This window comes from Diadema antillarum, unplaced genomic scaffold, assembly GCF_040938485.1.
Source record: "Diadema antillarum isolate AM-2024a unplaced genomic scaffold, OU_Dant_1.0 seq00001271_RagTag, whole genome shotgun sequence".
Taxonomy (NCBI): Eukaryota; Metazoa; Echinodermata; class Echinoidea; order Diadematoida; family Diadematidae; genus Diadema; species Diadema antillarum.
This window is the reverse complement of record NW_027272053.1, coordinates 311,250-383,338: the sequence shown is the minus strand read 5'-3', so window position 1 is coordinate 383,338 and position 72,089 is coordinate 311,250.

Genomic DNA, 72,089 nt, shown 5'->3' with positions numbered 1-72,089 from the left:
TTCTTTTTCTGTCCTGATTTTGCCGTATCTGCGAGTTCTTGTCACATCGTTGTCGTTTTTCCCCCCTCGCTATTGCTTCTACCATTTCCACATCATTTCCACATTATGATTAGGATGTGTTTTATTGTATGAACAAAATGGCAATTTACACGTTAGATTTATTCAAGTGTGAATAAAAACTGGAACCTGAGGGCTGAAGGCATATGGGTGGGTGGGGGTGCATGTTGACGTTTGTGTGGGTGTGTGTATGTGCATGTGTGTGTGTGTTTTCTCGCAAATGGCCTTGATTTTTCTTTCTTCTGAGAAGCAATGGAATATGCCCCGTTTGTTTTGAGCAAACTATCTATTATGTTCCCGTTTTGCGGGCTTTTTGCGAGAATATGTGTTTAAAAAAAAAAGGCGGATTTCGTTTCCTTGGTTAAAAGAGTTACAATGTAAGTTTGACATTAGTTTGCACAATGTTTGTGCTACTATGCCATCATATAATTCTATGTTTTTTAATGGACCCAAAATTTGGAATGCTATTCCGGTCGAAATAAGACAGAGTTCATCGCTGAATGTGTTTAAGAGAAAATTAAGATTGCATGTTTTAAATCAGTATGCCGAAATGGTGTGATAAACTTTTTTCTTGTAAAATATGTCAGCGTGTGTATGTGTGTGTGCGCGTATGTATGTGCGTATTAACTCATAAAGGAATGTATTCATTCAATACTTTAATATCTTATGAATGAAATAGTATGGGGACAGGACTTTTATATAAGGCATAGCCTTTCTGTCTGTCTCCGAACACTTTCAAATGTACATGTATTGTATTTTCGTACTGATGGTTATTGTGATCATTCTTTTCTTGTTATTATGGTGTTGTCAATTTTCTGTATTCTCCTGTTTGTTTGTTTTTTACTGAAAGTGTTGAATAAATCTGAATCTGAATCTGAATCTGCTACTGCATTTTGTCTTTATAATGTAAGATTGTTTTGTACAGTGTTTGTGTATAATGCAGTTTGTCTTTATATAATGTTTTGTTTTTGTTTCTGTGAACGTTTCTGTTTCTGTGATATGAAATTGAACGAAATTTGAATAAAGAATTATAAAAAGTGTATGCGTGTGTCCGTGTGTGTGTGTGTGTTTGTATCGTGTGTGTGTTTGGGGTAAGGGTAGGTCCGTATTAATTGACATAAACTGACGAAGGCTGATTACATGCTTTCAATTCTTCTTGTGGTCATAAATTCTTCATAGAAACGATTAACACGCGAGAAGACAGCCAGCAGGGTGAGGGGAGGGTTGCACGCTCAATTAGTTTTGTTTGTTTTCTGCGCGGGGGTGGATGATAGAAGCATTCATATCAAAACACATAGCAATGAGAAGAGAATACTTGTAGATAATAATAACCGAAGCAATTGTCATCGATAGTTATAATCTAAAACTTATCAATATTGTAGTATATGTTTTATTTGTAATATTTCATATTTCCTATATTTAATCCCGGCGGGCGCTTGTTCCCTGCACACAATCTTTACATAAAATTTGAATCCAGCCATTGAAATATCCTATCTTTGCAATAAATGGGTCATTCAACAGCAAACAAGAAAACGTACATTTTCAATGATTAGCAGTCAAATTCATTTCCCGTCACCTTCGCCATCTTCCCACCATTTATGAAATTCGTGAATCGGCAAGTTTTTGAAATACGTAGTGTATGATACGTATTTAGTGCATTCGATCTCAAATTTAAGCGTGCTTATTATGTGACGTCAATCATGTTGATTTCAGCTTCTGTACCTTTCTGTACGCTTTACTTTCCATCGAACACGTTAAATGATTGAAATTGAATGATTTTAGGTCAGCTGAAAAGAAGGGACAGTTCCTTTCTGGCTGCTATACCTACCATAGTATACCTGCAAACCTATGTTCGTATAATTGTCATTCTATTTTGCTATTTTTTCACTGTTTTACTGATATGTTTGTAATCTTATCCCAATGTTGATGTATGCGTTTGTTTTTGATAATGTTCCTTACTTTGATAAAATAAAGAAACTCGAAACTTCGTTGGTTACAAAAGGATGAATGAGCTTCATAAACATTAGCTCAATTCATCAAGCAGCTATGAAATGGTAGATCAACAGTTCAATATTGTCTATCCTCGAACCTTTTTATAAATGTTAAATCTAACACTCAAATTGAGTGTTAGATTTAACATTTACAAAGGTTCAAGAAGTGACAACATTTAAAATGTTTGTTTGTCTGTTTTTTTTTATTTCCGCATTCAATCAGATACAATTTGAATGCAAATTTCAAAAAGTACAAAGAATAGCAAGTGCAATGAAATAAACCGATAACAGTACACAAATAGATACACATAGGTGATTGCATTGAGCAATGTAGATACACAGAAACATGAAACAAAATATACAGTATTTTTCAGTAAACAACAGAGATCATTGAATGCAGGAGACCACCATCGTAAGCGATTAAGCTTGAAATAGATGGAGGCCTCATAAAAGGACTATCCAACGACACAACTCTCTTGGAGGAAAGTGATCAGGTGGGGGCAGTGGAGTTGCAGGTGTGAGTGCAAGATTTAGTTGAAGGAAGAAAATAGAGATTGACAAAAAATGACAATCCTTTACCATAAATATTTATTATCTTGATTGATTTGGAGAATATGATTGTATCAAATATCGTTTTAGTGAAGCTTTCAAAGAATAAATACTTTATAAAATTGTCCGGGAAATTATTCCAAGGAATGTCCGGACCCGAATGTCTTATAGATTTATGTGTGACTAATAATTTGGGATTCAAATATGGAAATTTCTACATATACGAGTAGGGTACGAATGGACAGAAGTATTAAACCTAAACATTACCATTTCATTGTTTTATTGTGTATCTGTGTATAGAATAAAAATATGGATTTATTTCCACGTCTTACTTTTTAGATCACACCCTCTCCTAAGGACGCGTCGATTCGAGGACGAACCCTGGTAGAATCGTAAAGGATCTGTCGAGTATCCACGGACACGGACGTCGTTGCCATAGCAACTGCGCGGAGTCCTCAGACCGAGAGTACAATTGTTCAGAGCCAAGAAGACTGAGTGAATATATAAATAAGCGATGAAGAGTATTACCTAGTAGGTCTTTGGCAATACATTGATTGCCAGTAACATCTCATGTCGGCCCCATAACGCTTGATTCAGCTGACTATGTCTACTTATTTGCTCAGTTTTCGAATCGTTTGCACAAGATTTATAGCTTGGTCATGAAAAATTTTGAATAAAACCAAGCAACAATAAACAGGGGGGGGGGGCGCTTTGGCATAGTGGATAAGACTCTCGACTCCTCCTCGAGTTCGATTCCTGCCCAGTGTTTACGTGATTGGGCAAGATGTTTTTACCCATCATGTCCCTCTCGACCCAAGTGTATAAATGGGTACCTGGCAACGCTAGGGTAATAATAATGACAGGGCCCTCTGGTAGAGCAGTGGCAACACTGAAGAGGCTACCCTAGGTAAATAAGACCTGATTATTATCATTAAACAAAGAAGAAAAGGAAGAAGAAAATAATGTTAGGATGATCATTTTATTATATTAGGGGGTAATCAAGAATGATAATTGTTTGAGTTGGAACACATAATGGAACACATAATCGACAGCCATCTCATGAAGCATTCAACCCAATCAAAATATTCTTTCTGATACCCAGCATGCTTTTAGAAAAGCTAGATCATGCGATACACAGCTCATCACTACCATTCATGACCTCACAGCCAACCATGATCAGAAGTTAACAACTGACATTGGAGTCCTTGATTTCAGCAAAGCCTTTGATGTCGTCCCTCACCGTAGACTCCTACTAAAGCTTGACTACTACGGCATACGAAGTAAGACCTTCAAGTGGATCCAGGCTTTTTTTACCCACTGGTTCCAAAGAGTGGTCGTAAATGGAAAAACATCACCATGGAGGCCGGTACTCAGCGGAGTGCCCCAGGGAAGTGTATTGGGTCCACACCTATTTATTGTTTTTATCAACAACATCACTGAATGCTTGCTGACGATTGCATCATTTACAAACCCATCATATCCTCAGAGGATGAAACTTCCTTCCAGAATGATTTGGATAGTCTTGTAAATTGGTCCGAAACATGGGGCATGAAGTTTAATGTATCAAAATGTTAAGTCCTTAGAATATCTAGAAAGAGGCAACCAGGGAGTGCTGATTACTCAATGCATGGTGAAAAACTTGAAGAAGTCAAGGAAGACAAGTGAAGAGCTTGTTTGCAAAAACCGATAAGTCCATTTTTGAAGATTTTGAAGTACGGTCTTTGTCACAAAGTACAAAATAATACCTTTTAAATGATATATTGGTCACTACATATAAAGGTATATTCTTGAAGTTATAGTCAAAAGAAGCAAAAATTTTCTTATTATTCTCTTTATTTTTCTTGACCTTTAATCGCAAATATCTCCATTTGACAAATATGGACTTATCGGTTTTTGCAAACAAACTCTTCAAGTATTTGGGAGTCATCCTGCAAAACAACCTAAAATGGGATAAACAAACCCAGTATGCAGCCGCAAAGGCTACAAAAATGCTGAATTTCACTCAGAGAAACTTCTCACATTGTTCCAAGACAGTTAAAGAAAATCTGTATAAAATCATCATCCGACCTCACCTCGAATATGCTACATCGGCCTGGAACCCGAGAACCCAAATAAATAGAGAAATTCTTCAGCGAGTTCAACGACGGGCTGCTAGATTTGTTCAAGGTGATTATAGAAAGCATGCTAGTGTCAATGACATGTTTAAAGATCTCAAGTGGGAAACTTTGGAACAAAGACGCCAGGACCACCGACTCATCACATTTCACAGGACGTTCACGGGGGAAATAAACATCAATCCGGAAAATTACACAAGACCTAAAGTTAGCAGATCAAGACGCTCGCATACAAAGCAGTTCCAGATAAACCACCACACGTCCAAGCCACACCAACAGTCGTTCTTCCCAGAAGTAATCTCTGCCTAAAACAGGCTGCCCCAGACTGCCGTTGATTCAACATTAAACCAAAATTTCAAAAAATACATTAAGACCGCCGACTGTTTTAATTAAATAAATAGATTAAATTAATAACCACCGCCCAGCTCTCGTCAACCTCCAGTTATATTCCCTAGAGGAAGTGTTCCGGAGGTCTATTTCTACAAGGTACAAGGTACAAGTCGTTTTAATGACGACCTAATACTGGGCGGTAGTAAATTCCAAATGACCGAACCAAGGTGGCGAACTGATTTTTAATGGATGTTTGTTTCCATTTTCCAGCAGTGGAATTTGGATGACTAATTGGTGTAGTAACTATGTACTTTATCATTCAAACAAAATATTTCAGTGAGGTATGGGGGAAGACTTTTAGTGAAATACCTATTCATTAAAGAGGCAACTTGCAAGACATTGCAGTCATGGACATTCAATGTGTGAAAGCAGTGGAACAATGGTTTTGATGGAGCAAAATAATGAGTGTTCTCACAAACACGGAGTGCTTTCTTCAGGAGTCGTGGCACTCTTGACACTTTTAAGGGATGTAGCGAAGCCCATAACAAAATACAATACATTACATGGGGTAAAATGAAAGCGTTATATATCAACAAGAGGATAGTACGAGGCAATATACTTTTCAAATTAGGTTACAGCTCGTTATTCCGAAGGTTTGTTATTCCGAAGATTTGTTAATCCGAAAATGAAAAAGGGTTCGTGAATCCGAAAATGAAATAAGGATCGTCATTCAGAGAATGAGAAAAAGGTCAATTAGTCCGAAAAAAGGTTCGTTATTTTCGTGAAACTGAACGAAAAGCAACAGATGAACTTATTTATTTTCATTTTTTTGCAAATACGATGTTGAAACTAAATGAAAAGCAAATCTCATCAAAAAAAAAAAATTGTAGATACAGTCTCAGCAGAGGATGATACATGTCAATATTTTTAAACGCTTGTGTTGCATCAGCACGTGTCGTTGATCAAGAATTATTATCTGAAGAAAATAAGATAGGGTGCCCTCCCCCAATCGTTGACCCACGGCCCACCATTGTACAACGTAGTCCTATCCACCTTTACAACATAGTGGGTTTTTTTTTCTGGTAAAGTATTCATAGTAACAATAATGGTCACTCCCCTTAAAAGAATTAGAGTAGACTCTGCCACTCACCATAGCGTAATGAGGTAAAACATGTTGAGAGGACTGAATGTTTGATGCACTATTTTGAAATAACAAGATGGAGATAAGCAAGCGAACCCAAATTCGGCCATTTACGAAAACTCGATGAACATTATGCCTGTTGAAAAATACGACACAATATTTTATCAAGATAACCCCCCCCCCCCCCCCAAAAAAAAAAAAAAAAAAATCCCACCAACGACCAATACGCCAGTGGCGCCCCTCCTACCACGCCCTCCCATGCCAGTTATTCTGCTTTCGCAACAAATCATTTCAGTTTGGAATAACAAACCTTTTTTTTTTCATTTTCGGAAAAAAAAAGAACTTTAATATTTCAGTTTCGGACAACCGAACCTTCGGAATAACGAACCTTATTTCAATTTCGGACTAACGGACCGGCGCGGCGTCAAAATAACAAACCCTATTTTCTTTTCGGATTAACAAATCTTGAGAAAAGCAAACCTTTGGAATAATGCTACAAAATGACTAGCGAACATCCTGGTATAAGCAATTTACGTGTTTCGGAATGACGTTTTACTTGTACTTGCCTAATCAATACGCCCACCGAACATTAAGGCAACCCCAGCCGTGTCTCATAGCAACTAAGTCTGTCTATGAGTGCGCGCTCTACGTTGTCAATTTTGTTTTGCTTTGTTTTAGTACATGTACCGTCATTGTCAAGACTCCTGAAGGAGAAAAAGAAAAAGAAGAAAAAGAACATTTGAGCCGAATAAACTCATGCTTTAGTGGCCAAAAATGCATTCCAGTTTGTTTCTTCATTTCTACGTGGAGCCAATACGGGAAATCTCAATATATCTAGCTTCAGGAAGAGCTCTTTTATGTGGACACGTTGGTGGAGGACCAAGGAGTTATCATAACTCCTTGGGAGGACTTACCGAGTGTCATTACCACCTTGGCACCTGACGTCATGGCTGTCGCTTCACTCAAATGAAGGCCAACGACTCCAATGCCTCAGTGTTTCGTAAACGAGTGATGAATTATAGTAACGCAGAAGTGACGCGTTTAACGTAAATCAAAGAGTGATGTGGGACAAGATGGAACTTAAAACCGTGACGAAGAAAGCCACAACGTACAAAACTTTGCATAGGTCCTATAATGTTGAAGAACGCATGTACTAGTGAGTATGCCTATCTCCTCGGGATGACACTATGGTGATTATCAAGACACTTCCATCACATTTAACTGCATCTCGGCTGAAAAATCTGTTTGAAGTATGTAGATCCGCCTGGTAGTCCAGTACCAGGAATGGCCAGGTGAAGGCAGATTTCGGAAGATGACACGTACTGCACTATGAACAGTTATTAGTAGGTCTGTTGGGAATGTCTTGTCATTCAATCGTCATCAGCATCGTGAGCGTGTAAAACGAACGTTAAATGTTGGAGGAGGCGATGAAAGCTAAAACTTTGACTGAAACTCAATTTCAATTTCAAACAACCCTTTCCATGCACAACAGATCCGGAGAAACACCTAATCGTACCCCCGGGAAAAATGTCACGAACTAGATCCAAAAACTAGCTCCACAACGTTCAACAAGAATTTGCCACAAGTATATCTCTGAGCGACATGCTGCGTCAACCAGCACTATAACAGCGAGTATGTTAAATCATGTGCTTGACATTTGATGTGCAACCTGTTGTCTTCGTCACTTTTAATGTTTTTCTCCCTAGAGAAGGCTGATCATTGCACACATCCTGGTGGTGAAACTACGGTCATTATCTTGATTGCCTAATGGCTGATTGTTTTTTTTTTTTTTACTCGATACACACTGGAAGCATAGCAGCTTTACCTTCCCCTCCCCTTTTCAGAGAGTCTATAATTCATGACTCGTTGTGATCCTAAAGTAGCATAGCGCACTTACTGCTGCTTTTTACTCGCCAACATGGAAACGGTTAAATTTAAAATACTATTTTTTAACATGTACAAAAAGTGAGGTTGGTATTCATGTGCTGTGTGGGTTTTTTCCTTTCGGATCTACGACCCAGAAAGGACATGGACGAATAAACCTGATTGGACATATAGTAAAACAGATTTGTATATAAAATTTAAGATGTAGTCTACGTAATTGATGACAAATGATTATACTCAGAAGATGATGAACCTGATTCTACAATTTCTTGAATCTCTCAAGTGGACCTTACATTACAATAGTATGAAGAACGATATGTGCATTCGCCTTTCTTCACCTTTTCATCATTTCATTCACATATTATGAAGTTTACGGAGATGAACACGACGGATGTGTGAGATGTTCAATAATGTCAAGCCCAATGCGTGAGACTTTGCAGCCTTGAAATGGCAGTCGTGGCAATGACAACAACGAAGTAATTTAGTATATTGCACATCGTGATGTTAGTTGCCATGATTGTGATGCGAATTCAATACTCTATTCAGATGTGCTAATAGATTTCAATTTCGTTGAAGTAGCCTCATGGAAAAAAGTGCAGGCATGATGGCGCTGAAGAGCACTTACACTGTAACCAGAAAATTAATGACTGTCCTCGTGATGGTGTCTGAATAAATGAGAATCACGGAATTTGACGATTATAGACAGATACCCCTTCACCATTGTCGAGGCTATGATGATGAATGAAGTTCAGGTGGCCCAATTGGTGAGAAACTCTATCACAAAAAAGGCATTCTTTTTTTTTTACAGAAAGGTTACCAAATTAAAGTGACAACTAGTTAATATTACATCTTCAGTTTCTGTACAATAAAACACACACACATGCATATATATATATGCATAAACCATACGGCCCAAATCAAGGAAACAATGAAATCACACTGACATTTTTTTTTCTTTGAAAAAATCTAAGGAATGAACCTTTGGAAAGTCATGAGTGTTGCTATTGGTCATGGGTATTGCCGTAATATGCATAAGTAAAATTGATATTCTCAACGCAGCAACGTACTCAGTAATCGGTCTCTCTTTAAAGGGGTAATCCAGTCCAAGTTATTCTGATAGAAAAGAGTAAAATCTTACGAGTTCAACGGTTAAAATTTGACTGAAATCGGATGAAAGTTATGACATTTTTAAGTTTTGGTAATTTCTGCAAAACAGTTCTTGTACAGTGGATATGAATATGCAAATGGTGAGCAAACCATGTCATAACGTCACAATTTTCCATTGATCCTGTACACAAAGCAAAAAAAAAAAAAAAAAATTACGATAATCCAATGTTTCTGTCATTAAAGTCTGAAATATGATGTTATTCCTGATTGAATAACTTCAAAATATTGATCAGTTTGATATACCAGATTTGAACCTCAGGTATAATTGCGTTTGAATTAAAAAAAAAATGGAAATTTTGATATTGTATGTAAAAACTAAGTGTATATGGCGAGTTGTGAGGGTATGGCATGCTCAGTTTGCCATTTGAATACCATAATGAGCGTTTTCTAAAAAATTAGCAAAATTTCAAAATGTCGTATAGTAAACTTTCTATTTTTTTTACCCGATTTTGAACAAAATTTTACCGTTGAACTCGTATTTTTACTCTTTCTTATCAGATTTACTTTTATTTAGACAGGATTTCCCCTTTAAGCTTACCAGTCTAATTTGGTGCTAGTTATAGAAAAGGCTGAGTAGGCCTATGCCATTACTTTGTTGGCAGACGAGGGTATTTATTGTCATAAACATGCTACATGTATATATACAGTGAATTAGCCTAGGTGTGCAGTACCTGAGACCCGTTACTTTAAAGGGGAATTAAACCCAAATATCAGAATAGTGTGAATGTATAATAGTAGAATACTTCACTGAAGTATGAAGAAAACAGAAAATATGTTCCAAAATTATGAATATTTAAAGTTTTGGTAAAGCCATCTTTGGATAAGAAGAATGCAACAATTTGTCATGTCATACATGAAATATAGAAAAATATGTATATATTTGTTATATTCAATATATTTCATCATATTTTACTTTTGACCATATTCAAAGGTCTCTGCTTTTGTTCTTGTCCTTGTCATAGTCTTTTCTGTTTGTTTCGCCTAACGTCATGATATCAAAATTTTCATTCATGGAGTCCTTGACGGATCTTGAGATGCCCTCATCTCCTAGAGTAATGCACAAATTTTATAAGCTATGCTTTTCTTGTGAATTCCATATAGAGTTAAAAAATAATTGATACTGTATTGCTTACTTGTCTATTTATCTCTAAACCAAAGTTGATATCATGCCTAAATATTGTATCCATGTTTTGTTGAAACTTATGTGATTAAAAATTCCTTAAAATATTATGTACTCGTGCAAGGGTTATATTTATTCCTTTGTATTAATTTATATGGAAATACAATCATTTGAATTGAATTGGAATATTAATAAAAGAGCACTTGATTCCTGCTCTTTGACTAGGGGGAACAAATAGGCCTAGTCCCTTCAACACAGTCATAGTGGAAGGAAGTACACGTTACACAAAGTAGGACATTGTGTAGAATTTTATCTGTTATTTTCTTGATGTCGTTGTCCTGCTGTGACATCACGAATTGTTGTTGTTTTCTTATCAAGCGATTGCAGTATCGAGATTTTAAAAATCCATAATTTTTAGAACGGATTGTCCAATTTCTTCGAACTCCACTGATGTGTTCTATTGATATTCCTGCTTTCACTCAATTTCCATATTGGGTTTTATTCCCCCTTAATACGCGGCAAGAAGAGCACATCACATACTCGATAACTCTTTCTTGTGTGAACTACGTAGGTCTATATCACATCTGAGGTTCCAACTTCGCCTTTGCAGTATTTTTTATTTCGTTTTTGTTGCTCATTTATCTCTTTTAAACTCCCTCCATTACAGTCAAATATTTAAAAAAAGAAACTTCAGACTCATTTATTTTTAGAGCAGAATTAATGATTATGTAGGCCCTGTATGCATTTGTAGTAAATTATTTGTTATTCTAAGCTGATTTGTATGTTTGGTTGTTTAGCATTGTAAAGCGCTTAGAAACATGTTGTATTAAGCGCTAAATAGATATTTTACATTATTATTATTATTACTATAAAGAAGAAGAAAAAAAATCCAGTGATTTAGCAGAGTTTCAGTGAAACAGCAGCGTTGGACAGATTTCCGAGATGGATTGGCGATAGAGGGCGACATTCGTTTATAGACTTGTCTGTGTGCAAAGACCACAATGCGCCTTTGTCTATACACATACTCGAATTACAACTGTGAACTGGCTTATTCTATGGCTGTATCTCATTTTGGCTGAGGACTCATTCCCGACGTACAGGAAACGCCACGAAGTTTCCGCGATTAAGAAGACGTTTGGGAGGCGTGGGGCGACGTCTCCTCCGGTGAGATAGACTCGGGGTATCTCACTGGGCTGGAGACTAGTTGGCGACCTGCTGGCGACTCGAGAGTCCCTTGTCGGGGAGACATCGCCGCGGCGTTTACTGGAATCTAGCCGAGTCTCGGGGAGTCACGGGAAAATTGAACATGTCCAATATTTTGAGACTCTTTCCAATACCAGCTGGTCTCGGAGATGTCTCTTGATCGCAGCCAGGTTCGGACGTCTCCGCGACCTTGTGGAGACACATTGGCGACCTACCAGAGATGTTGCGGAGACATCTTGGGGACGTTCCCGCGACTTGAGGGGGGATAAGTTATCATCTTGTCTGGAGAAGTTTCAGAAGTCATCCTGGAGTCACCTTCTTGGTGAAAACGCAGGCCATTTTTAGTCGTTTGAGTCACACGAGTCGTGGCAGTTGCCGCGACGCCTTTTCCAGTGAGATATGCCCTTAGTTTCATAAATGGAGTAAGATACAAAGAATGAAAAAGAACACACCAGGTACATACAATGGACTTTTTTACACTCAACAAAGGAAAACACTTTATTGTGAAGCCATGATAAAAGTATACCTTAACAAAATCAAAAGCAAAATCTTTTCATATACACAAAATTTAGTACACTCAGTCATATGCAATAGAATTCTCATTATTTACACTCTTCATAAACTAGACTCATTGTGTTCTAGTCGATGGGTAAGCTGTCCCCAAAGTGAATATACTTTGTATTACGGTGTAATGCGTCGTGTGGTTGGCATTTCTGTGTAATAATGTATTATTTGATAATGTTTGTAACTGTTTTACATTGCTATAGCTGATTCTGGGTGCATGCACTGGTCGGGGAGGAAGGTCTCGAGCCTCGGTGATTAAGTTTGCCTTTTCCTCCCCTGGCAACCTGCGGCATGCAACTGGAATCACCACAATTTGATATCATGTAATAGGATTTTCTGTTTGTATTTTATATACGCTTGTATTGTACATGTATGTTGAATTGCCGAATAAATAATAATAATAATAATAATAATAATAATAATAATAATAATAACAATAATAATAATAATAATATCATAATATCATTCCAGTTTTAAATTTTCTTGGCTGATTTGATTAGCTTATATTGTTTGTCTATTATACCATTACATGTCACGTAGACAAGCGTGCACGCGGTGATATAAATTTCTCTAAGTGAATTGATACACTTATGATTAAAAACGATACTGAACTCGTTACTCAGAAGATACCAACAGTATAAACCATTCATGATCGTGCACAAACTCATTCCTTCATATCATATCACTCTAGCTTAGAATTAGTTCAAGAACAGAGTTGATCTTATACACGTACTAATACACTCACACAGACTTGTCACACTGTGATATGATATTCTATAAAGTCAAGTGATACACTTATCGTTAAAGACGACATTTAACTTTATCGTGTTTCTCAGATTAAGGCAATGTAGTAAAAACTATTCATGAACACAAATACATCCACTTATATCATATTATCCTTGCAGCTAAAAATTAGTCTCTTGACCGAGCTGATGATTTCACAACGACGGATATACCAATGCACTCAAATAGACTTGTCACACTGCTATGTGAAATAAGTTATTTCTAATTCAAGTGGTACACATCATTGAAAACGATATTGAACTTTATGTTATTGATATAATAGGAATTATGATAAATTATTCATATACATTACAGTCAGCCATACCATACTATCCTAGTTGGTGATCTCATAATATGTCTATTATACAACGTCCAAGTAGATCCTTGTAATTTGATTGAAGGATTGTTGGTGACGTGATATTCAATATGTACTCCATTCAACGCGCCGTGCAATTTTGGCTCTACATTTGCGTGCAACTTGGTTCGATTTTTTTTTCGTTTTATACACCACCTTAGAATGATGTCGAATTGTGATTGGCCAAGAACATGTCACCTGACATTCAATAGAAAATTCCTATCAAACACACTGAGAGTGACAGCCGTTTAATAGGCCCCTGGCATGGGCCTATCGCACGGCTCGAAGGTACTATAGCACGGCTTCGCGGAGGGCTACTAATGCACGGCCGCTCACACTAGCAAAGCGCTAGCAAACTACGTGCTGGCCGGCTATCTGCGCTGCCGGTAAGTCTCACAGACCAGGCGCGGCGGAGTACTGCAACGTTAACGTGTACGCGCAGCTACTTTACCTAGCTGGTTGCATGTATTGATATTGCGGCCTTACCTACGGCTGTGTTTTTACTTTTGACTCTGATCTGCTACGTGCACCACAGTGATCCAGAAATCAAGACTTCATTTCAAGTTGAGAAACCGTAATTTGAGTATTTTTCTGTGTTTTTATACAAAATCATTTTCGGAAATAGACAAAGTCTAGACTCTAGACCTACTACAGTACTAGATCTACCGACATCTCAGTTCGGCCTAACAGTCGACAGTCAGACCTAACTCGATCTAACGTTAGTGTACGTAGAATCGGTATAGACCCTGCAGAGTTTGTGATTCCTGTGCCTGTGTGGTCGAATCATGACGAGTGTTTGAAAGCAGTACACTGGGTGGTTTACAATTCTCGGCCTAGAACTAATTGTTACATTCATTTTTGGGCCTTCCTGAGTTAGCGGTCACTGATTTAGTACTGTGATTGTGGACAAGGTGTTGTATAAAACTAATAATTTATGATTTTGTTCGCGCATTGGGGCACGTAATATCGCACTCGGCGCGAGATTCGCCACTAGTCTATTCAACGCGGCGCTACGAGCCTTGTTGAACGGACCACTCATGTGGCTTATCTCGCGCCTCGTGCGATGTTCGTGTCCTGATGCACTCACAACTCATAAATTATTCGTATACTATTCCACGGTTCGAGAAATTGTACGGTACTGCATGCAGGTACTGTGTGTGTTGCATATTGAGGATCGCATGCAGCTAGCGCAGTGTACGTGTGCGGTACATGCATGCGCGTATGTAGGCCTATGTAGTGCTAGTGTACGTGTATGAGCACTAGCTGTGACATGTATCTACACTGATTGCACAAGCCAGAAAAAGAATCGCAGTGGATCACATGTAAGTATGGCTATATTTTTCATACATATATAGACTTCTTGGCCTACTTAGACCTACCCAACAATCCTCCAACCAAATAGAATCTACTTGGACGTTGTATAAAACAAATAGTGTATGTATATGGTCTTTACTCGTGCAATGGAACAAGATTTCGCACTCGGTGAAAGATGAGGCGCACTATTCAACTCGGCTTTGCCTCGTTGAATAGAGCGCCTCTATCTTTCACCTCGTGCGAAATCTCGTACCATTGCACTCGTGACCATTCACTATTTGTATACCAATATACTTACATGGATTTGTCATACTGTGACATGAGCTTCATTAACTCAGGTGATACACTTATAATTGAAAACGATAATGATCTTTACCGTGTTACTCATAGACGACATCCACGGTAACGTTGGGATCTTATCTTAGCTTATTATATGAGTGGTGCCACGCTACGGACTGAGATAATGAATTTGTAATCATTTATAATCAGTATATGTATTGATTAACTTTAACCTTAACTGTATGAGCGGACGATTCTGCTCAAGAAAGCAGAGATCCTATTATTAACAAAAACATACAGCAACTTCTTGTGTCTTGTGAATTTATAATCATTTATAATCAGTATATGTATTGATTAACTTGAACTTGAACTGTATGAGCGGACGATTCTGCTCAAGAAAGCAGAGATCCTACTGTTAACTAAAACATAAACAACTTCTTGTGTCTTTCAAAGATCGAAAGAGTGATGGGGAAGCAATCTATTATGTATAACTTTCTTTTGCACGACTCTCAGTAAAGCGAGCCAGTGAATTATTAAAGTAATTCGCTGATAGTATAAGAACTTCCCATTCCATTTCTCCAGTTGACTCCTATAGGTGTGCTGATATTAGACATCTTTGACATACGTCACATTCAGCTCTCGTATGGGCAATAGGCTGATAGATTATGTATACCTATCACTTGATAACCTTGTTAGCTTGCATAGTCGATGGAAATAAAATGTGTTACTATTTTATAGGCAATCATTTCGAATAAATATATTACATTCTCCAAATATCGACAGGGAGCAGGGCCCCATTTCATACAAAGTTTATATTAAAGCAACTCTCGCTGGAAAGGCAATTGCCATGGTAACGACAAGAACCCAGATCATAATCGGCTGCTGATATGGAAAGCTGCATTTCAGCAAGAATTGCTATTCCAACATCTTTTGTAAAAAGAGGCCACGGCAGACAAACACAAAATTATAATTGTGACAGTGTACAGCTGGTGTAAAATTTATGCAAATGCTATAACGAAAGATATAATATTATGTTTGATATTATCATTATTATGATATGATTAATGTAATTCCTAGTAGTCTCCATGGTATGATTTCAAGTCAGTCATCGCAATTACCAATAAATCAATTAACATTGACCTGCATCTAGATAAAATTAACAAGCCTTGCGTGATTAAGTGTAGGCCTACCAAAAGCGATAGAATGTACAATTTCTCCAGTACAACTGAACTTGTATCACGAGAAATCTACTGCCTTGCAGACTCGTGAGAAACGAAAGAAACTAGGAATCTACGCAATCACATCATGAACTCGAATCTCATTTTATAAGGTCTACTGAAGCTTCCGATGATGTCCTTATTCCAAAAATGGAATAAAAAAAACTTTAATTAACTAAATCAAATCAATTTGACCTGAAGTTTCTGCACGTATTTTCTCTCATTTGCAAGACTAAGAATTGTCTTGTTTAAGATAGAGCTGAGTTTGCTATCAAGCACCTGCTCAAGATGGCAAACTCCTGTATTTTTACCTCTCTCTCAAACTTGTGATAACTGTATCGTTAACTTCTTTGATTCCATTGTATTTGTTCAATCGCTGTAAAGACTATGATGATCAATAAACTGGTAACGTGAATTTATCATATAGATGTCTGTTCAAATACTTGTGCGGTTAATTTATGTGTGATTCATATCGAACATGCAGAAACAATATCAAGCTGAAACCAAATTGAGAGAGTTACGTTAATTACATTATACTTTTTGTCTGATTTGGAAATTAAGTATTTGCGTGGAGTTTTGCCTCCAGTTTCGAACAAAATCCTTCTCTACAATGGGCTAATTGAATTGTGATGGTTAAAACTAGAGAGGGCGCCAGACGACATGAGCTATTTGATGACTCAACAAAACGAATGAAACTTCCAGTAACGCTCAGAGCTTCCACCTGACCATATCCCAACGTTTCTAACAGGCAAGGGGTTTGGGTCGGTCCACTGAAAGAAGGGAATCTCGTTTCCATGGCGACCAATCTCCAGATGACCGTTGGCAAACGTCAGCCAGAAGTGATCATAGAAAGGGATGCGCGAAAGAGTGGCGTCAGGGGTTACAAGCGATGTGGTCGTCTGGCAGTCATCCCAGAAAGCATAAGGTGTCGGGCAGCTCCGCTGAAGGGCGATATTGGTGTTTGATGCTCCTCCTATGACTGGAAGACAGTGAAAGGAGATATTAACAAACAAACGAGTAGACGAAACATAATAAAGCAACCGAGCCCCTGCAGGTGATAATTTGAGCTACTCGTATGTTTAACATACCTTGTTTGAATAGATAAAGCCCAAATCTCACACTTTAAAGATTGAAGTTCTTCAAATGCATTTGTACATGTGATTTTTATTCTATTGAAGGAAGTACTCTGCAAAAGGTTGATCATGTTTTTATTTGTTTTTAGCAAACAATTCTTTCAAAACCATATTGCTCCATCAACCGAGAAGAAAATAAAACTTCAATTATGACTACTTTAGTCGCAAGCATACTGGCAAAAGATCTAGCAGGTCTAAGGTCGCTATCTCTAAAGGTCTTGTTTACCTTTGGGAGCAGTGATTAAAAAAATGCTCAAGATATCATTTTTGATGATATGTATAGGTCAGTTGTATCACGAAACAGCATACCGTATAAAATTTTTGCAATAAAGCCTAAAATACAAGGAGATATCACTATTTTTCTCATTCAACCATAACTGTAGACGGTTTAGTCTGGAAACATTTTCATCATAACTATTGTTCACTTTTTGTATCTGTGATGATATTTGACATTGATTACACCGGTTCAAATTGTAACATTGGTTGTTTCCATCCCCAACTCACATTTTATAACTATTTTGAAGCACTGATGCTGGGTTTTTGTTTCATCTGCAAATGGTAAATTATGTCTTTAAGATTTCGGAGTTTTGCCAGTTTCCCTGCGATACTCCTCGCGAAACTTCTGGAGAAAAATCTCACTCAAACTGGATATATTTCCCCTTCCCCCCACCCCCGCTAAACTTCTCGATCTCTAGGAAGGACGCTAGAAATTGAAACTTTGTGAAGTTTATCACCATAGTGATCAGTCCACGACCTGTTTTCTGGCAGTGCCTCAGAAGCGCGTGGCTACTGTATTGTGTTTGTGTTGTAGAGGCATTAATTGTCACGTCACAATTACTAGCCAACAGAAGACGGATTCTTTTTCCTTCCTTGCGCACGCGCACTTAATTGACCCAAAGTTTGGCTGCCAGTGTGCGGACGACCAAAGATCGCGATCTTCTGCCAGTCTGACCGCAGTTTTGATGTTGTCTTTTGATAAACAACAAACTCATATCCTATGCTACTCCTATACGGTCACACTGGCAAAATAACTTCTCGCGAAACGAAACAAAATATTCAAATTTAAATTGTTTGGATTCACGGTTGAATGATATATTTTAGACGGTTTATAACTTATTATGTTAGAGTGTACTTGAATGGAAGCATTATATATTTTCCGTTTATTGCTGTGTAATTTGGAGGAGACCACAGGAAAAATGGCATTAAAATACTTCTCGCCAAACTGTCTCATTATGGAATACGTGGAAAGGCCTTGGAGTGGTTCACGAGTTACCTATCAGAAAGATCCCAATTTGTACATGTCAACGGCTTTGACTCTCAAAGTAAAACAATTGCATCTGGTGTTCCACAAGGGAGTTTATTAGGCCCATTGTTATTCATTATTTATATTAATGATTTTCATAGATCCTCGGAGAAACTATCATTCATATTATTCGCGGATGACTCTAACCTTTTTTTTTCTCACCCTGACCCAAACATTTCAATAAGAACAGTCAATGAAGAACTGAAAAAGGTTATACAATGGATATACGCAAATAAATTGTCATTAAATATTCAAAAAACAAAAGTTATGCTTTTTAGTAATTCTTTAAATAGCCTCCCAGGCAATATAACATTTGATACTACTCCCTTAGAAGAAGTTTCTTCCTTTAAATTTCTTGGTGTTTGCGTCGATAACAAGCTTTCATGGAGGAATCATATTGATAACATATGTAAAATTATATCACGTAACATTGGCGTAATGAATAGATTAAAATATTATCTTCCTTCATCTGCATTATTAACTCTTTATTCTAGTTTGATATTACCTTATTTAAACTACGGGATTCTTGCTTGGGGTAATACATGTCAGATGTTACTTGATAAACTTCTTTTACTGCAAAAGAAAGCGCTTAGAATTGTTTTTAATTTACATACCCGAGAACATACAGATGCTTTGTTTTCTGACCATAAAATATTAAAAGTAAATGATTTGTATGTGTTTCAACTTGGCCAGTTTATGTTTAATTACAACAGTAACTTTTTACCTAAAATATTCCATGATTCATTTCATCGAAATATTCATGTTCATAACTATCCCACGCGACGATCCGACGAATTTCATCTTCCATTAATGAGAACCGCACATGCCCAAAATACATTTCTTTATACCGGACCCAGACTTTGGAATAATTTAGATAATAGTTTAAAAGATTCCCCCAAATTTGTTACATTTAAATACAAACTCAGAAAATATTTACTTTCTACTTATAATCTTAGATAATTTAAATTGTTTTGATTTATGCTTGAGCCTTCACTTGTCCTGATGTCGCAGCACTTGGCGTGTTCTGTGTGCAGACTTCTCTTCTTTCTTCTCTCCTCTTCCTTTCCTGTGCTCTTGTTCTTCGTAGACTTGTTTTGTTACCGTCTTCTCTCCTCTCTCGGTACTGTCTCGCGTCTTACAGTGTATACGTGTGGGTAATCGAATGTGTGTACGAACGTGTTGTCCTTGTCATATTTTCCCGGTACACGTGGTTCAGTGAGCAGTGTCCGGGCACTAGCATTGGTATTCTATATTTTTTCCCAACCGGTGTATCTCAAAATAATTACATGTATATTGTTATAGAATAGTATATAATTTACTCATTATTTGTCTAGCGATCCACGTCCGACAAGCTATGCTTTTTAGTGGATCACTATTTTCCATAATCGAATTTATTTTCCGCTCGCCCACGAAGTATTTATACAGTGTTTTCCTAAATATTGTACATGTTATATGTTGTTCTATAATATGTCTCGTATATATATTACATGAATCTTATGCAAACGTTTGAACAATATTTCATCACATGTATACTTTGTACTATGTTTTTTGATTTTCGATGATTGGAAATAAACTATGATTGAATTGAAAATATACATCATATGGCGGACTCACGAATGCGATACATATCCTCTTGGTTGGAATTCTGACTTGATAGGGCAAACTCTGCTTTTTTGCTGCTACTGACTTCAAAATCCAGTGACACCTCATCTGTTGTTACGTGCCAACCAGCAGGGAATTGGAATCGCCTCCCTGTTACTCGTTTTGGGCTGGTGGTGTTGATAATCGGGCATGCTATTATGATGGTTGAGAAAGTAAAGCAGCAAAACTCACACCAATCGTCTGTAAAGTGGACTGTGCGTAGTTTATAATCTAACTTTCTGAGACCATTTTGCTCAAATTAGCTTATTGGAAAGTCGTTGCCTTCATAATCCAGTATGACTGTCAGGGGAATGCTATCACCTCAAATGGAAATTATGATTGCACAAGTAGTAGTCATCCGTATCCCAGTAAGCCCTACATGTACTACAGAAAACGTAATCACCAGAAATTATCTGTGCAAGATATATTATTATAGACCCCCTATATATACTACTATACAGACTAATTTACCTCGAGAGGTTTCATTATAGCAGGGTAAAAACTGATGACCCGACGGTCTTTTTCTATTTATACCAATTCACTTAAAAGTCGGATAAAGTTTCTTTTCAATGCATGGTAGTACTCTCATTATCATTATTCCCCATCGCATGACTAATGATAGCGTGCTAAGTGAATAATATATTCAGGGTAGTTTTGTTTGATCCTAATGTGTACCCAATAGCACGATTATTACACCAGTGTTGTCTGGTACCCCTTGGAAAACTTGTGCTAAGAGAAACATAGCTCGTAAAGCGCGATGCCCCATTTGAACCCATTGGTAATCCTGTACAGAGTGATTATTATACAGAGACTCGTTCATCACTCTGCATTATGGCCTCGTAAATGAAATGAACAAGCACAAATCGAATGAATGCTAATGATAATTTTGACGGGGAGATAGGGCGTGCAAATCGGAGAGAGATGATATTGAAAAACCGAATATTCTAAGTTTGAATTTATTCTATGTTGGTTCATTTCTTTTTTAATGCTGATACCTACTATATTGATATAATTGTCAATAGAAAACATTAGCCGAACTTTTGCCAATAAGTTATGTTCAGTACCATCCCAACGCCGTTACTTGGCGACTGTACAAATGATATCGATACATGAATGAAAACCGAACTAAATATAACGTAACGAATATCTTCTTCACTGTGCTTTGGTTGACAATTTGTTCAGCCATTACTAGCATCAACCAAACCATTGAAGAATGGGGAAGCCCCCTAAAATTCAGCATTACGGAAAACTTATTCGCAAAAATTCAATACCCCTTTTTATACAATCAATACGTATATGCCAATTTGTACGTGACAAACACATCATGTTATAAATAAGACACGCATAGCACAATAAATGAGTCTTTTGGCACACAAGACAAGCAAGTAAATATCGACAACACCTAGCTGGCTACAAGTAGATAGGTATAGACACGTACATTCCGTGAAAAAAAAAAATAGAAAAACGAACAAGATATCTCACCACATTGTGGTCCGAAAAAGTCATCCGTACACGTGCACTCATAGCCCGTATCAGTCTCCGTACACTTGGCGTCATTCTGACAAGGTGACGATTCACAAGCTGTAACACCATGAACATGATCATAATCATTAAAACAAACAAACAAACAAACAAACAAACGAACGAACAACCTACCCACAACGCAAGCACATGAACCCGTTATTCAATACTTCATCAAGACAATAATACACGTAAAACAGAACATGTCATAATGACAAGTCTCTGAGGGATATGAAACACTGAAGCTTGGCAGGAAGGCAAAGTCATATATAAGGGGTCATCCCACGAGACCGACACCCACGAGCCATACGGCCCATGAGTTCGACATTAAGAATAGGTCCATGGGTCTTACAGTCAACGAGTTCGACACTGCACACAAGAGGCTCACGAGACCGACACTTGGCAAACGTAGGCCACGAGGTCGACACTACGCAAAAGAGGTTCACGAGGCCGACACTTTTTTTCTAATTTTGTTCTGATTTGTTTCATCAAATTGTATTTTGTATATGTGTTTCATGTACATGTGTATATGTTTTGAAAAAAAAAAAGTATGTCATTTTTACCTCATGATGCACGGACATGAGGAAGAACAGCCGTCTGGCTGAATCATGTGCCGTGTTGAAATAAATAAATGAAATGAAATGAAATGAAACTTGTGGGCTCTGTAAGTTTGCCTAGTGGCGAACTCGTGGTTTGTATGACTCGCGGGCCTGTTCTACTTGCTGTCGAACAAATGGGCTTTGTTCACTTAGGGTCTAACTCGTGGCCTGTATAACTATTGAGCTGTATGACTTGTGAGCTGTATGACTTGTGAGCTGTATGACTTGTGAGCTGTTGTATGACTTGTGAGCTGTATGAGTCGTGGAAGTCGGTCTCGTGACGTGCACCCATATTTTATGAAGCCATCTCCAACTATAATCATGTATAGTGTCAAATAATATACGCAACTACTCAGTGTAGTATGACAGACTTCTATGATCATTAGAGGAAAAATAGTTATACATCATTCTTTCACACAAAACATACATACACACACACACACACGCACAGTTTTTTTGATAATATTCTTCATTTGAATCTCATTCAATATCAAGCTCTTTTTGACAATGAAATTAATTCGAACAAGATTAAGCAGCTGTTCTCACTTGAGCTGAATTAATCACATTTTTTAAACAAAGTAAAATATTTCTTCTTCTTTTTTAAATCAAACCATGTATATACAAAAGTGATATAAAGCTCTGCATCGATCTCTGAAAAAGCTGCCTTGATCAACCTAATCAAACTAATCAATATCTGCTTCACACACACACACACACACACACACACACAAACGCACGCACACACACACACACACACACACGCGCACACACACACAAGCAGCAAGTTTATATACATTGGCGAAAAGAAATTCTGCTTTAAATCGAAACTTTGCTCAAGGCCTGGTCACACATATACGCAATGACTCGTCGCCGACCTCCAGCAACCGCAAATTCCTGGCGACCATCGACAACCAACTAACAATCTCTATACTCCTAACATTATGATCAGCGATTTGCGATCGTCTTACGAACAATGAAGACAACAACTACTAAACCGATGATGAATAGGCGACTGCTCGTAGAAAGGTTTGCAAACAATGGTCAGGAACTGGTCAGCGACTTTATGAAGACATGGGAGCATTTCATGAAGCTTTTTGTCCGACAAAGTTGTCGGACAAATTTGCTCTAAGCCAAACAGATGCAAGGATTTCAGTAGCTTGTAACAATTTGTCAGAAAAATATCCGACCAAAAGGCTTTATGAACAAATGAACAGTACAAATTAGGCTCCAAGCGGATTCTGATTAAAACTTTTTTCTTGTGGCAATTATTGATGTTGTAGATTTATTTATTTATTTATTTATTTATTTATTTATCTATTTATTTCAACATATTTTGACAGGATAACAAGATCAGCAAGTGAATGCTGTTTTACATCAAGGTCCTGTACAATCCAGCTTTATAAATATAAAAATCATGTTACATAAATATAAGCAAAAAAAAAAAACCCACTACAAACAAGCAATCAGAGCTGAAAGGAGCAAAACGTCTAATTGAAATCAGTAGTAACCAGATCTATGTATGATATAACGAAACAATATGATAAAAAAGGGTATATTAAAACAGTGAATAAAATGATACAAGATTATATACACGAAGTTTACATTTGACATTGTATCGGACTGATTAAAAGAATAAAAAAAAAGTTTTGTACGTGCGTGGGTTGTGACTCAATCAAGGAACACCGACTTTATGTCTTATCGGAAGAATAAAGAGAGGAGTGGGGGGGGGGGCAAAACCAACTTGATTAATGCCTTAATTGATCAGTATAGCAAATGTAAAATTTAAAGAACAAAGGTATCAGATCTCACCATAGCATTTAATTTGACATATTCAGCGGATTGAACCTATCGTATTCTCTTCCTGCTCTTAAAGTAAAAACGCACATAAAAAGCACCAAACATCTTTTTTTTTTTCTAGCAGAAAGCAGAACGCAGCACACTTAGTGGTTCTGAAACGAGCGTTCACCCATTATAGCCAGATAATTCTACAGATGATATCAATTGGGAGTAATGTGTCATCATATTTCGAAAGAATTTTTCGGGAAACTAAAATGGGAGTGGCGTTTACCTGGAACCACGCAAATATATCTTTTCTTTCCCGCCAGTAGTGGATGGTTTCCTAACTTTGCGATTTGCTCTTCAGACATCAACTTCGGTACCATGGCAACCGTCTTACCGCCGCTCAGGCTGGTCATTCCACAGCTCATGCTCATTACAACTGAACATGTTGGGTCGGTAGCTTCACTCAACAAACCACCGGCTATCACATTGTATGGAATGGTAAATAAGACAATAATTGACTTTGGTGACATCTTACCCCGGTCTCTTTCCAAGGAAAAAGAAAGAAAGGAAAGTCGAGAAAAAGTCGCATATTTTCACTGGTATCGTTGACTATACTTCCATAGTTCTCAAAAGAATGTCTTTCCGATAATCATTAAGATTTAGACTCCAGAGTCAGTGAAAAGGTAAACTTCAAATCTCCAGTTAACCTTTCTCCACCACTTAAAACGGACAAAATCTCTTGTTATAGCCTGGCAACAATAAATCTCAGAAGGAAAGGGGTTGCAGATGATAAAGTGTTAATACCAAAAAGTATAATCATTATTTAGTGCATAATTTGATATGCCAATAAGAGACTGGTGAAAGGTGATCGCTCTTTGCGATTTGCTTTTGTGGTTGCCACCAAGATCGTAAATTCCGTGAAAGCATGCGCAAGTAAAAAATCCCATGCCTTCCTCATTTTACGTCATATTTTCATTAACCTCCTTCCATGTAGCTATATTTGATATCTTTACACAGTGTGGATTTCGCACTTTGATAAAATGAACAAAATGATAGTACAATGATTTGAATGAACAGTGGATTTTTACCTCATAACTTTGCCGTTTATACGCAAAAAAAAAAAGAAGAGAGAATGCATAAAATTATTTTGACAAAATTACAACACACAATGTATATTTCATTATGAGATCATTACGGAATTGAGAATAGTTTATGAAATGTTAGTAAGTTCTTCCCCAGAGCAAGCTTTTTTCTTATCGAAGTTATTGTTGACTCTCTACTTGCAGCGTAGGCCCTATGTGAATTTAACACTGTCACAAAAACGTATAGTGTGAAATTTCGCAATAAGTTGACGTTCCTGTAATTACTGATTCTGCAGGTTTGAGTTTTATTATATTGGGGATTAAACTTGCATGTACAACATATTGGAGCGTGTGACATGTTAAAAGTAGCTAGAAGATACGATTGTAAATGAAAATGGGAATAACCATATATTTCATAAATCATATTGTACAATTTTATCAATACATATATCATTAGAACCATTTTACCTTTGTTGTATTTCCTCGGGACATGTATTACTTCAACTGCTGTTTAAAATTTGCCTTTAACTAAAGTTGCGTTCGGAGAATCTATTCCACTCTTTGGCTCCAGTGTAACGAGATGGATGAAATGTTCACGAAATTTTGCAATCTCAAGATGAAATCCTATTAAACAAGACTATGTATCAGATACTCACCAATGTTTATGAGAAGAGCTGCTCCCAGGCTAGCTTTTAGTATTCCGGCCATTCTTAAAAACAGGTACGATGAAACAACAAAGCAGGGCAGATAATAGTTAAATGTCGACTTTTTTTAATATTGAGATGTTGAACGGAGAAAAAAACGGGAGGGGTTTCGCTTCGTGGCGCTGTTCCACCTGAACTAGCGAGTGTAAGAGAGATCGACGCTTGAAATACATTTACCCATGAATCACATTGTGCACATTTTGAAAGTACCTGGAGATGAATTCATTTCAATGTGTATGGAAAAATGATGAAAATCGATGGGCGTTCGCAATGCGTACCGAACGAGAGCTGTATGTTCATATGATGCGGGTTTTAGTACCCTGGGGTACTAGCCTTTTGCCAAGGCCCTCTCGCTGTATGGCGGTGAGCGCATACGGCGAAAGAAGTGAGCTCAATAGCCGTGATACGACGAGAGGGCCTTGACATAAGGCTACTGGGGTACCAAATAGAAATCCGCACTGTTGTTGAATTATAATTCTTGTTGTTTTTTTTTCATATAGGTTGTATCCTTGATTACGAAATAAAATGGTTGAAAGTCATATCTAGTGCTTTAGGGAAGAACATTTTGTTTCACAATGAACTTAGCAGTGCAGCATCACCAACATCATCGCTCATCACACACACTATACGCCATAATCTGATCTCAGCGTCGCACACAGACAGCTGCACCGCACCATGCATTATCAGTCTACGGAAGATATGAAAATAGTAATCATAGGACAAGATAGTGGATTAAAATGATCTCACTCTGAATTACTGTTCAAAATTATAATGCAAAAGTTAAAAATATTATTATTATTGTTATTATTATTATTATTATTATTATTATCATTATTATCATTATTATTATAGGCCCTAATTACGGTTTAAAAAACTCATTACAGGACCAAATGGACATTGGAATCATTATCGCCTACTGCAGTGTGACCTCCATGGTGGCAGCGTGTCCCCGCAACGTCTCCGGGATGTCTCCTGAAATCTAGCCGAGCAACGGGGAGTTGTCGGAGAGTTAAAAATGTGTGATTTTTCCGGTGATGTTTTCAAGTCTCCAGCTGATCTCGTAGGTGGTCTCTCACTTAGTTGGTCCACTCCCACTTCGTCTAATAGCCATTTAGTCGCAAACCACATGGTCTAATCCCGTTTTGTCTACAACCAATTCGTCTAATGACCGTTTATTCCAGTTGCCACTAAGCCTCATTACCAGTTGGTCTACTTCCAGGTGGGCTATGCCTACTTCATCTAATGCTCACAGTTTATTAGACAACATGGGAAAAAGTCCAAGGAGGCACAACTTCAATTAGACCATCTGGTCATTAGACGAAACGATAAGTAGCCAAACTGGGCAGTAGACCATGTGAGAAGTAGACCACGCGGGCATTAGGCGAAATTGATAGTAGATCAAGTGAGTTTAGCTGATGTGGCGTTAGACGAACTGGGAAGTAGACCATCTGATAATAGTCAAAGTGGCAATAAACCTTCTCGGAGACGTTTCCGCGAAGTCCGCGATGTCTCCTTAAAGTCGCGGCCAAGTCGCGGAGATTAATATTGTTTACGATTTTGTTCTCCGAGACGTGGTCGGTTCTGCGACCTTGCAGAAACTCATTCACGTTGTCTCCCGACTTTATGAAGCCATCTCTGAGGTAAGCATGAAGTCCCCTTCTTGGTGAAAGCATAAAACATTTGTTCGTTTGTCTCTTTGTCTATCGAGTCGCACGAGTCACTGCGGTCAAGGCGAGGTCTCTTCTAATGAGGCCTTGGTATAACATTGGACCGGAGACTACTTGGACACCCGGTGGCGACCCGAGCCTCAATAGTCGCGGTATCTAATAGTATAACCCGGTGAAGTGGTCCAGCCTCATATGAAACTAGAGTTCATGGAAAACCAACTCGTGCTGCTGAATATGGTTTCCAGCCATCTTGTCAGATGGAAAATGAAACAAACAAACAAACAAACAAACAAACATAAAAACATGTTCTTTTTTTCGGAGACTTTTTCCAGATTCCAGCTGATCTCGGAGACGTCTCCTTTGTCGCAGCCTTGCGGAGACCCATTGGCGACCTACCGGACTTGTAGGCGAATAAGCGTTTTGTTTGCTTGTTTGTTTGTTTTTTAAGTTTTTGTTTGGAGACGTCTCAGAAGTCGCAACTGTTATGGTCGTTCCGAGTTGTGCGAGTTGCTGCGACTGATCAGTTGGGGCGCTGTTGCATAGTGGATAACAGTGCCGTATATATACGATACTGGTGGATAAGACTCCCGACTCTCGTTCGGAGGACCCGAATTCGAATCCCGCCCAGTGCTTACGTCCTTTACAAGATGTTTTTAACCACCATGTCCCTTTCGACCCAGGTGTACATATGGGTACCTGGCAACGCGAGGGTATATAGCAGGGCCCTCTGGTAGATCAGGGGCAACACTGAAGAGGCTACCCAGGGTGAATAAGACATTATTATTATTATTATTATTATTATTATATCACTATTGTTATATAATTATTATTATTATATTATTGTTAAATTATTATTATTATTATCATTATTATTATTATTATTATTATTATTATTATTATTATTATTATCATTATCAGTCGCGACAGTCTAAGCAACAATTCTTCCGGTGAGATAGGTCCTTTAGTTTTATAAAGAGGCTAAGATACAAAGAGTGGAGAATACATACAATGAACTATTTGATAATCAACAACGGAAATCACTTTATTGTGAAGCTTTTATAACATACCTATATCATATATTAAGAGTACAAGGAATACTAAGCAAAATCATATATTCATACATAAATACATTCCGCCATTTCATATTGCAGAGAAAAGTTATTCTTTAACTGAGTTGATAATAATCTTATAATAACTTTTAAGTGAGATGATAATCTTATACGAATACACTCACACAGACGTGCCACACTGTGATAATATATTTCTTTTTTAGTCAAGTGATACACTTATCATTTAAAACGATATTGAAGTTTATCGCGTTACTCAGATGATGGCAAAATTATAAAATGCTCATGAACACAAATACATTAAGTCACATCATATCTCTTCAAAATATCTCAAAATTAGTTGATGATCTCACTACAACTGCCAAAACACTTGTTCAAGCTTGATTTAGCATTATTTATTAAGTTTTTTTAAAGTTAAGTGACACACTTATCTTTGCAAATGAATGTTTCCAAGTTACTCATATGGTAACAACAGTAAAACCTATTCGAGTCCACAAGTATATCTGGACATAATCGTATCACATTCTGCCAATGCACCCACACAAAATTGTTACACTGCGATATAAGTTTCTCAAAGTCAAGATAGTGATATACTAGTCCTCCAAAAAAATAGCGAATTTTACAAAATAGATAGCAACAGAATAAACTATTTATGTGTACAAAATACACACCCATGCAGTCATATATCATTTTAGCTTAAAATTACTTAAACTGAGTTGATAACCTTACACTAATACTCTCACATAGACTTGTCAGATTGCGATACAATATTCTTAAAGGGGATGCACTTAACAATGACAACGATATTGGAAATCTACCGTATTTCTAAGATAAACTCTAGCAACAAGAAGCGTAGCCGTGGGATTTGATCCTATGATATCTCATTTGAATATTGGAAAGGTCTCACGTGACGGAATAAAATAATATTATACAAATGATGCACAGGATAGAGTGCGTTGAATGTAGTGCAACATGCACTCGGCTTCGCCTCGTGCATGTTTCACAATTGTAAATACCCTCGAGTGCACTATACGCCTCCACTAACGCCACGAAATAATCCTGTGCATCATTTGTTTTATAAAATGGGTCGAAAATTGGAAAACTAACAGCATTTTCAGCGTTTTTCACGTACCTTTGTGGGTCAAGACGTCCGAAGATGTTCGTCCCAAACATTTACGCACGTCGCACTCGGAAATCCCGCACATACAGTATAAGTATGATGGGGGGTTGGGTTTCCGGACACTTAAGTTCCCGCATGAAAACTTACTTATTTTACATAGAATATGCACCCTTTACCTTAAAGACTCGATATAGACTCCTCATATTGGCCTACTATACAACATACTCTGAAAACGGCGTGAGAATTAACCTGCTAAATCGATGGATTTGCCCTTCAAAGTGACTCCATGTATGCGTCCGGTCCCACAACGCTTGGTCTACTGTACACTGTACGTATGATACGTACGCCACACATGTTATGCACAAGGGATCGGAAGAAAGGCCGGACTAGAAGTTGTTTACAGGATTGATAGCGCGTATGCATGCAATTCAAAGGAGCCGCCACGCGCACAGACGATCGGCAATAGGATTTAACACGCAGTGCAATGGGACTGAGTAACGAAAGCACAGGTGACTCATTTCAGCACTTCCTATTGGCTACATTCTTGAACCCATTTTATAAACGATATTAGTGCATAGTTTATCATGAACTGTACTGAACTGGATTATAGAATGACACAAAATAATAGGCCTAATAGGCCTGATTGTTCTGAGCGGTGTTTTGTTTCACCGAGGCGGCAGGCTGACGTGAATTAGAATTGCACGAGGGGTAATTTAGTATTTAGAGTTATATAGTCGAGTACTGGTGCATCAAGAGAGATCTATGCATTGATTCGTAAAGTGAATAGACCCCTCGATCAAAATGAAATTCCTGTAGATCTAGGCCCTACAAGATCTACTACTGACAGTACACTGATCTACTACTGACTTCATTTAGATCTAAGGTACAAAAGTTTCTTATACGTAGAATACAAAATGAACTCTAAAATCCTAACGTTAGCTCTTCAAAGCTGTATTCCCAAAAACCTTGAAATTAAATGCTGGGAACGTAAGACTCTCCCAGCCAAAATCAACGGCAATGTGCACGGCCGTGCCCTATAACGATTTTTTTTCACGATCACGTGGTGCAATTTGACAAATCACAACGCATATCATATTTCACCTACAAGCATTTGCTATTTAGCTTTATGCATATTATCGCTTTGAGACCGTGAAGTTCCCACTGACTTTAAAAGCAAGAAGTAACTTAAATGAAAGAAAGATATTATTCAGAGGGGTGAAGGTTCAGGTGTGAGTTTTTCAGTTTGTCTCCCTCTACAAATTCATTTTTTTTTAATTAGATCTTAAAGAGGGAGACAAATCAAAGAAACTCACGCCCGAAGAAGTAACATCTTGCCTCACGCGAAGATCAAAAGAATGGCAGTGCAGAGATTTAAATATCGCTCTTTTGTAACCGTGCAACATTTTCTTGGATTGATGAAACTTTCCGTTCCATTGTAATCCGATTGACTCCGATGTGTGTTAATTTCCTACTTTTTAATTCAATTCAATTCAAAGTTTATTTCATTTTTCGACAAAACATATAAGTCACACTTCTTTTGACAACAGAGAATAAGGTAAACAGAACATTATGTATCAAAAAGAATGTACAACAATTGAGAACCTTATCGTAATTATACATTGTAGTAAAAAAGAAGCAGAAGTGATCGAAATGAAGTACAGGTATAACTTTGCTTAAAGTGCGAAAAATGGAGAGACCCACTAAAAAGACAGAGCTTGTAGAATGTGGGCCCATCTGTAATAATAACATCAATGGGAAGATCAATTGAAGCATCATAGATACAAAAGGGAAAAAAAGAAAAAAGAAGAGGAAGAAGTCCGGAAGCCCACTGAGAATTAGATTCACAAATAAGTACACTTATGTACTCATGTAGACGTGAACAACATAGGACAAGACTAGACAACAAAACAACTGCTGAAAGAAAGGCTGCACGGGACAAAACGGGGTGGACAAGACTACCAGACTGAACTTGTGTTATATGAGCGCACTACATTTATCACAAGTGTACGCATATTCTATGTATTCTATATTTGAGTGATACGGTCAGAGCAGCAGTCATTACATGACGCTAGTTTGTGATAGTGGATTAAAGTTGTTCATTTTATCGTTAAACAACTATGTCCTCTGTTCATCATTGAATCTGGTCCACTATTACAACATGGTGGCAGCGGTGCCGACACGGATTTATGCCAAATCAGCACGGAACTAAAGTTTTCGTAGGGAAATTCATCATGAGTGACTTGTGCTGAAACCGCCCGAGAGGACACTGCGCACAACACGTCTACGTCTACTGCAGATACGTGCATGGACTAGCTTAACGACTCGTCTTGTGAGTAACACTGTGCGTGAATAAACCGATTATTTTATCATCCATGCTGCTCATCAACAAATAACGATACGAATACATATCATCGGATTGATGAACACTTTGCAGAGCATTCTATATTCGTTTCTACATCGTAAGATATAGCTGTGTAGCTCGTACAAAATGTTGTCAGAACATTTTCGTCGCACGAATCACTGACATTCGCCACATTGGACAGTTGCAGTTCTGTAGTAAACAAGCATTATCGACGCGCACTGTATCCAAGTACGCGCAATACCCGAGCGTTTCAACCAGGAACTTCCATTGTTGACGTAACAATAGACCAAGTTCGTATTACCTGAGCGCACCGTATCCATTGACATCCATTGTTGACATAACAATAGAAGACGCAGATAGACGCGTATTATCCTGGACTGGCCAGAAATGTGTTTATCTTATCGGCATAGCAACGTGTATTGCGACATAATTGCTTCTACCGAGACCATCACTCAGCGGAAGGATATTTCTGACAGAGCATACGCAGTTTTCCGTTAATCGCAGTTCATCTACCCTGCAAGCTACAACGTAGCGAGGACGGACAATCAAGACACGGCACGATCCAGACTGATATCAACATTGAATCCATGCAACCAGATAAAAGATATGAGAATGAGTACAATTCATTAAACTATCTCAGACATTTGAACACTTGCGTGTGGGCAATTACATACATTCGTTATTTGTGCACATGAATGTTTAGACATACAATTGTATTCCATCTGTGTATTATTGTGATAATCTTGACATCTAGACATGTTTCGATGTATTTTGGAGAGTGTATATCATTGATACATGTATATCAGTAGTGATTTTGTGTCACATATTTCTGTGTTTGCAAACTATTATTGATTTGTTTACTTTGTAAACTATATCTATAACCATTCAGCCGTAAGTTTCCACAGTGTGACGTTGATATCAAGCATTGTATCATTTGTATCTCCAACTCAATCTAAATCAAAACGCACGATGGCAAAGTATCCAGAAATGAATTGGAATAGTGCTGATGTGCCGGAAGAATTCAAGTTATTCAAACAACGCATGGAGTTATGCTTCCAAGACAACGATGTCCAAGACCCAAAGAAGCAAGCAATCAAAATCAAAATTGCAGTAGGAAATGAAGGTTTGCGTAGAATTAACGCATCCGGTTTATCCAATGAGGATCAAGAAAAACCTGCAATGTTGTGGTCTACTCTTGAAGGTCAATTGAAAGTCAAGCTAAATTTTCGCATCCACAGACTGGAGCTGATGCGATATCGTCAACACGCAAATGAAACTATCGACGAATTTGTGAATAGATGCCGGAGTAAAGCCAAAGAATGTGACTTTACCGAAAATGAGCTCTCAGAACGCGTGACAGAGCTAGTCATTGCGTCTACACCTATCGAGGCGTTCCAGAAAGATCTTCTAGACCAACCGAAAGGCTACAAGATAGCAAACCTCCTTGATGAAGGCAGGAAATACGAAGCCATAGCCGTAGGCAAACAGTGTCTTCGTTCGATCGACTCCTCCGCAAGCAACGTAGATGCTCTATCACATAACCAAGATAGACGCAAGAAGTGTGGTAACTGTAATTTGAATCATCCACCACGAAAGTGTCCAGCCTACAGAGACATTTGCAAAGCATGTGGTTCCAAAGGACACTGGGCTAAATGCTGCAGTGTCACAAATGTACACACTAGTAGTTATGTACAGGTATGATGTACTGCATGCATGATTGTTTTAATGTGTATGTACACAGGTTGTCCAGATTCATGGAGAACATTCTATATGGTATAGATATAGTACATACAGGCTGACCAGATCAGTGGAGAATTTTCTAGGTGGTATACAATGTAGCTATAGAGTACATGCATGTAACAGGAAATACATTATAGCTCACTCAATTTAGAATGATTTCACCCATTCCAGAAAGTTCTGGGAAGTGCTTACATGTTTGGCTGAGTGAGGCACTGTCCCTGTAGCCCAATGTGATTGGTAGTTATTCTTGGTAATGATGTTTTGTACATAGTTAGGCAGTGAGTCATCCAGGTTTCCTGGAAATTGGACTGGCTAGTAGGTTGGAGAGAGTTATAGAATGTGCTAGAAGGGGGTGAATGGATAGTATATAAGCCAGAGAAATTCTGCAGTAGGCAGAGTACCCAACACCTCTGCTCTGAGAGTTACGTCACTTCTGGCTCTGAAGCGACTTGTTATAGTCAGTCCTGTGTTACCTGCTGACCTGTTATGTTTGTGGAGATAAGGCCTGGGAGACATTTTGCCTGCAGAGAATTAATGTGCCCTCATTGGAGATAGACACCATGTTTGTGTCAATGGACATTGCTACGGCAAAGCTGTGATGGGCTCGAGTCTTAGCTGAACATTATTAAGTGAATCATCATTCAACGCATCAACTGGACGTGGTCGTCACAACGTTTGGACTCTGCACGTTTTGCCGTGGACATATTTCGTGGATTTTACCCCGGATCTATACCGTGGACTATCGTAACCTGTGCCTCTGGAGTTACGTCGGAGGAATCATTCATCGGTGCGTCACGGATCATTCGTCTGTGCATCGAACATCGCATTTGGACACTTTCAAAGGATTATTTAATACGTGTAAGTGATTCTACTATCGATTTATAACTGTTTCTATTGATCATTGTTGTATTGATGTGACGCCGATTACCAGTCTGTACCCACAATATCACTGTTAATAAACCGCCTGAACATCAGTTGATTGTTTCTTTTGTGCGATCATTCTCAGAGTGATTTTGGTCGTAACAAAATTGGGGGCTTGTGTCCGAGAAGTGAATTTAAGCCAAAACTTAGAATTTGGAACGTTCCGGAAGCCAGAATATTGGTACAGACATAATACCAGTTGAGTTGATTGTTCAATTGTATATTGTGTGTATTACAGTGTGACAATGTCAATCAGTACAATGGATGTTCAGGCATTTGTTCAGAGGACAGATTTGTCCCTCAAAGATTTGCAAAGGTTACGCAAATGTGATTTGACTGCTATTGCACAGCATTTAAATGTTGATGTTCCACAAGGTGCAAGAAAGGCAGAGATTCTTGACTTAGTAGCTGGTCACATGGAGCTCAAAGAAGAAATTGACATTCCAGATCAAGCTCAAATTTCTGATCAGACACGGCTTGAGCTTGCTAAATTGGAAATAAAGGAGAGAGAAAGAGCAAGGGAATTAGAACTGGAGAAAGAGAAGATGAGACTAGAACTGGAAATGAAGGAAAGGGAAAAACAAAGAGAAATGGAAATGAAGAAATTCGAAATGGAGCAGCAAATGAAATTGCGTGAGATGGAATTGACTCATGCACAGACTGTTGGAAATCGTGAAAGGGCTCCCTCTGAATTTGATTTGGCCAAGAACATTCGATTGGTGCCAAAGTTTGAAGAAAACAGAGTTGATGCATACTTTGTGTCATTTGAGAAGGTGGCTAACAGTTTGAACTGGCCACAGGAATTTTGGCCCTTGCTCCTTCAAAGTGTGTTTGTCGGCAAAGCAGCCGATGTGTACTCATCTCTCTCTGAAGAGCAATCACGTGACTATGCTACAGTCAAGAAGGCAGTGTTGAATGCTTATGAGTTGGTGCCAGAGGCGTACAGACATAAGTTCAGAAATTCGTACCGCAAACCAGGCCAGACACATGTTGAGTTTGCTCGTGAAAAAGAAATGACGTTTGATAGGTGGTACAGATCCCTGAAAGTGGATCAGGATTTTGATAACCTACGTGAGGTTGTTCTCTTGGAAGAATTCAAAAAGAGTGTTGCTTTCAGTGTGAGGTCACATTTGGATGATCACAAAGTGACAAGTTTGCATAAAGCAGCCTTGATGGCTGATGAGTATGAGCTGACCCACAGAAATGACAACAGACCACCTTTCAGGAATTTCTCTGGAAACAAGAGAGACAAAAATCAGTCGAGCAATCCAAAGAATGCTGGTTCTGAAAAAGGCACGAGTTCTGAAACTTCATCGGCACCAAAGCCTCAATCTGACAAAGGGTCCAGTACAAGTGCAAATGTCATCAAATGTTTTCACTGTAACAAGACAGGGCATGTAAAGTCACAGTGTTGGAAGTTGCAAAACAAAACAAAGAAGGACTTGGGATTTGTCATGTCAAAAAGTGTCCTACCCGAAAACAGTGTCCCGTTCAGTGAAACACAGGCCATTGAAAGTCAATCTCCCAAATTCAAAGATAGGCTGAAGCAGGTGGATGAGAGCTATCGTAGCTTTTTGTTTGATGGTGAGGTGACCCCATGTACTTCTGGTGAGGCAGGTAAGCCAGTGGTCATCCTGCGGGATACGGGGGCCTCTCAGTCGTTGATTGTGGAGGGTGGTATGATTTTTCCACCAGATAGTGCAGTAAATGCAAAAGTTTTGATTCAGACTGTTGATGGCAGTTATATGTCAGTGCCACTGTATAGAGTGGATTTGAAGTGTGACCTAGTTTCTGGTCCTGTTACTGTTGGAGTTGTTCCTGAGGTGCCCATGGCAGGCATTGATTTTTTGTTGGGGAATGACTTGGCTGGGGACAAGGTGGTTGCGTCTCCAGTTGTTTCGGATAAACCAGTGGTGGTTGCTGAAACTGAGCAGTTGCAGGAGGAGTTTCCTGGGATTTTCCCAGATTGTGTTGTGACTAGGTCTCAGGCTCGTAGAGCTGTTCAAGATGATGCGGATTCCGTTGATGTGGAGGAGAATTCCGGTGTTTGGTTGGCAGAAACCTTTTTTAAGGATTTGAATGATGGGGTTGCTGTATTAGGCTCCGAGGCTAACAGTGATGGACTGTTTAGCAAGTCTTCCTTGGTTGAAGCACAGCAGGCAGACTCTGAGTTGAAAGGCTTGTCTCAGACGGCGTGTTCTGAGGCTGAGGCTGAAAAGGTCCCTGAGTGCTATTATGTCAAAGATGGCATTTTGATGAGGAAGTGGAGACCTCCCCATAGGCCAGCTGATGAGGATTGGACGGTGGTCCGTCAAGTTGTTGTCCCTCCCAGTTACCGCGGTGAGATCTTGAGGATTGCTCACGAGTTACCTGTTGGCGGCCATTTAGGCGTCAGAAAGACAAAGGATCGGATCATGAGGCATTTCTATTGGCCGGGGTTGAATGTGGATGTGGCTGAGTTTTGCAAGACTTGTCACACATGTCAGGTGGCTGGTAAACCACAGCATTCAGTGAAGCCGGCGCCATTGATTCCGATACCTGCGTTTGAAGAACCTTTCAGTCGGGTTTTAGTCGACTGTGTTGGACCTTTGCCTAGGACTAGGTCGGGTCATAAGTACCTCTTGACAATCATGGATATGTCCACACGGTTTCCAGAGGCTATCCCATTGCGAAATATCACTGCTAAGACTGTGGTAGATGCTCTAGTGCAGTTTTTCACTAGGTATGGGTTGCCCAAGGAAGTGCAGTCTGACCAAGGGTCAAATTTCATGTCAGGCATATTTCAAGAGGTGATGTATCGTTTGGGTGTGAAGCAGCTGAAGTCGTCAGCTTATCATCCCCAGTCCCAAGGTGCGTTGGAGCGCTACCACCAGACCCTAAAGACAATGATTAGGGCATTTTGCGAGGAGTATCCCGAGGATTGGGATAAGGGCATCCCTTTCCTGCTGTTTGCAACGAGGGACTCCCCAAATGAGTCGACGGGTTTCAGCCCATTTGAGTTGGTGTACGGTCATGAAGTCAGGGGCCCACTGAAGCTCATCAAAGAGAAATTCATGACGGAGGATGATGAGGTCCACCTACTTGACTACGTGTCAAAGTTTCGTGAAAGGCTTTCAAAGGCTTGTGAGGTAGCTAGGGAACACTTGAAAGTGTCACAAGACTTTATGAAGAGAAAGGCAGACAAAAATGCCAAAGCCCGAACTTTCAACCCAGGTGACAAAGTTTTTGTACTGCTGCCCATACAAGGTGAACCACTGAAAGCCAAGTTCAGTGGCCCGTACTGTGTCAAAAAGAAACTCAATGATGTGAATTATGTGATCAGTACGCCAGACAGATGCAAAGATCAGAGGATGTGTCATGTCAATATGCTGAAAGAGTGCTATGACAGAAAGTCAGTTGGTGTGACATAGGTAGTGGATAGCACAGTAGAATTCAAGGGTGAAAAGTTTTCACCGGCATATATCATTTCCAGTGTATGTGTTTAGCATATTCCTTAATGTGTGCAAAACAGTTTGATATGATTGTATAAGCTTTGAGAATCCAAGCAATATTATTGTAAATGGTATCCATGAAAAGATAACATGGAATTAATACAGCTATCCAAAAGGCATGTGATAGTATGTGATTATTGTAGCTTGACTTGGATTTTACCTCACATTCATTGTAAATAATAATGAGAAATTGTGAAGGTAAAAGAAACCCTTGCTACGGCAAGGCTTTCTTTTTCCCATGGGGGATGGTGTCACAAATGTACACACTAGTAGTTATGTACAGGTATGATGTACTGCATGCATGATTGTTTTAATGTGTATGTACACAGGTTGTCCAGATTCATGGAGAACATTCTATATGGTATAGATATAGTACATACAGGCTGACCAGATCAGTGGAGAATTTTCTAGGTGGTATACAATGTAGCTATAGAGTACATGCATGTAACAGGAAATACATTATAGCTCACTCAATTTAGAATGATTTCACCCATTCCAGAAAGTTCTGGGAAGTGCTTACATGTTTGGCTGAGTGAGGCACTGTCCCTGTAGCCCAATGTGATTGGTAGTTATTCTTGGTAATGATGTTTTGTACATAGTTAGGCAGTGAGTCATCCAGGTTTCCTGGAAATTGGACTGGCTAGTAGGTTGGAGAGAGTTATAGAATGTGCTAGAAGGGGGTGAATGGATAGTATATAAGCCAGAGAAATTCTGCAGTAGGCAGAGTACCCAACACCTCTGCTCTGAGAGTTACGTCACTTCTGGCTCTGAAGCGACTTGTTATAGTCAGTCCTGTGTTACCTGCTGACCTGTTATGTTTGTGGAGATAAGGCCTGGGAGACATTTTGCCTGCAGAGAATTAATGTGCCCTCATTGGAGATAGACACCATGTTTGTGTCAATGGACATTGCTACGGCAAAGCTGTGATGGGCTCGAGTCTTAGCTGAACATTATTAAGTGAATCATCATTCAACGCATCAACTGGACGTGGTCGTCACAACGTTTGGACTCTGCACGTTTTGCCGTGGACATATTTCGTGGATTTTACCCCGGATCTATACCGTGGACTATCGTAACCTGTGCCTCTGGAGTTACGTCGGAGGAATCATTCATCGGTGCGTCACGGATCATTCGTCTGTGCATCGAACATCGCATTTGGACACTTTCAAAGGATTATTTAATACGTGTAAGTGATTCTACTATCGATTTATAACTGTTTCTATTGATCATTGTTGTATTGATGTGACGCCGATTACCAGTCTGTACCCACAATATCACTGTTAATAAACCGCCTGAACATCAGTTGATTGTTTCTTTTGTGCGATCATTCTCAGAGTGATTTTGGTCGTAACAGCAGAAAGACAAAACACAGAAAAGTGCTTCGAGGACGAAGTCCAAGCAGAGGACGCCATGGTGGTAACCGCAGTTTTTCACCACGAAGACAGAAGACACCCGCCAGGCAGCCAACCAAACAAAAGGTAGCCGAGTTCTCCAAAGAGCCAGAAGGAGAAACCCAGGAAGATTTTGAGGAATTTAACACTATCGTACTGGGAAACGACCTAGACGCATCTATCGATTCTGTGCATCAGAAAGAAGCATTCGTGAAGATTGGAATTATCTGTCCCAGCAAACGTGGACAACATATCTTACATGCAAAGGTCGATACCGGAGCGAGTGGAAATACACTCCCTCTACGGACAATCAAGGCCATGTATGGAAGCAGGTGGCAAGCAGTTGTACACCCGACTTCAGCACGCCTTACCGCATACAACGGTTCCCGGATACATTGTTTGGGCACCCTTCAGATCACGTGCAAGTACAAAGACTCCGAGTGGAGAGATCAACTTTTCTACGTGGTCGATGTCTCAGGACCAGTGATAATTGGACTACCTATGTGCAGTGAGTTACACGTGGTAACAATCCATGAGATGCACCCTCAGAGTCGTAGTCCAACTAACAGACCGTCTCCGTTGAAATCTGTCAAGGACCTGCAAGTGCTCTATCCGCAACAGTTTGATCGTATTGGTAACTTTCGTGGAGAAGCAACACTACATGTCAAAGAAGGAGCTGTCCCCACCATTGATGCTCCAAGAAAGTGCAGCGTCCACATCAAAGACAAACTCAAGGCTGAGCTTGACTCAATGGAGAAGCAAGGCATCATCAGACAAATTGACCAGCACACCGACTGGTGCAGTTCGATTACTACAATTCTCAAGAAAGATGGATCCTTGAGAGTATGCCTAGATCCCAGGAGATTAAACCAGAATCTCAAACGATGTCCCCACAAGATTCCGACTCTTGAAGAGGTCAACCCAGCTTTCTCCGGAGCAAAGTATTTCTCTAAGCTCGACGCGAAATCCGGATATTGGTCTGTTCACCTATCCAAAGAATCCCAGGAGCTGACAACTTTTCGTACTCCATTTGGCAGATACTGCTACACACGCCTACCTTTCGGACTTTCTGTCAGCCAAGACTTGTTCCAGCAACACATGGACCGTATCGTTGGTCAAGTAGATGGATGCATCTGTATCGCTGATGATATTGCAGTTGTTGGACGTACCGAGGCAGAGCATGACAAAAACCTCCACAGACTGATGGAAGTTGCCCAAAGAGAAGGACTTGTCTTCAACAGTAAGAAGTGTATCATCAAAACTGACAGCATCAACTTCTTCGGCTCTGTATATACCAGAGATGGCATCCGCCCTGATCCACAGAAGATTGAAGACATTCATGCCATGCCAACACCTCAAGACAAAGAAGATCTACAAAAGTGCCTTGGTCTTCTTAACTATCTCGCTCCACACATCGCCAACTTCTCTGAAAAGGCATCACCCTTACGTGAACTACTGAAGCGAGATGTGCCATTCACTTGGCAAGACGATCATCAACATGCCTTCAACGAACTCAAGAAAGCGATCTCTGCAGAATCTTGTTTGCAGTACTATGATCCAAGGAAGACAACGATCCTAGAAGTCGACGCATCATCAAAAGGACTAGGAGCTTGTTTGATGCAAGAAGGCAAACATGTCGCATTTGCTTCAAAGTCTCTCTCATCGTCACAAGCTAACTACTCCAACATAGAGAGAGAAACGCTAGCCCTCGTGTTTGGAATACAACGTTTCCACACATACCTGTTCGGAAACCAGTTCACTGTCCAAACTGATCACAAACCCTTAGAGATGATCACCAGAAAGCCACTGAGATGTGCGCCACCACGTTTGCAGAGACTTCTCATCAAAATTCAAGGCTATGACTATGATGTCAAGTACAAGCCAGGCAAATCGATGATCATATCAGATGCTTTGAGCAGAATGCCTAATCCAAGCAAGAATCAAGACGTTCCCCTTGATGTCAATGTGGAAGAGATCTGTGAGGAAATCGACATATCACAGATTGACCTTATCTTCTTTGGACAAAAGAAGAGAAATGAGCTGCAACAGGAGACGTCGAGAGATCCTACCTTGCGAGCTCTGTGGCAAATCGTCACGAATGGTTGGCCAGACACAATCAAGGAAGTACCTAGAGAGGTCAGAACATTTTGGCCATACCGCGATGAAATCGGAGTATCAGATGGTGTACTTTTCAAAGGCAATCAAGTCATCATTCCCACAGACCTCAGACAAGACATCCTGAATCAACTTCATCAGGGTCATCAAGGTATTGAACGTACCCGCAGACTAGCAAGGGAAACCGTGTATTGGCCGAACATCAATAAAGACATTGAGCAAATCTCAAAGAATTGCTACGCCTGCCAAGAAAATCAGGTCAAGCAACAAAGAGAACCCTTGCAACCTCACGACATACCAACTTCGCCGTGGACGAAGCTTGGAACTGACTTGTTTACTTTCAACAAGGAAGAATACCTGTTGGTGACCGACTACCATTCAAAGTATCCAATCGTTCACAAGTTGAAGGATACATCCAGTGCGGCAGTCGCAAACATACTGAGTGGTATCTTCAGTCTTTTCGGACCACCAGCAACTCTGATATCAGACAATGGTCCACAATTCGTTGGAAGACCATTCCAAGAGATGTGTGAGAAATGGTCAATTGATCACATTACATCGTCTCCGCGATATCCAAGATCCAACGGACTCGCTGAACGCATGGTACAAACTGTGAAAGGAATCATGACCAAGTGTACCAGAACTGGACAAGACATCCAGACAGCACTACTACATTTTCGTGCCACACCAATCGACTCCAACCTACCATCACCTGCTGAATTACTCTTTGGAAGACCAATCAGGACAACACTTCCAAGTCACCACTTGACCAAACAATCGTCTACGCCTGATTTGTTGTTTCAGAGACAGGAGAACATGAAACACAATCACGACTTGCATGGAGGTAGAGATTTACCACCTCTACACGTCGGACAGAAAGTGAGAGTTCTGAATCCCAAAGACAACACTTGGCTTCCAGCCGAAGTGAGCAAAGTACGTCAGGAACCAAGATCCTACGAAGTAGCAACTCCCAACGGTAGCATCTTGAGGAGAAATAGATCTCACCTGAGAGAGATGCCAACCGGAACGAAGCCAACAGTTCCAAAACGGGTTCACTTCGAAGACGACGACAGGAGTGAGGAAAGGAGACAACATCCAGACAGAAGACAAAGACAATCTGATAGGAAATCCGTCTCTACCCGGTACATAACGCGATATGGACGTGAAGTCAGACCCCCATCGCGGTACCAAGAGTAATGCAATGCTGGAAGATAAACTAGCTGCATTGTCAGTGTAAATAATATATTCATTCATTATGTTTAGTGTAGATTTATTTACAGCACATTTGTGTAACCAAGTGATACACATCATTTTATTTCACAAGACAATATCTGAAATTTAAGTCAGGAACCATAACAACTACGACATATGCTACATTTATCAAAATGTTTGTTGCATGCTATATCTGTGTATAACTGTTAATCACATTTGTGTATTGAAACTATGATGTAGCTGTTCACTAATTTCACATACAAAAGTTCATCTCAACTGAATGTTTAAAAAACAACAAACATACAAGCATATATAAATCATTTCCTGTGTTGATGATAATCTGAGTACACACTCAAATGCTAAATCATTATGTTTCTATTACATACATATGTACATTCCGTATGAATATAATTATTTCTGTTTCATATTATTAAAGATATCACGAAGATATACGTGAAATTATTTGTAAATATGCTGGTGTTAAACTGCATGCATTTTTGTGACAATAAGTTTGAATAACGTTATCGTTTTATTCGTTCTATCTTTCGATACCAGATATGTCGAGATTTGTTCAGTATGAAAAATGTAAAACTTATACTGATAAAAAAGAGTTTCTGATACTGAGTATATTGCATTTGTGAGACCGGCTGTTTCAAGAAGAATAGATTTTATTTGCCTGCCTGATTGTAATTCAACGTATCTATGCAAATCTCAAACAAGCTTCCTCCATTTTTCAGCATTTTGTGTCAGAGATTCACATTTATAATACTTGGAAGATCAATGTGAATGTTTCCATATGTACAAGTGCAGTTTAAAAATATTCGTCATTGTATCTTTTCAGAAGGAGGGGGATGTTGTGTTATATGAGCGCACTACATTTATCACAAGTGTACGCATATTCTATGTATTCTATATTTGAGTGATACGGTCAGAGCAGCAGTCATTACATGACGCTAGTTTGTGATAGTGGATTAAAGTTGTTCATTTTATCGTTAAACAACTATGTCCTCTGTTCATCATTGAATCTGGTCCACTATTACAACACAGACGCGAACAAACATGAAGCAAGACTAGACAACAAAACTACTTATGAAGAAAAGGCTGTACGGGATAAAACGGAATGGACAAGACTAACAAATAGAAGACAAAAAAGAGACAGCGATCTTCGACAGAAGCATGTCAAGAGAAACAGATGATAGTTGTAGAAAAAAAAGTGATATTGTAATGCCTGAGAGAAGAAAAGCAAGGAAATGAAGGGACGTATGAATAAAATAAGACAGAAATTCAAGTCTTTGACTCTTTTGGCGGTAACGTAGATGACAGCAGACATTCAAAATATTACAATTAACTCTTCAAAGAGGAGAAAAAGTGAGTAAGTCAGTATGTGAGAAAGAAGGCCAAATGGCTAGTTCATTCTGTAGGGTCATACGACTGCAATAGAAATGACTTCAGTCTCCTCTTAAAAGAATATATACAACATTCAGCACTCTGAATGTTAATTAACATTAGTACAATATTAGTCAACATTAATACAACATTCAGCACTCTGAGGTATTGAGCCGCGATATGTTTGTACCTAACACTATTCTGTAACCATTTTTGTTAGAATGCATCGTTAATGGAAATCAAATCAAATACCATTTCATTAACAATCACTTAGCATTGATATTCATTCATCAAAATAATAATCGTCAAAAGGGAGCAGGAACACACAAATTAACAATTTAATATTGTAAGATCTACGCCGATGGTACAACAACAGGAAAACAAATGAGTTTGATAAAATTGATCGTCAATACGATATATTTTGTAGTCTGCAGTAGGATTTCAAGTCAGTCATTGCATATCATATAACGCCTGAAGAGATCCTTGTCATTTGATTGGTTGTTTGACATTGATCATTCGGCCCATTTTACTATGACGTCATCATCCGTGCAATTGTGGCTCCATTTACCATGCAATTTTGGATCCATACGATTTGGTCCATTGCACGCTCGCTGAGAGCCCGGCACACACGCGTGTAAAACGCTTGCGTTTGCAGTGTGTGTAGTATGCTACAGCGCGCAAGAAGCTTGCGTTTAGTGTGTGTATGCGACAGTGCGCTAGCGTAAAGCGCTCAGTGAGCACTCTCGCGATCTCAGATTCTCTCTTTGTTTCTAAATTAATAAAACATCAAATGACAAGGATCTATTGTAGGGGTTATATAAAACAAATAATAAATGTCTTTCATTCGTGCGATGGACAGAATATTTCATACGGTGAAAGATGAAATGTTTGATCCATTCAACTCGGCTGCGCCTCGTTGAATGGATCATTTCATCTTTCACCTCATGAAATATTCTGTCCATTGCACTCATAAACATTCATTATTTGTATAATAACAAATGAATCCACACTAGCCCGCATCTGCAACTGACAAACTTTGCGATTACTCGTACATAGCAAAGCCGATGGAATGTAAAATTATATCATAAGACTGCATGTTTTGTGGACCAATAAGATACGACGAAAATTTTCAAACTAGGAATGTACTGGGAATTATTTACAAGAAATCGGATCTTGTTTGATAGGGCCCACTGAAGCCTCCGACAATGACATTAGGCTTATTCCAAGAATGGAATGCAAAATGACCTCGAAAATTTGAGTTTCCACATGTATTTTCACTCATCTGTAAGACAAAGAATTGCTTTGTTGAAGATAAACTGAGTTTGGCATCGTTATCAAGCACCGGCTTAAGATTGCAGACTCATGTATTTTTTGTTCTCTCTCTCTCAAATGACAATCAATGTATTATTGACTTCTTTTTTTTTATATTCCATGCATTGTATTGATTCGGAATGCGTTACACATTATCGTGATTATTGTAATAATGAATCTATAATGTAGAGTTCTGTTCAGTAATACTTGTACCGTTAATTCATGAATGATTTACAATGAATCTGAAATGAAACTTAACTCAAACTGAAATTAAACGACAGTTACGATGATATTCCTTGTCTGTTGAAATTACTGGTTGATTAGGATAATATTCTTGCGGAGTTTTACCTCTGGTTGCGAGCGAAAGCCTCCGTTTATTTATTCATTTATTTATTTGTTTGTTTATCTACGATTTATTCATTTATTTACTTATTAATTAATTAACTTATTTATTTATTTATTTCAAAGCATGAGTGTGGAGACTGAAGTGGGCGCCAGACGACATTGGACCGTTGATGATTTAACAAAACGAGTGAAACTTCCAGTACCTATCAGAGCCCCCACCTGAGTAAATGCCAACGTATCTAACAGGCAGGGGGTTTGGGTCGGTCCACACGAAGAAAGGAGTCTCGTTTCCATGGCGACCAATCTCCAGATGACCATTGGCAAACGTCAACCAGAAGTGATCATAGTAAGGGATGCGCGAAAGAGCGGCATCAGGAGTTGTGAGCCCTGCGATCGTCGAGCATCTCACCCAGGAAGTAACAGGTGTAGGGCAGCTCCTCTGAAGCGAGATTCTGTTGTTTGAGTTTCCTCCAATTACTGGAAGTAGGTCAATAGACAATAACAAACAAACCAAACAAAGAAGCAAATCAAAGAAAATAAAACAACCGAGTCTCTGCAGTTTAAAATTTGAACCTCTTGTGTGTGTATATACACTCAGCAAAAAAAGAAAGTAAACACTTTTTCGAGTTCATGATTTTCAAAGAAGATTTTGATGAAAATTAATGTATCATATACCATATTAAATGTAATTTAATCGGCTATCAAGCTAGTAGGTCAATATTAAGGGAAACGTTATGCATGAGTGAACACATTTGTTTTTCTCCTCCAGGGCACAAAAGTAAAAATTGCAAAAATTGACATGTTGTCTTTCATTTGCAAATGCCCTTTAAGATAACAATGATAACAAAAGACCAGTTTAACACAATGAGAGACACGAATGAAATAGCAGAGAAAAGTTCTCGTTCTCTTTATCTCTTTAAAACCTCAAACAAAATCACACTGGGAAACTGGAGGGGGAAAATAAGAATATTCTCTGAACTCAAACTTCAAATGACATAGGGAGTAAGGGCACAAAGATGATCAAATAATAATAAGGTCTTATTTACCCAGGGTAGCCTCTTCAGTGTTGCCGCTGCTCTACCAGAGGGCCCTGCCATTACATGTATTATTACCCTAGCGTTGCCAGGTACCCATTTATACACCTGGGTCGAGAGGGACGTGGTGGGTAAAACATCTTGTCCAAGGACGCAAGCACTGGGCGGGACTCAAACTCGGGTCCTCCGATCGGGAGTCGAGAGTCTTATCCACTATGCCACAGCGCCCCCACTGAACAGAATATATTTATTTCATTCATTCAATTTAGTAACTTAGAATTCATGAGACAAATTCAAGAACCGAATATAATTTACAATTATTTTCCTAATTTGAGAAATCAATTCAAAATCCTACAATTTCTTTTAATATTGCTTCTTCTCTCATTTCATTTGAATTTGGATTTGACAGAAAATTCTTCATTTTCCTCCATTATTTCTAGCCTTTATTAATCTTTTTGGGCTTCAAAGATATAACAGAGATCATAGGTATATTTTTTGCAATTGAATTCATGGTTTTATTTTGTTAGATTTGTCTTTTTTGTCTTATTGTTACATGGAAGAGCATTTATGCATGAATGACAACTTGTTCATTTTTGCAATTTCTACTTTTGTGCCTTGGAAGAGGAAAACAAAGGTGTTCACTCATTCGTAAAATTTGCCTCTTTACTGACTTACCAAGTTGACAGCCAATTAAATTACCTTTCATATGGTATGTAATACATTAACATTTAGCCAAAACTTTATGAGAAATATAAGCTTGAAAAAGTGTTTACTTTCTTTTTTTGCTGAGTGTATATATATATATATACACTCAGCAAATACATATATATATATATACATATATATATATATATATATTGTATATACACTCAGCAAAAAAGAAATATATACATATATATATATATGAAGATAAGTAACAAAGCTGCAACAAAGTTCATGCTGTATTCATCAACGGTTTATTTCTTCACACATATTTTCGAGCGTCTCGCCGCCCTTTCTCAAGCGTTGATACTGAGAGAACAATAACAAAAAAAATTGTTCTTGTTCTCTCAGTATCAACACTTGAGAAAGGGCGGCGAGACGCTCGAAAATTTGTGTGAAGAAATAAACCGTTGGTGAATACAGCATGAACTTTGTTGCAGCTTTGTTACTTATCTTTTTATCTTGCCAACACGTGGACTACCTTATCAATATATATATATATATATATATATATATATATATATATATATCATCTTTACTGTTTTATATATAAAGCTAAATTCTTATTATCATATATAATAAAGTGTTAAAATTGAATTTCTATTAATGCATTTGTTCGTTTTTATCTATACAAGGGACTATACTGTGAAAGTTAGGCCAAGCTGGGTGTTTTTAGAAAACAGTTCACTAAAAGCTATATTACTGCATTAATCGAAAAGAAAATTCAAATTCAAATATAATTAATTTTATTTGGCACACAGGCTTACAAGATAATCAATATCAAACCCTTAAGTGAATTAACTGTAAACAGGATATTCAGAATTACTACATATTTTTTATCATTAATATTATTATAATTATTATCATTGTTATTATTATCATTGTTATTATTATAACTTTTGCTTTTTGCCTTCTAAATACATCGTGTTTTCCGGTTTCATTTTCCCCTTGAAAGAGAAAAAATAACACAATTCTAAGTTTAATGTTTAATGAAGTTTAATGTTTCCCGATCGCCCCTTCACTGTACAGGCATGCTAACCTGGAAACATTAAACTGCACATTACTTGAATATGAGACCATTCTGAAGCAAATAATTTTCACACAGCAATAGATATATAATGTACTTTTAAATGAATCCCACAAGGATTGGAACAATCATCCCCCAGCATTCCCACTGATTCCCACTAATCAGTTACTAGCCATCCCCTTTAAGTCCTCTTATAATTGTGTGCTTTTTGATATTTCATATAAGTAATTTCTAATTTGCCGCAAAAAGTTAAAACCTGAATCCCCATCTTAACCAAAACTATTACCATTCCTGTAAGTTGACCAAAATCCAAACTCACGAATGCGATACATATCCTCTTGATTGGAGTTCTGACTTGATAGGGCAAACTCTGCATTTCGGTTGCAGCTGACTTCAAAATCCAGTGACACCTCATCTGTTGTTACGTGCCAACCGGCAGGGAATTGGAATCGCCTCCCTGTTACTCGTTTTGGGCGGGTGGTGTTGATAATCGGGCATGCTACTAGGCGGTTGATAGAGTAAAACGGTATAACAAACAAGCATACAAATTAGGGTAAAATCAATTCAATTCAATTCAATTCAATTCAATTCAAACTTTATTTTCACTTTTTCTTTCCAACAGACTGTACAAGAAACAATATCATGAGTTTGACATGGGAGTAACAACATATACATAACCAGACAGGATTAACAACATGTTCATGTCTACATGATCAGTACAAAAAAGATATATACATTCTATATACATGTACACTCTGCAAAACAAAAAAAAAGAAAAAAAGTGGAGGCACCCACTCAAAAGACCAGGCTTGTATCATGTAGGTACCTCTGTCAAAGGGGAAATAAGGGGGGGGGGGGATAAAAGCTTACAACTACAAAGAGTGCGGGAAACTGAGAAGGTCGGGAATGGAGAGAAAAAAAAAAGCAAAAGTGTGAAAAGAGGAAACAAAAAAGAGGGGAAAGCGGGAGAGAGAGGGAGGGAGAGAAAGAAAGAAAATCCTCAATAAGTTTGATGCAATCACCAAGGGCGAAAGCCCACAGAGACAATCATAACAATCATAACACCTGTGATTGTTGATATCGGAGTATTGCTTCCATCATCATAACTTTTCGATTTGTGACAGAAGGGCATACAGAATGGAGAGTTAACGACCGTGCCTGTCTTCGTCCTGATTTGTATAGGCTGTTTCGATTTCTGAGGACAGCACTGGGGGAGGGGAGGGGGGGGGGGGGACGCTTGCGTCCAGTGTATTACGTATTGAAGATAGAACAAATTTCTGTTAAGGGTTTGAGAACCCGTCTTGCACTATTTCATATTTGCTTGTAACATATCGTAAGGGTCTACCAAGAAACTTACATGGCTGACCCGATTTGCTAGGATAATGAGTTGCTTTGAAGTATTTTGAGATTAAAAGTATACATAAAAATCGGTATACCGTCTTTTATTCCATGGAGGATCCAGGCTAACTTGGACTAGGGGACAACTCGGCCGTATTTCAGGCAATTTACATTTTACAATTTAGTTCGTGATCGCCATTAAAGGCACACGTTCAGTTTGTATGCGCGTCAAATAGAACCTCTTTGATACACGCGTTGTATCAACTCGGCCCCGCCGTCAGAGCGAGACCGAGATGTCCCCGAGTCCGAGTTAGCCTGCCCCGATCGGTAAGTTCTGAGATTCCGACTCCGGCGAACCTTTCTGTTTAATATCTCGCATTTTTGTCGTTACCCAACGAATATTTGTTATTACAGCGTTATTCCACACATTTCTGAGGCATACGTGTACATTTTAGAGGTTTTTGTTCTTGTTGTTGTTGTTGTTGTTGTTGTTGTTTTTTTTTTGGGGGGGGGGGGATTTGACAGTTGCTGTTCTGCAGGAGTACGAGAATTATAATTTATCTTTAATAATCTGTCACACGCGCGATGATCGTAGAAAAGTTTTGAACGATTCAATTATTGTCTCCGATCAAAGCAATTGGCACGACTGACCTCAAGATCTGATAAGATGTAGTAAAATCTGATACAATCACCACGATTACTCCACGATTCAGACCACGATTTCAAAACATATATCGTGGCGCATGTAAATTGGGATAAACAAGACTCCCACGAACAGCTGGCCAATCACAGATAGCCCAACAGTGGGATACACCATTACAGACCGAAAACCGAACTACTACCAGTACACAAAGATGGAACATATGACATTAATAATTTTCGTCCAAAATCAATACTGCCATTCTGTCAAAAAAAAAATAGAAAAAAGCAGTACACGGACAGTTTTATACTTATCTATAAATTAAAACAAACTATTATCTTCCCAACAGTCCGGTTTTAGGCCATCACATTCGACCGCAACGTGTGTAACAGATATAGTAGATTATCTGTTGGAAAATATGAATGTTTGTTTGTTTGTTTGTTCATTTTCCATCTGAGAAGATAGCTGGATAGCCCATATTCAGCTACGCTAAGCTGGTCTTCCATGGGGTCCAATATTGGATGTGAGGCGGGACCACTTCACCGGGTTAAACACCCTGCTCTTTGCGATGAATGATTGAAGCGGGATCTTTTACGTGCATGAGATGTGACTGTCTCACACACGGGACTTCCATTTTATGTCCTATCAGAGGGACAGAGTGTTTTACCTTTTGCTAGATAGAGGAGACGGTATGATTACACACAGCAAAACTCAGTCCAGACTCGGCTTCGAACCCGGGTCGCTTGGGTCGGAGGCAGACGCGCTACCGATTGAGCCAACTCACCGCAATAACAGACAGCTCACAGGGGCAATGTTTTGAACTTAAAGAAAACGTTTGATGCGACTCCCCGTTGTAAGATTCTTGAAAAACTGATATATCATGGTATTTCAAGTCGAGAGTATGATTGGTTTAAATGCTATTTTCCTGAAAGAATGCAGTGTGTATCTGTCAACCAGTACAAGTGAATATGTTGTTATGAAATCGGGGTTACCCCATGCAGGGGTCCATTCCTGGCCCTCTATTTTTTTTTTTTTTTTGTGTATATCAATGATATTTGCAGTCTGAAATTTCATTCTTTTACTCCCAAAATGTTGCTAATTTATCATTTTCCTCTTATATCACCTTGATATTGATTATTGCTGTACAGCATGGGGAAGTTGTTCCAAAACCAAATTGTAAAAGTTACAAAGGATGCAGAATAAGTATACACGACAAGTGCTTGATGTCGATTGTTATACGCCCAGTGCTCTCTGCTTACCACATTAAACTGGCTCTCTATTGAAGAAAGAATCAAGCTACAATATTGCATATTCACCTCCAAAATCCTTCATAATCTGGTACCTACTATTCAAACCCTTTGATTACTTCTTATTCGGCCAATTACTACAGAACACGACATTCTCAGAATAGCACTCTATACCCGAAAACCGAATATGAGAAACGTTCCTTTGCGTACACCGGCAGCTCTCTTTTCGACAAACTCCCCATTGCAGTGCAAACTGTCTTCGCCTCTGAATTTATTCAAAACCCGAAAACCGAATATGAGAAACGTTCCTTTGCGTACACCGGCAGCTCTCTTTTCGACAAACTCCCCATTGCAGTGCAAACTGTCTTCGCCTCTGAATTTATTCAAAACAAATTGTATAAGATTTATCCGCATCCTTTGATTTTTTATACCATAAATCCATCAATACCTATTTTTCTTTTTCATTGTCACACCTACTAGACATTTCTATTTCTTTTTAATAAAATGAATACTCTTCCATTTTCCAAATTTCTAAGGCCCTACCTTTGATGTATACAGCATAGTACAATATGGAACGGAAATGTAGATAAGTTTATTTCTTTTGATTATACCATTGTTCTGTGTTTATGTGAATCATGTTACTATAGATGTATTTGTCATTAAAACTGGGTTTGTTTATGCTCAATTTGCGAAGGCAGAATCAGCGTTTTGAAACACTGATTCAAAACGCTGATTCAAAACGCCGTTCATGGGAGCACTGTTTATGCTCACTTTCTTCGAGCCTTGGAAAGAGCGTTTGCGATTGCTTCGTTGACCTCAGCAGAGGCAGGTCAAATTGGGGCGCGCGCTTTTTCGGAAGTTCTGGCCTGAATGTGTGCACTGTTCACGTTTCGACTGGCCACGTGTTTTAATAGCATATCTAAAATACGGGATAATATCATTTTGATTATTCTATTAATACACACGTATGGACTGTAGACAATGATAGGAAACACGAGTATTTATTTTATCGACAAACTGTTGACAAAATCGGATTGTATGGTAGTGAGCTCTTCATGCATTTGTACAGTATACAACATGTACCAACAGGGAGCTCGAGGGAATAACACCTGTAGATTGTACATTGCGCAGTACAGGTCGGCTTGCCTGGCGCCACAGAACTCTACACAGAGTTCTGTGCCTTGCGCCCGGAAAGGCGATGGAGATGACGTCATTTAAATGCGTATGTGATGTGTAGTTGCGTTTATGCTTCTCCATGAAACGTGATTAACGGCGTTTATATCAAAATGAGAAAGGACGCAACCGTGTTTTGAACTAAACGGGTATCAAAATGCTGATTTTGACCCGAAAAGAGGATGAACACATAGCCAAATTTGTGTATATACACAGGGTACCACTGTAAAGCAGCTAGCAAACTGAGTGTGCCTACCCTGTATCTTTTTAAAGAAAACATGAATGAATGATAAAGCTAATTCCAACGAAAACCGTCCTGAAAATCAACAGGACAGAGATTTTGCGCATGCGTCGCGACAACGTTCGGAGAACAAAATTCCTCGCCTCGGGCAATAAAACCGCGGGAGAGAGCGAGAGATACCGTTTTCAACAGACACACACCAAAACCTTACCCGGATATAAGTTTCCACGAAGGGGGTGTGTCCACTGATGCGACTACCCGTCCACCGGCCACCGGTAGCAGTGGAAAGCGCCCCCAGAGCTGTAAGCCCGCACCGGGCCGGCATTCCTAAAAAATTAGGAATACGGGCCTCCCCGGGCCCTCCCCACTAAGGATTTTCGGGGAAGCTGCCTCCCCTCAGGCTCTGTCAGAAAGGAAGGAGTGCCTCCTTTCGTGCTGAGCGCCTCCCCCCCCCCCCCCCCCAAAAAAAAAAAAAAAAAAAATGTGAAGCGCCATCTATATCTAATACTAGAAAAGCACTCAGAGAGCGCAGACCTCCGCCAAGCCAGCAAAAGCCCAATGCCCACTGTGCGACCTGTGTGAGCCTGCGAACTGGTGGCGAGCTGGTGCGAGCTGTATTGGATGCTAAGTGTCGCATGGTCTGTTTCGTTACGAAATCAGTCATTTTGTAACGAATGGACATTTTGTCGACGAAATTACTGATTTTGTAAACGAAATAGGCCATGCGCCACTTGGCGTCCCATACAGCTTGCACCAGCTCGCTACCAGCTCGCAGGCTCAGGTCGCAGAGTGGGCATTGGGATTAAAGGGTGTGTACAGTTCTGGTTGAGGTGAAGATTTAGCTTTTAACGTTTTGTGAGATATTCAGAAACCACTCTTTGAGATGTCAAAGAGCATGCAATTCTAAGGGGTATCAAAAGATTATTTGATGGAAATCGGTTTTAAAATGGCTGAGATATCCAAAAACAAGGTGAAACAAAGAGATCCTAATAAAAGGCGTGGCCTGTCGCCTTTTATTACTATCACTTTTTTGGGATATCTCAGCCATTTGAAAACCAATTTACATGAAATAAACGTTGAATCCTTCTTTAAATTGCATGCTCTTTCATATTTTATAGGAGGTTTATCATTATCTCACTTGGGAATGTTCAAAACATCCCCACCTCAACTAGTACTGTACAGTCCCTTTAAATCTGCCCACTATACGTAGGTTGCCTACATGTCAAACTGCAATACTGATGTATGAAAACACATAAATCAATTACCATCACAACTGCAGCAACAGCAACAGAAAAAAATGCAATATGATAGTCCTCTGTTTTTCAATTGACATTGATGGTTACCTAGACGTTAATGCGAGTAGTCTAGATTTATGTATTGCATTCAGGGTTGTTTGTCTCTGGTTATAACGTTCACGGTCAAAATATATTACACTTAGGGTTGACTCCGGTTGTCATTGTTGTTGCACTTAGGGTTGGATTTTATTACATTAAATGGTCGATATTACATTAAAAGACAACGTAGATTAATGAGGGCTAATATTACATTCACGGTTATCTTGATTAGTACATTTAGGGTTAAATGTATAAATTTTAGGGTTGATATTGCTTGAAGGGTTGAAATTACACTTGAGGGTATATGTATTACATTAAGGATGGAAAGATGTTATATCTGGGGTCGCTATTACATTTAGAGCTAAAATGTATTACATTTGCGGTTCGCATGAATTTTTCATTTAGGGGTAAGAAGTATGATATTTATAATTGATATTACATTTTGCATTGTTATTACATTTAGGACTGATACAGCCGGTTAGCTGTCGGTTTCAAGTTCATGTTGGTTGTTGCACCCAGTCACCCAGTCCGTGTGTCTGTTGGTAACAAGACCCGCAAGGTAATACTGCTAATGTAGATGTGGCTACAGCCAGACATATAGAATTCTTTATACACCCAGTGAAAGAATGAGAAAAAGGAGCGAGACATCTCACCACATTGTGGTCCGAAAAAGTCATCCGTACACGTGCACTCATAGCCCGTATCGGTCTCCGTACACGTGGCGTCATTCTGACAAGGTGACGATTCACAAGCTGTAATGACATGAACATGATCATCATTGTAAACACACACATAAACACAAACACAAACAAACAAACAAACAACAACCCACACACAGCACAAAACCAAGGAACAGAAAAAAAAGGCGTTAACATTATTTATTCAATACTTCATCATGTTCATAAAGACAGTTATACAACAGGACATGTAAAGATATATGACAACTCTCTGAAGGATATTATTTAGCATGAACAGAGCTTGACAGGAAGGCGGAGCCTTTATATGAAGCCTAATCCAGAGCCATAAACAGAATAGAACAATACACATCTACAGAATGTAATACGATAGATTTCTATGATTATTAAAAGAAAAATATTATCATACTCCTCTCACACAACACACACACACACACACACACACACACACACACACAGACAAACACAATTACAAGTGTATTCACATTGGCGAAAAGAAGGGGCTACTTTTTAAATCCAAACCATTCTAAGGGCCTGGTCACACAAACGAGAAGAATAGTCGAGGAAATCCAGCAACAAAATCTTTCGGTGATCATCGACTTCTATGAAGACCACTCGAAATTCACCTCCAATTTGTTCCTGATAAAATCTTTTATTCTGTGACACACACGGGACATACATCTTTCGTCCTATCCAAAGAATAGAGAGAGAGAGAGAGAGAGAGAGAGAGAGAGAGAGAGAGCGAGAGAGAGGTGGCTTTGGCAAAATCAACATGATAGATATCAGTTGATAACATTATATTCAGCAGACTGAACATTTTGCGTTTTTTTCCTGCACTCCGATCATCAACGACACCACCAATATATTCTACCAGAGAGCAGAACGCAACACCCTCTGGTTCTGAAACAAGGGTTGACCAGTAGTCACACAAATCCACAGGCGGTATCCGTCGGGAGTGATGTGTTTTCATATTTCTAAATCGCATTGGGAAAATAAATTGTTGGGCAGTTGTTGGGAGTGGCGCTTACCTGGAACCACGCAAACATAATTTCTAGCACCCGCCAGTTGTGGATGGTTTCCTAACTTTGCGATTTGCTCTTCAGACATCAACTTCGGTACCATGGCAACCGTCTTTCCGCTCCTAAGGCTGATCATTCCGCAGCTCATCTTTACTCCTGAACAAGTTTGGTTGGTAGCTCCACTCAACAAACCACTGGCTATCACAATATGTGTGGAATAGTAAAGATGGCAATAATTGAATTTGGTTACGTCTCAATCAGCCCCCGCTCTCTTTCCAAAGAAAAAGAAAGGCAGGAAAGTAGGGAAAAGGCCAAACATTTTCATTGGTATTGTTGATCTGGAGTACCTACACAATTCTCAAAGTTAATAATGTTTTTCCGATGATCAATAAAATTTAGACTCCAGAGCCATGGTAAAAAGGGAAAACTCTACATCTCAAGTTGACCTCTCTCCACCACTTAAGATGTAAAGAATTTTTTTGTAATAACCTGACAACAATAAATCTTAGAGGGAAAGGGGTTGCAGATGATAAAGTGTGAACAAGATTTTTATAATTAATAATAATAATAATAATAATAAGGTCTTATCTACCCAGGGTAGCCTCTTCAATGTCATCACTGCTCTACCAGAGGGCCCTGCCATTATTGTTACCCTAGCATTGCCAGGCACCCATTTATACACCTGGGTCGAGAGGGACATGGTGGGTAAAAGCATCTTGTCCAAGGACGTAAGCACTGGGCGGGATTCGAACTCGGGTTCTCCGATCGGGAGTCGGGAGTCTTATCCACTATGCCATGATAATTATCATTTTGTGCACAAAATCTTAAGCCAAGAACAGACTGTTATAGTTATCGCTTTGTGCGATTTGCTTTTGTGGTTGCCACCAAGATCATATATTCCGAGAAAGCATGCGCAAGTTTAAAATCCCATACCTTCCTCATTTTAAGTAAGATTTTCTTTTTCTTTTTCACCTCCTTCTATTCGGTTCGTCTGTTTTTACACCACTTATCTAAGACATGTTTGATATTTCTATAAGGTGTGAAGTTGTACTTGAATAAAATGACCAAAATAAAAGTAGTACAACGATTCAAACCGAACGGTGAAGGATATCATGCAATTGAGTATATGAATATAAGAACGACCCAAGTCCAATTTTTGGCCAAATTCAGTTTTTCATGGGAAATTGTAGCTTATGCATGGACTCATCTTGTGTGTAAATGATAAATCCTAATTACCCCCGGAAGTGCCTGAAATGAATGAGTTAAATCTTATATTAATGTAAGAATGAAGGACTTGGGTCATTTTTACATTCATATAATAGCGCCCTCTCTCGTCCTTCTCCCATCTCTATAGCAGAATATCATGTATATGAATCAAAGAACGACCCAAGTCCATCACACAAAATGGCCTCTCCACAATTAATGTAAATGTTAATTGTCATAATAATATATGTTCTAATTTGTATATACAATGTTGCCTTCCCATCACAGTTAAATAGAATATTATTGGACAAATAAAAAAGATATGAAGTTTTTTTTTAGTTTACTCGAAATGATCCTCCATGGACTTGGGTCGTTCTTATATTCATAATACATTATACTCAATTGCATTCGGCGACATGGTCCTTACCTAATAACTCTGCCATTAATGTATTTATATATTTTTTATGTGCGAACAAAAAATAAATTGTACAAACTTATTGTTGATAAAATATTACTTAATATCTCCCCTTTTAAAGACTCATGAAACGAACAGTCATTATTTGAGATCATTATGGACTCGAGAATAGTTAATGAAATGATAGTAAGTTCTTCCTCAGCGTGAGCTCTCTTTCTTGTCAATATTAATTGTTGACTTTTTACTGTCAGCGTAGGGGAATTTTTAACACTGTATCGCCAAAGCACATTGCACTTGCGTGAAACTTTTGCAATTCATTGGCGTTCATGAATTACTGAAACTTTCACAACTCTGCAGGTTTGAATTTATTCCATTGGCTAGATGAAACTTGTACAATAATTATAGTGGAGCGTTTCATGTTAAAAGTAGTTAAAATACGATTGTCATTGAATATGGGAATAACCGTGCCTCGTATAGACCATATTGTGCAATTTCATCAATATACGTACCATTAAAGCATTTTTTTTTTCGTGTGTTGTATTTTCTCACGACATGTAAAATACTTCCAGATACTGTTTAAAATTTTCATTTGACTAAAGTTTCGTTTGAAGAACCTATTCCATTCTTTGGCCTCAGAATATGAAATGGTTGAAATGTTCACGAAACTTTTGCAATCTCAAGATGGAATCCTGTTGAACAAGACTATGTGTCAGATACTTACCGATGTTGATGACAAGGGCTGCTCCCAGGCTAGCTTTTAGTAATCCTGCCATTCTTAAAAACAAGTACGATGAAAAAACGAAGCAAGAAAGAGATAATGTCGACTTTGATAATATTGAGACGTTGTATAGGCCTCACGCTCCTAATTCAACTCGCGCATTGCCTACCGGGAAGGCAGTACAAAGATGAGGTAATGTTATTTTTTACCAAAAAAATCATTTAAAATCCGTCAAGTGGAAAATTGCCACTTTTGGTAGTGTTTGACATTGCTTGAGGACAGGAGCTTCTGCAGGTTATGAAGAAGTTGAATGAATCAGGGTTTTTGTATTTTTAATGATTTTTTATTGATGTATGAGGTAATTTGCTATTTTTATCATTTTGAGAGTGACTGGATGACTAGTCTTGTATGGAGGCTCTTAACTTTTTTTAGAGCTGGACAACATCCCAAAATATGTTGTTTGCTTGAAAGCAGAGAAAATTTCCCTTCAACTACTTCAATTTAAAAAAATTCTATGATTCGATTGATTTTTTATGATTCATGGAATATGTTGCATTTAACACAGGTTTATATGGGAGCCCGGAAAAGGAGCGTGAGGCCTATAGAGAAAAACGGGAGCGGTTTCACTTCGTGGCGCTGTTCCAGCAGAACTGGCGAGTGTCAGAGCGATCAAGGCTTGAAATACTTATGAATCGCATCACATTTGAAGGTATAGCTAGAGAGCACTTCACCTTCATGTGGAAATGCGTAGTCGTAATGCGCACAAGAGCTTTATGTTTTGTTCTCATGTCGGGCCGAGAATGATCACAAGGGAACTTTTGCGGCGCGGACGACGATTTGCAATGTCGATTGCGTTGGCCGTTCTCCTCTTTCCCTACGTCGTATTGCAAAGTAGCTTTTGATTTCGCGGAAACGCAGCCTATATATAAAGTAAAATGGCGCCCCCATATGACCAGTGTCTCCAGTAAAAGCTCTCTGCGTCGTGAGTTGAGCAGACGCAAAATGGCCCAGAACGCGTAGTGAAAATTCGGACGACGCGATATCAATTTTGATAAGCAATTTTGCAATCTTGCACAGAACAGCTTTTTTTTTTCCTCCGAACGTCCTCGTTGCGAAAATCTAAAGCTGCCTATTATTGTCAAGGCACGGGGCGTTCATTTAATATCGCTTTAATGAAACGGTTGGGAATCTGATTGAGAAACTAGTGTTGATAAACTGTGAAGAGTTGTATTTTTATTTATTTATTTATTTTTTTTTGGGGGGGGGGCAAATATCAATACAGATTTTCTTATTTGAACAAAGTTTGAAAATATTGTTAATGTGTTTGAGAGTATTACATAAGCCAATCGCTCTATGTTTTAATATATTGGATATAATATTTTGTTGAATATGTTGAAATTGTGCAATGATGTATCGGATATACTGATCATATTGAGTGTAATCGAGTGTAAATCAACTCATTCATGATGAATACGTCCTAAGTAGGCACCTACTTTGCACTTTACAATAGTTATGTAGGCTATTTGTCGGTTTCAGAGAGGAAACTCACCTGAAACTATACATTGGAGAAAAGAGGAGAAATTTGTCATAGATAGGTGAATATACACTATTGTTTACAGGCTGTAAAAACACACGGTATTTCAGTGAGGTGATTCTTTAATTTATTCCATATCATTAACATTTTAATTTCGTTTTAAAGATACAGCAGAATGCAAATCTCAGTTTCCAGTACATGTCGAACGGTAGTGAAAGTATTTTGCCCGCATTCGAACATCTTTTGTTTCGCAGCACTAAAACTTGATTTATCAAGTTACCGAGTTGTCCTCGAGTCTGAGGGTGCGAGCTCGTTAAACTCGAATCTGTGCAAAACACAATGCAAAACCCACAACTTGTCGACGATCAACGATGAAACCACAGAAAAACTTACGCACTGAGTCCTCATAATAGACGATAGACGAATGTCGCCCTCTATCGCCAATGAATTTCAAAAAAAAAAATGTCCAAGTTGTTTTACTGAAAAATATTCCCTACAGACTGTTAAAAATATGACAAAAATCAGATAAGAATTAAGGAAGATACAACATTTTGAAATTCCATTTTTTTTTCGGAAAACATTCCTTGACCAGTCCTTATGAATATTCAACTGAGCGAGTTGATGATGTCATACTCTCACAATTTTTCATGTACACTGTATATGTTATATATGAAATTCGGAAAATTATCATACCAAGATACATCGGAGTTAACATTTGTTCTATTTGTTTTGTGTGGTTTTAAGGCAAGCTCTATATTCAAACAGCTAAAATATGAAATTTTTGTCATTTCTGTATATAAAATGAGTAAGAAATTGTGAGAGTATGACATCCTCAACCTGCTCATATGAAAATTCATAAGGAATTGTCAAGAGATGTTTTCCGAAAAAAATGAATGTTTAAAATGTCATATCTTCCTTATTTCTTATCCAATTTTTGTAATTTTTTGTAACGTTCTCTATACAAGGGAATATTTTTTCTTTTTCTTTTGAAGTTTATTTATTTTTGGGGCGGATTTCCTCTTTAAGTTATTTGAATGTAATGGGGGGTTTAGAAAAAGAGCAACAACAACAAAAAAGAATTACTAAAAACGGAAAGTTGGAAACTCACATGTGATATACATTGTATAGTTCACATCGCTGGAAATAAGAAAGGGTTACCGAGTGTGTGTAATGGTTTGTTAAATTCTTACCGTGTATTTAAAGGAAATAACCCAATATGCCAATTTAGTGAAAGCAGAAATATCACTATAACACATCTGTGAAGTTTGAAGAAAATTGGACAATCCGTTCAAAAATTATGATTTTTTAAACTCTCGATACGCCTATCACTGGATAAGAAATCTACAACAATTTCGTGATGTCACAGCAGGACAACAAAATAAAGAAAAGTCTACAACATTTCGTAGTTTATGAAAAGTACACATTCCTTCCTCTACAGTTACCGATTATGCTAAGGGTGTTATTATCCCCCAACCTTAGCCCCATATCCCCCAACCAGTAGCTCCATACCTATACATTCTCACATGTACCTGGTTTATGCATACATATTCTAAACTAGTATAAATAGCTTGCATGAAGACTTATCTACTTTTAAATACCTCGGTATAACACGTCAATTCCAACCACGGTGTATAATGACCTTTATCAACACATTCAGATTCTAACTGAGAACTGGCTCATTTTAAGGCTGTGAGTTATTTCAGTGTATGGGCTGGATACTTGTTGGCAACCACTAAGAAAATTCCTTAGTTTCATGAATGTAGCAAGATACGGACAGTGTGGAAGAACATTATTAAATACATACAATGAACTATTTTACACTCATCAACAGAAAACACACTTTATTGTGACGCTTTATAACGTTCCTATTATACAGACTACAATGAAAAATGTACTCATGATACACAAAATACATCCAGTCGTATCACATCCCATCATATCATTCTTGCTTTATTAATTAGTTTCTCAATTGAGTGGATAACCATATATTAATACATTCACACAGATTTGTCACCTTGTTATTCTATAAGTGAAAATGATATTAAACTTTACCGTGTTACTGAGATGATAACAGCATACTAATCTATTCATGTACACAAACACATCAAGTCATATATCATATCACTCCAGCTTAAGATTAGTACAACCGAGTTGATGATTTATACAAATATCTTGTACTAATACGCCTACACATACTTGTCTCAATGTGATATAATGTTCTATAAGTCAAGTGATATAATAATATATAAATGTTATTGAACATTACCGTGTTACTCAGATAAATGCAACAGTATAAATTATTCATGAACACTATTTCTCAACTGTGTTGATGATCTTATGTATCTACCGATACATTCGCACTAACTTGTCACGCAATAATTAAGTCCAGACACTTATTATTGGGGTCATCTCACGAGACCGACACCCACGAGTCATACGGTCCACGAGACCGACACCCATGAGTCATACGGTCCACGAGACCGACACCCATGAGTCATACAGTCCACGAGACCGACATAAAAAATAGGTTCATGAGTCATACAGCCCATGAGTTATACGGCTCACGAGTCATACAGCCCATGAGTTCGACAATCACGAGACCGACACTACGCAAACAAAGCCCACGAGACCGACACTACGCAGTGAAGGTTCACGAGACCGACAGTAAGCAAGAGAGGCTCAAAAGAACCGACACTAGGCAAAGAAAGCCAACGAGACCGACACTAGGCAAAGAAAGCCCACGAAACCGACAATAGGCAAAGAAGGCTCACGAGACTGACAGGATGAACAGCGCCATTTACATGTCAATTACAAGTATGTACCTGTAAAGGGTGTTCGATAAAGGGGAAAATTACATGCTGGCGGGTGCAATTTCGTCACGCTATCGAGCGAGAGATTGTAACTAATTGAACAACACCATCTACATATCAACGACATCAAGTATGTATTTCTACACGTGTGACTTTTAGGGGACAGTTCTGTCACGCTACGGGGAGCGACATTGCTACCAACTATTATTATTCTTTAAAAATAAAATTGTACTCTTCATGGGATTCCCTCCCCCCCCCCCAAAAAAAAAAGGCTTTCCCACTTTCTAGCTAGAAGATGGACAGGATGTTAGTTTTCCCCCTTTTCTTTCTCGCTTCACTACTTAAGTAGGCCTTATTAGATCCTACCCGCTTGCTTAGATGTTGTAGAGTTCAATTTGTAATTTTCTCTATAACTTTATTGTATGACATTCAACGGATGAAAACGTTTTATATCGCAGCGATTCACCTCGATTTGTGGTTTGTGTTTGTGAAATTATTCTCCTCAAAAAGGTACATTTTAAATGAAATAAAATAGCTGTTTCCATGGATACATCATTTTTTTAAATCCTTAACGCTACCTTAATAGACGATTACGTTATTTCCTGTGAATTTATACTAAATCAACACCTTCGCAGATAACTATTCCCCCTCCAGATCATGTAAAGCAGGTGTGCACTGCGACATTGACCATTTTGTGAAATATTTTCTTGCAAACTTCTTTTCACAGCTGGGTATCATCCTAGTTGGTTGATCTGAATGTCCACATCATTTTTTTTTCTAAATCGGTGTATATGGGTTTTGCGGAAAGGGAAAGGAGGATGTTTTGGTATTTTTGACATTAATGTGGAAAGATCTGATGCACACTTGTACTGAATTTTGTTTATTTATCCACAAACACTCACACACGCAAACACAATTAAAGATCTTGAACAGTTCAGGGGATGGTAACACCCTAGCAACTCTCCTTTTCTATTTCTCATATCTTCCTTATGCCATTATCTGGACACCCCATACAATGAATTGGTCTATAGGTGGCGCTGTTCATCCTGTCGGTCTCGTGGGCCTTCTTTGCCTAGTGTCGGTTTCGTGAGCCTCTTTTGCGTAGTGTCGGTCTCATGAGCCTTTTGTGCGTAATGTCGGTCTCGTGAGCCGTATAACTCCTGGGCTTATTTTGCTTGATGTCGAACTCGTGGCCTTTATTTACTTAGTGTCGAACTCGTGGGTTGTATAACTAGTGGGCTGTATGCCTTGTGAGCTGTATGACTTGTAGGCTGTATAACTCGTGGGCTGTATGACTCGTTGGTGTCGGTCACGTGACGTGCATCCTTATCATCGAAAACGATATTGAACTTATCGTGTTACTCAGATAAAGGCAATTATCCGCGAACAAAAATACATCCAATCACATCATATCCTTGTAGTTTAAATTAGTTTCTTAACCGAGTTGACGATCTCATACACTGTAAAAACAGCGGTGTTAGATTTAACACCACGGGTGTTAAATCTAACACCGATCAAACTTCAATAAAGGACCACACCCACAGGTGTTAAAAATGCACTGTGATGGTGTTGAAAAGTGTTCACCTGACACTTCGTGGTGTTAATTTGACACTGTACCTGGTGTTATTTTGACACTGTACTGGTGTTAATTCAAAAATGACACCACGTGGTGTTGATTTGATATTTGCTGGTGTTAATATCAATGGTTTAACACCCGTCCAGCTTCAATAAGGGACCACACCAGCTGGTGTTACTTTGGTGTAAATTTATTTTCACATTTTTTCAAAAATCTAGTATTTTAATGTAAAATTCTTGATCGTCTTGTCTAAATTAAAAATCAACAAGAAGTGCAGTTACTAAGAAACTCTTCAAAAAACAGTTTAAAATTTGGAAATGACACCCGTAGGTGTTAATTTAACACCATAAATGAGCACCGAAAATTTAACACCAGCTCGGTGTTCACTATTTAACACCGGACTTTTTGCAGTGTAGCTACTCCCGACGTACTCAAACAGACTCGCCACACTGTGAAGTAAGTTTCTCTAGATCAAGTGACATACTTACAATGTGTACCATTGAAAGCGATATTGAACTTTAACGTGTTGCTCAGATGATAGCAGCAGAATAAACGATTCATAATCATTCACAAAAGAATAGATACATCCAGTCAGACATCATAATATATCTCAGCTTAAAATCACTTTAACTGAGCTGATGACCTTATACTAATGCACTCACACGGGCTTGTCAGACTGTGACAAAATATTCTGTAAGTGGTGTACTTAAAGGCATTATTTACTATTTGCAGATGAAACAAAAGCCAAGCTTTTGTGCTTCAAAACAGTTCTGAAATGTGAGTTAAGGATAGAAACAACCAATGTAAAAATGATAATCCGTATAATCAATGTAAATTACTGTTAAATATACAAAATGTGAACAATAGTTATAATAACATTGTTTCTAGACTAAACCGTCTACAGTTATGGTTTATTGAGAATTTTTTTTTTGATATCTCCCTATATTTTAGGCTTTATTACGAAATTTTATATGCTAGAATGTTTTGTGATACAACTGACCTACACATATGAATCAAATGTCATAACTCGAACATTTTTTTTAATTACTGCTCTCAATGGTAAACAATTCCTTTAACACTGAAAACGATATTGGAACTTTATCGTGCTTCTCAGATGATAACAACAGTAACTTAGAAGCGTGGTTATGGGATTGATCCTAGCTCGTTTGAATTGGAAAGGTCTCGCATCATGCACATGACGGACTGAAATAATGAACCGTATATCAGAAGAGTGTAACAGGCACTAACTAGTTTTAAGACTGCGAAGTTCCTGCTGACGAGTAAAACAAGAAGCAACTTCTTGCGTCACACCAAGATTGAAAAAGTGGCGGTGCAGCTATAAAATAATGATAATGATAAAAATAATAATAATAATGATGATAATGATAATAGTAATAATGATAATAATAATAATGATAATAATAATAATAATAATGATGATAATAATGATAATGATAATAATAATAATAATAATAATAATAATAATAATAATAATAATAATAATGATAATAACTTTCCTTTGTACGGCTTCCAGTTGGAGTTGTGGAATTTTCAGTTCCATCTAACCCAATTGACTCCGTATTGATGCCACTTTCAGCTCACGCAGGAATTAAACTGATCATGCTCTCATTAGTATGCGTCGTCAATCGAAATCAAATAAATTACAATATTATTGACAATCATTCAGCATTGATATTCATTCATCAAAATATCATCAAAAGGGAGCAGATAGGCACAAAATTTACGTTAGAATGTTGTGATTATTGTAAAATCTATGCAGGCGGTATAACAAAAATGAGTTTGATGGAATTATTGTTCATAGGATATTTTAGTATAGTCTGTAAGGAGTATCATTTCACGTCAGTCATTGCTATCAACCACTTACCTGCATCTACCACTGACAAACTGAATGGTTGTGTGTAGTAAAGCTGATGGAGTGTACAACTTTCGGTTACAGCTCGTTATTCCGAAGGTTCGTTATTCTGAAGGCTCTTTATTCCTAAGATTCGTTATTACGAAGGTTCATTGTTCCGAATTTCATTTTCGGATTAACCAATCTTCGGAATAACGAACCTTCGGAATAACGCCACAAATTTTCGGATTAACGAACCCTTTTTCAATTTCGGATTAACGAACCTCTAGGTATAGGGAATTCGCGTGTTTCGGATTAACGACCCTTAGGAATAACGAACCTTCGGAATAACGAACAGCACCCCAATTGGCGTCTAGGGTCCACTGAAGCTTCCGGCACTGTCCTATTCTGAGAATAGATTACAAACTTATCTCGTAACAATAAGTTGCATAGAACTGGGGTTTCCAAATGTGATTTCCCTCATTAATATTTCGCAAGAAAAAAATTGTGTTTTTTGAAGATAAACTGAGTTTTGCTGGGTTTTCTTTTTGTCTGCTCAAAGTGACAAAGAGTGTATTGTTGACTCCTTTGTTTCCATTGTATTTGCTTAAATACTTTAAAGAATATGGTGCTCATTATGCTGTATATTTATTATAGAGATTTCTGTTCAAGCATCTGCGCCGTTAATCAATCTATGACTTACAATGTTTACATAGAAAATGTAAATAGAAAGTCAAACCGAAACTGAACTAAACTGAAACTACACGGCAGTTGTGATGATATACCTTCCCGTCTGTTGGAACTCCCGGGAAAGTAATTTGCCTAAGTTTCGACACGAGCATGGGCCCGTAACTCATAGTACCAAGTACACCCCAGCTCACGCCACAGCACACATTAATTCGGCCCATCTCCAGTATAGCTTAGAAAAAAAAACCATTGCCTCTAGATATCCAAATTTTGCTCTAAAATGTAACCTTTGCAGTATGTTTTACAATATCAAATCCCAAGTATTTTCCTGAAGAAGACTTCCTTATGACATGCCACCACTAACTTTGCCAGTCCAGTCTGTGTACACTAACAATGTATTATCATGCCCTCGTTAGCTCACGCATCATCATTAGCCCACCATTTGCCAAGGTAATGTAATGTAAGCTAATAATGTGCATGCATGCCTGCATCCTTTCTTCAGGGTAGGACAGTGTAAAGTGCCATGGCAACATCAAGGGAGGGGGTGGGTGGGGACATAAGTCTTTCCATTTTCTGAATGTTATTGATGAAATCAAATTTACATAATTGGTAGCGTGAACAAAATGAATTGCAATGCATGGAAAAACTGAATTTTTGAAAATAAGCCATGTCAGAGGGTTCACTTTGATATTGGACAAATACATGTATGTCTTATCACTGCCTGCTCCCATACATAACTCATGCTATGGTATAGGTACAAAAATGGTTACCTGTTTTTGTTCGGTTGTCTGCATGTGGTCCATTTATAAGTATATACATAGTATAGGTGTGACTCACACCTCTATGATCTATGTAATTTGGAAGAATTATCAGATATCTACTTGCTACAAGACTTCTTTTAAAGAAATGATTGATGTGTCATCAGAATTTTTCTCAGAAATACATGTCATCATTATACATATGATTACAGTAACTCTTTTTTCGTTATCAGACGTGTCCATCTGTAGAAATCCAAACCTGGACCCTCAGTGAAAGAGAGTGCTCCGGGAAGCACATTTCGTTATTGATTGATTGATTGATTGATTGATTGACTGACTGATTGATTGATTGATTGATTGATTGATTGATTGATTGATTGATTGACTGATTGATTGATTAATTGATTGATTGATTGATTGATTGGTGGTGGTGGTATATCGAATTCGCATCCGCCTAGTCTAGTCAACGCTCACAATGGCTCCTCCATCCGGACAAGTTGCCAAAAAAGGGTTCTAAGAAAGCTGCCAAGGCTCCTGGCCCAATGCCGGCAAGAAGAGGCGTAGGAAGAGGAAGAAGGTTCTGAAGCAAGTCCACCCAGATACTGGAATTTCGAGTCGCGTCATGTCCATCATGAACAGCCTCGTCAACGACATTTTCGAACGCATCGCCGCCGAAGCTGCTCGTCTCGGTCAGTACAACAAGAAGTCGATAATCAGCAGCCGTGAAGTGCAGACCGCAGTGCGCCTCCTTCTCCCCCGGAGAACTGGCAAAGCATGCCGGCGGTGAGGGCACCAAAGCTGTCACCAAGTACACTACATCAAAGTAGATGTCCACAGTCGCCTATATTCAGCATGAGAAAGTCCCTCGATAATCTTCCTGTTCATGCAGGTGCTGAAATTTTGACTATTTTTCACCTCAGCACTTTTCCTTCATTTAGGTGGTAATTTTGCTAGATTCTGTCTCAAAAACATGTAAAATGGGGGAGGGGGATTTTGCTGGCCTCCCTTCCCAAACTCTGAAATTGCGGTCGATTTTTATGGCTTCCCTTCCAAAACCTTATGATAGGGAGTCAAAGTCGTAAGCCATTTCCATCCTTAAAGGGGGTATTTTAAAGGCCGTGTCACACCTTTCCGAGCAAGCCTTATTCACCCCCAGCCAAGTTTAGGCTCCGTCACACCTTTCCGGGCCAGCTAGGCGGGCTTGTTGCGTGTGGGGATTTTCCAGCATGCAGGACAATTTTTTATTTTTTTTGTGTGTGCAGGCGGACAAGGATTTGGGCAAGTTTCCCGTGCGTCTTACCTGCTGGACCCGTGCTACTTACGTTCTGCTTCCGTGTGACCTTCGTGTCAGGCGCATGGGTGGCGAGTGAGGGCTGACAACTCGGTGAAGGAATCCCTCTGAAGGAATGGCAGAAGTCCCAGAGAATGTCATTATCTTGGCCGCATAAGGGGACTGCGAAGTACCTGCGTTACAGCTCTGAAGTACGTTCGTGGGAGTTGCCTGCGAGGTGCTGCCGCTAAGGATCTCCTACTGGCGTTCTGCGTGAACCTCTGCGAGCAATCCCCGCGACTCACCCGGAAAAAGTTTTGGTCATGCTCAAAACTTGGCTGCGACTAAATCGGACTTGCGTGCGCACCTCCGGGCAACTACGGGCGAGATACGCGCTAGGTACTGTCAGGTGCGGACCAACTGCTGGGAGGTCCGAGTAGCAAAAAAAAATGTCCCCGCAAGTCAACCCGCAAGGCTTCCCCAGACACTGTGTGACAAGGCCTTGAGCATGCTCAAAACTCGTTCCGGGTGAGTCGCGGGGGGGTTCCCCGCAGAGGTACACATGCAGAACACCAGTAGGAGGCCCTTACTATCGGCAGCACCTCGCAGGCAACTCCCACGCAGGTACTTCACAGCTGTAACGCAGGTACTTCGCAGTCCCTGTATGTCGCTCGTAGCTGAAAATGGATCGGTTTTAAAGCTCTCACGCAGGTCACACGGAATACACGCAAGTAGCAGGTAAACGCGTCTCAGTAAGACGCAAGTACGGAACTCGCCAACATCCTTGTCCGCCCAAAGAAAATTCTCCTGCATGCTGGAAAATCCCTACTCGCAACAAGCCCGCGTAGCTTACGCGGAAACGTGTGACAGGGCCTTTAAGAATCTGGAACAACAACAAAAAAAAAAATAGTGTATGGTTGACCGTATGAAGGGGGGGGGGGCGCCGAAGACTCAACAAAACGAGTGAAACTTCCAGTAACTGTAATGACTCACAGAGCTCCCAGAGTATATCCCAACGTATCTAACAGGCAAGGGGTTTGGGTCGGTCCACTCGAAGAAGGGAGTCTTGTTTCCATGGCGACCAACCTCCAGATGACCATTGGCAAACGTCAGCCAGAAGTGATCATAGTAAGGAATGAGCGAAAGAGTAGCGTCAGGGGTTACAAGCGATGTGGTCGTCTGGCACTCACTCCAGGTAGCAATTGGTGTTGAACAGCTCCGCTGTAGCTGGATCTTGGTGTTTGATGCTCCTCCGAAACCTAGAAGAAGGTTATTAGACAATAAGAAAAAATAAGAAACAAACCAAACAAAGATGCAAATCAAAGATAAAACAGCTTGAAATTTATGCTTCTTGTGTGTGTGTGTGTGTGTGTGTGTGTGTGTGTGTGTGTGTGTGTGTATTTGTCCATACTGTTGCAGGAAAACTCGAGGCGACTACTGGTACTTGTAGGAGGTACGGTACATTCACGCAATTCACCATCACGATGAGAGAGGTACAACATAGGGTTCAAGTGGAAGAGCTATTTTCAGGCGAACAGTTTTTGCTGATATTGCGTGAGATGTGTTGTATTTTCGCCGAAAACCAAGTTATAGATACTGAAAAGAAGACGGTAAAAGAAAATGCATACAAAGCCCTGGTTCTCCCCAAACTTGAATACAGCTCAGAAGTTTAGAATCCCTACACATCACAGTGTGTAGAAAACCTTGAACGAATCCAGAGAGCAGCTGCACGTTTTGTTACCAGGGACTACCGAACAACTACATCATCTTCGAGTCTCGTGAGACAGCTTAGATGGGATCCTTTGCACACACGTCGCCTCCTTGCACAATCCACAATGTTCTTCAAAATAAGGCACCAATTTGTAAATATCTCCTTCCCAGCTTTCATAACACCAGCCCCATACATCAACAGAAACGACCACAGCCTCAAGCTTACAGCACCTGTGGCCACCATAGATCCGTAGAAGTTTTCTTTTTATCCTCAAGCCATCCGTATATGGAACCACACCAAGCAGTAACAGCACAAACCCTTATCTCTTTCCAGGAGGCTGCCCTTCCAGCTATTATGATGAAGCCTCCCGTTGGTTGATAATTTACCTGTATCTCTTTTACAATGTTATTCTGTTCATCGCATTGTGGTACTGATTTCCTGACATCTGTATATACGAGTGTTTCAATGTATTTCTAATTATTTGTTTGTTGGAAATGAAATAAATCAACTTGAACTTGAACTTGTTGACAGGATGCTGTAATTCAAGAGCATCTTTTACTAGCTCATCTACTCATCACGTTTTAATTGCATATATCTTGGTATAACACGTGCACCATCACATACTGCCACTGCACCAACCCATCCCAGTCTAGCTGTGTTGCAGCTGCTATAGGAATTACTTCATCAAGACTCAAGTGTAATCAGAAAATATTTTCTGCAGTACGTAAGATGAATTCGACATCTTTACTTGACCTTATTTCTTGATTCGTGCACTCATTTCAAAATAAAAGGTGTGCAGCCAATATATTTAAAAGTGTGTTTGAAAGATTTCCCAAAACGTTCAAATTTGAATTGTTTCAATCCAGGGTTGAATGAAATACCACGGGCCACGGTAATTAGTTCGCTGGAATCTGTGTGCGTGAGTGTGTGTGTGTGTGTGTGTGTGTGTGTGTGTGTGCGTGTACTTGTATGTTTTAGCATTATTGTTTCCGTTTGTTTGGGAACACCTGATGCATCCATAATGCAAAAAAAAAAAAAAATAATTGATAAAAATAAGTAAAGACCAAAATCAAGGATTTGTATTGTTTAATATTAGGAGAGTTTATGTAAGAACTAAATTCCCTTCCTTTTGTGTTTTATTCTA